The following is a 72,089-nucleotide window of genomic DNA, read 5'->3' on the forward strand; positions in this document are numbered from 1 at the left end:
GAGGTTCTACAAAACTTCCTCACTGCAAATTTCTGTCTAGGCAATGGAAATGGTACTGAAAGCTTTTTCTAACAGAGCGAGCAAGAGTTCAGTTGAACTCAAACTATTTGATTTGGATAGAAGAAAGTAACTGTATAAGAACAGGTAATAGAAAGCTGTTTCTTAAGGTAATACTTAATTTACAGAAGATGGCTGAGAAGCTGCTTTTGTACTGCTGACAATGCCACAATGAAATCAGTGACTCCACAGTGACTTAAAAGAAATTGCAGCTAGATTGTACTTTGTTGTATCTTTTATTAAGGCGTAAAACTCATTACCAGTGAAGGGATAAAAGGAGAAGAAGTTTGGTCTTGAAAATTCCAGTATTAAGATGATGAGGCCTCAGAAAAATGAGGCTTGAATGGGTTGTGAAGTTCAGAGTTGGAATAGGTTTAAGGTGTTTGTCAGAAACACAGAGATGTGGCATGCCACTGCTGCTTTGGGGTCATCAACACATTTGGCCTGATGACCAGAAAAATGTCATTCCTTCCAGCATGAGACAGGCACTTTCAGGAAGCCCAGGATGAAGCTGATCCAAATGCATCGCTAGGCAAATGGAAAACAGGCGAAAGGAGGAAAAAAACCCCACGTTTATAAGCATGTGAGGACTGGACATTGTCAACCAGGTTTGTAAAATGCAGGGTCCTACTCCCAAACATATTCCTAACTTTCTTAAATCATAACTTCTACTCCGGCCTTGGAGGATTGTCAAAAAGCAGCAGCAAGGACAGTGATTCTGAAGGTCAGTAGCTCGACCATTCTGTACAGCAGGCAGCTGACCGCATGCATACTGCCTGCTACCTTACTCTTCAGGTTCTTTGGCATAGGACTTAATACTCAGGAAATTGTCACTGTCACAACAGAACAACAGGTTCTCAAAAAACCATTATAAGGCCATTAGAATCATTAGGTTGTCAGAACTGAGCTGATACTTCTTTGCCAGCTAAACATCACCAGACAAATGCCATCAGATTTGCCAGCACTGCTCACTCTTTTTACAGTATTGTCTTAAATTCAACATGGAATATCAATACTCATCCATTTTGCATCCTTATCTATGATGCCTGAAAATAGAAATAGCTTTAGGATAGGATAAAATATGTGTTTAATTTTTGCCAAGTGTGATACCACTGAAGTCATTAGCCAATATTGGTTCCAACAGGAGATTATGAGCAGCAGGACTTGAATGGGCTCCCTTCACAGGATTAATAGATACATGCCTCACGATGCCTTTGTGTGCAGTGACAGCTTGAGGCTGTCAATTTCTGCCATTTCCTGATTAAAAGCCATCAGATAAGCTTACAGCTATTCAAGAAGCATGAACAGAGGATGCAGTTGAGGACAAATACCTACGTGATGTATGAAGACTTAAAGCATAGGAAGTTTTTGGCAATGAGATGTGCGGGTTCACAGAACATTTTAATTGGATCACATTCTAACAATGTGCCAATATCCTGCTATTAGAACTCTCAGATTACATAGCATATTATCATTTTTAAAAAGTATCCTTTTTTGAAGGGAAGGGAGTTCAATGAAGGCTGCTTTAGTATACTGGCTTTTTTTCAGCCACTGAGACAATTTCTATTGCCTATTGTAGTAAGACAGAGATCATTCACCTTTGGAGTTAATATTCCTCTGTAAAGCTATTACAAAGACACACAGGACAGCTTCCCTTGAAACAGACAGACTGCAGGGCAAGACAGTCATTTCAATCCTGATTAAGACAGCCAGTCTTTGATTGCTAGAAGAGAATCACAGAACAGCTAAGGTTGGAAGAGATATCTGGAAATCATTTCACCTGAGCCCTCAGCTCAAAGCAGGGTGAGCTGGAGCAGAGTGCTCACAACTGTGTGCAGATAGGTACTAACCATCTGCATGGATGAAGACGACAGCAGCCAGAGAATTAGACTAGAGCAGAGGACCAGAGCAACAAGACCCATTGCCTTGCACAGGCATGACTGGGAAAATGGATGCACCCACAGCCTGCGTAGCAGGAACCGAAAGGCCAGGGCTGAGCTGAAATAGAGCCTCTGGTCAGAGGATGTGGTTGAATGGACCATGCTGAGCCATTAAGGTCTATTACTACATTCAGGGCGCTGACAGGGGGAACACAAATGAAATAGAAATATATTCCCACTGATAGATTGCAGCACTGCTCACAGGAACAGTATGAACGCAAACAGATAAGGGGCCTGCACAAAAGAATAATGATCATCTATTCTTTGCTGAGAAAACCATTAGCTTACAAACTTAAACACCTTCACTATTCATGATTCAACAGAGTAAACTGGTGGCTTCTTATTATGCAAATACATGAAATGCTTTGTTCTGGAAATATAAAACAAAACAATAGATTGGAGCATCTATAAAGAACTTTTATTCCTCTGTATGTCATTATTATATCAGACTTACATGTCACATATCTTCCCCACCATAACAATCCAAGGGAATTAAGAGGCTTCCCTCTGGTGATTCTGCACCTCTTAATAGCTGCCTGTTCACTATGTTGATAATCCACTGGGAGAAGGTTTCTGGCTGAAGAGTTGCTACAGGTTTCTAACCCCTCTTGCAACATAGGCAGCTTGCTGTAAATGGACTGTAATGCTGCTGTAACACAGGCTTCTCCCACTTCCCAACCTTTCTTTAAATGCAACATGTGATTTTGATAAAAGTCTGTTAATCATTGTACTTGCTGATTTATAACCATTATGCACAAGGTAGGGCACTCAGAGACCTGTGGACAATGCAATTCTGATTATTTCAATAGCTTAATGCTGAAATATCTTTTAAGCTTACTCAGGCTAGAAAAATACTTATCTTTTCAGCAATCATCCTTGAAAAATGAATTAAAACATTAAAGCTTCAGAAAGAAGGAATAGCCATTACTTTTTCCTTCCTGGTAAAGCCAAACCCTCTGACCTGTTTCTTAATCGCAGTTAAAGGTTAGTTTTCTTCAAGCTTTGCCATATCTGTAATGAAAAAAAAAAAAAGCTGTTATACAAATGAGGGCTTAAGAGACATTCCCACAGTCACCAAGGCTACCACCTCCTAATAAATAAAGCTGCACAGACATCCTCGGATTGCATTTTAACAAGAAAATCCGAAGGCTGCTTTTTAAGGATGAAATATGAGCATACACAAGACTTCTCCCTGGAAGAACACATTCTTAGAATATATTTTTAAAAATGCTGGACAAGAAAATGCTTGTATCCTTAAACTGTGCCAGTTTCAGTGAAGAAATGTATCACACCTGCCACTCATTGTGTTGCCTGGGGAAGTCAGCATCTGTCCCTCTCCAGTCTTGCATGCTGGGATGTTCCTCACTTTATCACCAATAGTATTTATAATACTGTCAAGTACCATCAAGAAATCATCACATTTTCTGTTCAGAGATTAACAGTTTAGTATTCAGTCTTAAAAATAAGTCTGTCAGCATCCATCTACATGTGTGGCTGTTTTGTCTGTACCAGAAAAAAAAAAGACACAGTACATCACCAGAGGAGAGTATGGCAGCAATCCAAAAATGGCAGATTAGCACAGCTTTTAAATTGGCCTGGCAGAGCTTTTTGTTATGTTTATCATGCTAAATGATCAGGATTAATGGTTGCCATGAGATTATCATCTTCATTCAAATTAAAGGTGTTAATAGCACAGAAGTTTCAAATTCACTGGGAAGTTGAAGTGGATTTCTTATAAACAAGTCAGGAATTTGCTTTAAGATGGCATAAAATCCAGTCGGGTATTTCTCCATCTACACTCACCTTCCGTGTAATCCAGACCAGGGAATATTAAGGTGAAATCAAAGACACTTTACATCAAGAATTATCAGGAATCCTCTGATAGAACAAACAGAATAACAAACGAAATACCACACCAGCTGACCATCAGAAAGACAGAAAGCTATTCAGCCGGTAGGCAGGTATTAGCTTCCAAACTGCTTCAATAGCATCTTTCCCCTTACAAGAAATACTTTCAGTGCTGACAGAGCACATCTATAACCAAAATGAAATATTCAGATCATGCTCACAGTGAAATCATCAACAGAAGAAACAAAGTCTGAAGTTCCAACTTTTAAGAGCTGCACCTTCAGAGAATTTCCAAAGACTGTTTAATATAGTCAGATAAACTTATGGAACAAAAACAAGTATGTTAACAGTGTAATGCTGCACTGAATGCTTTCAGAACATGAGGCAAAATTAAAATTAGTGAAGAAGATGATGCTTTACTAACCTCAATCCACAGGTCTACTTCTTTGCTTCATGGAGTTAGTCACTTGGTAAGGATGGGAGAAGTTAAGCATACAGTAAACTTGATTTAAGTAGAAATTTAATTAAAGGGGACTTTGCAATGCATTTTCTTCACAGAAAATGATACTGCCTTAAATCCAGGAAAACATTAATTCTAATGTTATAATTTGTTGTTCCATTAAAAAAAATGGGAGTATGGTCTCAGTTGTCTTAATGCATGAAAGTTATCAAGTGAGAAAGTGTACGTTCCAAAATTATTGGTGGTGTCAAAATGTTACAATATGAAGAGCTACAAGTGACAAGTGATGTGAAATCATGATCAAAGCCAAGACACTGCAGGTATATTTCAACAGCTGTCAGCTTCTTCGTAGAGCCAAGTAGTTCAGTGCCAAACCATTAACTCAATTTGATAGTAGCTGCACTACTAAGTAAGCAAGCTCTCTCTACTTGAAGGAAAATTAATTTTAAACGTTCTACACTAAGATCCCCAAATAATTGACTTTTGGTTTTATAATTAACAGGTTATCCAACAGCTGACTGAAGAGCCAACGAGAAAGCTAAGTCATTAAAAATAGAGTATCTTTAGTAATAGATACTATGCATATACCCCTTAAACTATAAGAAACCAGTGAAAATTAGAACCGAAGTCATAGTAACTGCAATTTGATTGCAGATCAGATCACAGACTACTCTAAATAAGAGACAGTAATTATGTCCCCCTATTCAGAAATCTCTACTACTAACATCCAAATAAACAAGCATTCTTAGATAATCCTGTACCTGAAGTGAGATTAAAATTATTTTTCATCCTAAAGAAGCTAGACAGTTGTTATTTCAAAACCAGAAAGAATTAAAGAAATACGTAACAGAAGTCAACCTCAAATAGTTAAGGACTCTACAAAAACTCTGGAGCTAATGAAAGATGTTTCGTCCTTTATTATTGTGTAATACTTTTATCACAGAAACGTAGTATTTACAAATATACACATATAGACTGCTGATCATAAAATGTTACTGAAGAATTAGTCAAAAAAATCAATATACAAAAACCAAAAACTTCCCAAAGATATTCTGCCTGAAAAAATTTAATGAAATTTCAAGGAGACAGTTCTGTACAGAAAGACAGGTTTTAGCTCCTCAAGTTCTGGTAATATTAGAGAGTTGTGAACCAAGTGAGCTACGCTCAGCTGTACATTTGAGATGAGGCAGTTTTAACGTTGTTCTTTTACATAATTTCTTGATCAGATCAACAGGTCTCAGGAGGCACTAGTTTGAATGTTTTTGGAAGCTGCAAGCATTGCTCTCACTTTGGCCATAAGATCCTGCAGAACACAAGAGAAAAAATGATCAGGCTTGTTTGGGCTTTAAACAAAGATAAAACATGTGACAGGAAAAAAAAAACAACAACTACATGAAGGACTCTGATCACGTAAAATAATGAAATTCATGATCACTGGATAATAACAGTTTCCAGGCTAAGGAAGTGAAATAATTTGGAGAACGTTCATATCACAGCAACTGTTGTCATAAGTCTGTTTTCACTGCAGTGCTACCAAGTGCTGTGCTTAAGTAATTGGAGTCGTTTCTAAACAACAAAACACAGAAATCATCTTATCTGAAACAGAAAGAAATTATATCTTCCTCAAAACTGTAATAAATACATAAAACTACTAACCAACCAAGGTAAAGAAAAAGTGCAAGAGCTCATTAAGATGAAAGCACTAACAATTCTTTAACAGAGAGCTTTTTGTAAAGCTGAGCCCAAAATTTACAGAGCAGCACTATTTTTACATACAACAGTGAAAGAAACATTAAGACTACTGCGAACCCAAGAGCATTTCTCAGTCTTGTCTGAGTATCCAGTGGAAACAGTATTACAAAAGGAAATTTTCCACGTACACACATCTGATAATTGGGTTGCAAAACATGATCAGAAAATAAAGAGTGTTTATCAGTAGTAAATTACAGATTAATTAACACAGTTCTTCACACATGTAACGTAAATAATCCTTGGTACTTTTAAAGCATTTTTCATCCGAAGCTCTCAAAACACTTGATTGTAGAATTCAGCATCACTATTTCACTTTGCAGATGTAAGGAAGTGAATGAGAAAAGATACTAAAACCAGGGTAAACTAGCAGATTGGCAGCAAAAAAATCTTTCTAATAATGAGGCAAATTAAAATTTCTTTGGACCTTCACAGATAAAAACATGCCAAACTAAATCATGCCAGGAAATATCTTGGAGATGCACAGAAGTCTAATTCTTCTTCCTTACTTTTTGAAAACTGTAAGAACTGCATTTTAATATCATTTCTAAGCTACTGAACAGATGCATTTTAAACTGTACTGCAAGTCCATGTGCAGTGCTGGCGATATATGCTCCTCTTAGAGCTGCCCTTTCACAGAATCATAGAATCACCAAGGTTGGAAAGGACCTCTAAGGTCATCCAGTCCAACCGTCCACCTACCACCAATATTTCCCACTAGGCCATGTACCTCAGTACAACATCTACAACTTTCTTGATCACCTCCAGGGACAGTGACTCCACCACCTCCCTGGGCAGCCCATTCCAGCTCCTTTGTGCAATCAGATGAATACTAGCTAGCAAATCCGGTGGCATAAACAATATTTAACCCCAGAAACTCATGAACTTTACCTTTGTCTAAAAGAAGTATGTTTTTAAAAAGGTAAGGCATTTACTGTACTTTTAAGACTTAATGTCTCTACTCTTACCAGGAATTTCCATGCATTTCTCTGGTAGCTTATGAAGTGCTACGGTGTCAGTATTCCATTTTCTTTTGCCAGTGCCTGCACTTCCTATTTGATTGCATATTCTTGTTTATGGTTTCTTTTCAAAATGAATGACATATTTTATGTAAGATATTAGTCTACTTGTATTAATTTCCAATTACTTCTATTTCTCTAGAGGAACTAAATCTTGGAATGATACTGAAAGGATAATCTATTCATTAAAAAAAAAAAAAAAAAAAAAAAAAAGGGAATATAAAAAGCAATTCTGATTCTATATTGTAAATTTCCCAGAGCATAATAAAGAGCTTTCCTCCTCTACACTTGGCATACTGAATCGAAAGAAGTTCAAAATGCATGAAGTTTCTAAGAGGATGAGTAAAATTAAAAATTTTAGAACAGTTTTTACCAGGCAGTAGCTTTTAAAAAAGAAACTGTATTATTTTGACAGAGAATAGATATCTTAAAACTGTGATAAGGATAGTGAATGCATTTAAATTATGGCATGCCACATAGATACACATACCTGATACGGTTGTAGAAAGCTATGCTGTGAGCCACAGCAGGCTTGAATATAGCAACAGCAAGTTCATAGGCATAAGCAGCAACAAGGGTAAGACAAATGAGCTGTAGATATTGCTCAATGCAAAGCATGCAAACTAAACTAAGTGTAAGAGGATACATTTTTCCTCCACTGATAACACTACAAACTTTGTTTGCCAAGACGTTCCTTCATTCTTTCATAGAACTTGTTAAGATCACTACATGATAAGATGGACTCTCAGTAATATCTGCTGTTTGCAGTTGGTGTATTGTTCTAGCATAACGTGGACTTTCATATCTTAACAGTATGCTGCATCACGATGAACAGGGCTTGATCTTTAAAGGTTTAATTAAACTTGAAAAGAGAGCTGCTACATCAGCAACAAAATTGCTTTTCTCATAAGGAAACAGATTGACAATAAACATGTCTCTATGCTGTATGCAAAGCTAGAACTGCACAAAGTATTAAGAATTTCCTATGATGGACACACATAATTAAGCAACATGTTTAATTTGTCTATTTGTACCTGAGTGATTTTACTCTGCACTGAAGACACAATCGCTGAAGAGATTTGGCCATCTTTTTCCTGAGAAACTCCCCTAAAAAGTACAATCAGAATTAGAATTCTACAGCATATGTTTTCAAAATGCATTTCACTCATCACCACAATTTGGAGCACCACTGTACAACTATCTTATGCATTAGTCAAAAGTTCTATCATTCAACCAGAAGGCAGGATAAGTCAAGGTCACAAGACTAACTCCTACACAACCGATTAAAAGAAATCTGAACAGGCTAGGGATTATCAGCAGGACTGTAGAATACTCTGTGGAAATAACCTAACTGTGAATTTCTCAGAGACCTGAAATTCAAACCATTCTGTTAAAATTTTTACTTCAAAGAGTTATCCTGCTTAATGAGAATTATAAACTTAGAATTACATTGTGGGATATTCCACACAACTGTTATTGTAGGAGTACGTCAAGATGTATACTTGAACAAGAAGCAGAACCTGTTTACCACACATAAGTGATCCTATTTCATCTCAAATGCAACATGAAAAATCCTTTGACAGATTAAATTTGTACAGGGATTTTCTATTTAAAATAGCAAGTGTAGCACAGAAAGCATTATGTGTTTTCCAGGTTTTTAAATCTGATCCTGGATTACGTGAAAACTCCAGCAGACAACAGTGTCATTGTTAGACTGATGTACGCAGCACTGCTCTCCCAGTGTCTTCTACTTTTAATAAGCACACGTATGTATTTGCACACAGAGCTTCTTACCATCCAAAATATATCAAAAGACACATTCATAGTCAAGAGTCATCAGCATAAGAAAGCGTATTACCTGGAGCGTTCCTGGCTGGATTCCCTGCTCTCCACAGGAGAGACACTATTTGAATGCACAGAATTTTTGTGTGTGGATGGTTTGCCTGGTGACACAGCAGGTGAAGGAGACCTAGCTCTGGACTTAGTTCGTGATCTAGACCTCCTCTTCTTCTTCTTCTCATGGGGACTTCTGTGAGGAGAAAATACTCCATTGAAGGGTATCTATAGCAGCATGAAACTAGCTCAGCGGAAAGCACTTTTCACACTTCTAAAAGATTATGCAGTCCTCTTCCACAGAGCACATGCACTGAGGATGCATTACAGTTGTACCTCGATATCATACTTTTAAGTCCAATACTGCATTTCTCTGGCTGTATCAGAAGCTCTTTTTAATAAATTGCAATAAGCAACTGCTAGTATTGAAGGAGCCCACATGGAATACTACTTCCCAGGTACAGAGGAATTACAGACAGTATTTGATAGTCTAAAGGGTAACAAAGTCTTTAATTGAAAATTTGCAGAATAACTTTGCTAGAAGTAAGTTCATTTCCAAACAACATGAGTCACTTGGAATATAATGAGGAACAGAAGCATTTGTATTTCCCTGTATTTCTTAGCCCATAAATGAACAAACCATGGAACTATAGATAAGAAAAAGATCTGAAATGCAAATCCACAGTTGGTTTGCTTGCTTTTTAAAATTATCTCAAGTTGATGAATATGAAAAACAATCAGCTGAACTATACTGATGATGTTCTCATTCACACAAATCAATTCACTGAGGGCTGTCAAAAGATGGAAAACTATCTTATGAAACAATACAAATATTTTAAAAATCGCAGGTGAAAGTGATTGCTGCTTCCTACTCCACGAGAGAGACAGAAAAACAGCTTAAAGCCTAATCTTAATGGATGACAAAAAAATTCTGTATGCTCAGTTTAGAAACCTTAAGGTATTACTGTATTTTGCATATACATTAGCTGCACATATAATGAATTTTAAAAATTCATTTGTATATTGACTTTAGAGACAAAATATTTCAAGCCTTTTGTGCACACACTTTCCAGATGCTTTTATTTTGCAACTGTTGATCAGAAATAACGGCGGTTATACCACCTCGATGATAGCAGGTTCAGAGAGACTGCATGCAAGGTGCTCTCAAAACAGACATTACTTGTTTCATATTTCACATTCTATTCAGCCAGTAACATAATTGTTGAATGTAAAGCATACCATCTGCTAAGCTGGATTCTCCCCTTATTTGTGCAGATACAGTGAGTACCCAAGCAACTTTCAAATACCAGTAAGAATAACATAGTATATGACCTCTGTAGGGAGCCAAAGAAGATTTGAAACTCCAAATAAATCTCAAGTTTCACAGTCTGTAGACAGTAGTGTATTAATGCTTGCTAAATCAGTTGTACATTCAGCGTTCAAACATACTCAAGATCAGGTTAAGAGGAACCAGTGCTTGGTTTTTCTTTTTCCTCCACAGACGTATTTGTTTATTAAAACAGAGCCCCATAGCAAAAACATTTGAATTTTACGTAGAGATTATGCAATACTTCAGGCAACATTTAAAGTATCTTGTGATTCCAGAACATAACTTTCACTTGGATGAGCTGTACTTACTTGGATCGTGCACGTTTCCTACTATTTCCAGGACTATTACTAATGCGATAAGCTGTTGGAACACTCCTTTCCTCTCTCCGCCTTTCTGGTGTGTGAGCTCTCCTCCTAGGTGACCTTGATCGTGACCTAAGCAGGAAAAAACATCCAAAGGTTTGCTTTTTGTTACTTATGTTATTTGTACTGCTATTTTTATTTCAGTGGAATTGTGCTGTCACCAAAAGCAAACATATCACCATTCATATTTTTATTTTATACCAATATGGGGTACCTATTCTCCAAGACTTGTCAGTTGCACAAGAATTTCTTACCCACCCCACGCATTTAGGATGTAGTTATGCTTTTCAGTCCCAACAGTGGGGAAAAATAACTTTTTTTCTTTCTTTTTTCCAGTATCGTGTGCTAACATCAGTATTTGTATTAGTAGGTGGGAATGTTTCTCTTCAGTGCAGTCACCTATTGTGGCAACAGAGTTTACTAATGCTGGTACACAGAAGTCCAATTTGGCTTGAAGCCTGGAACTGCCAGGCTTGACCTTGTCTTCTCAGATTAATGGTATGTTTTCAGAACTGCTGCATCATAGAGATAAATGCAAGTTTTTGTTTTCAATGCATCTCCAATACTGACAAGTCCAGGAAATTTTATCCCCGCTGCTGCAGAATAAACCTAATATAGCTAATATTTTCACCTGTGCAAGTGACCAACTACCCACAACTGGCATTGTTTGGCACTAGCACTTCAACTTAAAGTATTTCTTCCTAGAAAAAGACCAAGATGAAAATAAAGAATGCATGCCCAGTTAAGATCAGAGATCAACTTAACAGCATAACTCTTTTTTTTCTATGATCTGCAATTAAGTGGATATGAAAAAAAAGTGAGTATTTTTTAATAACCAAATAAATTGAATGAGAAAAGTCCTGAAGGATGGAAGGGAAAGGGAGATAAGGTTGAGAAGGGGACAAGATAAGGTTCCAGCTTGAAAAAAAAAAAAAAAAAAAGAAAGAAAAAACACCAGACCCAAGATGTACCCCCAATTCTTTGTAGCTGCAGTTAATTTTGATCCCACTGACCTATATAGTTCTAATAATTTGTTTGCTTTCAAGTTTATCTATGTACTACAGGTACACCATTCCATGTATACCAAGCACTCATTCTCTTTCATTCTCTTGCAGTGACCAAAAGAGAAGCAATTTGTGAAATCACTGATCTTCTGAAGACTTAAAACTGTATATTTAGCATATACACACGTTCCTGAGCCATTTCTCTTATACCTACAACAGAATGGATCGATTGAAAATGAATAAGTAATCACAATGGCAGTTAAGTGTTGCAAATTAACTGCTCAGTCCCTTAGAAATCTGATCTTTACCAGGCCTTTCAGAAGGAATAAAAAAGGAATAAAAACAACAGATCATAAAGTTTGGGTCAGTCAGACACCTTGACATTTTACCAGGATTTCCCTCAAAAGAGCGCCAGCAGTCAAATCTTTTCGTTGTCGAAGCTGCCTGATAACTTTCCCGCTCTGTTGCTGCTGCCACTGATGAGCTGCTCAGACTCGGTTCCATGCTCAGTGTCCCTGTGGATGCTGTGAGTCTGTGATACGGAGGCACACACTTCACATTCAGAATAAAATGTGCTAGTTTTGGTATTAACTAGAATCCTGAAAAGGCTCCCTTAACCAAAAGCTGAACCTTAGTGAAACATGCCTATATGGACCAGCCTAAAAAAAGTCCAAACAATCAGAAAGAAAAATGCATTAGCTTCATTTTTATGAACTGGATATGATGGTTTTGGTTTTACAACATTCTTCCAATCGCTAAACGTTAAGAACTTCGGCCATTAGTTTCAAACAATTAAAAACAGCTTAACAGTTTTACTGTGACATTACAATTATTACCTTCATTACACTATTATTTCAAGACACTCCATTCCTTTAAAGTCAATAGAACTTGTATTAAGAAGCGTCCCAGAAGTTCAAAGGATTACAAAGCTTGGCATGTCTCATTACAACATTAGAATTAAAACTAAGTGAATTGATACTGCCTCAAAAGTAAGAGAATTGGTTTGGAACAAAGAGCAGTTACTTCCACATTTCATTTTTCTGCAGATGAGGCAAAAAGTCAGTATCTCTCTCATACACACAGTATAAAGACAGTATAAAGAAATAGGATCAATATTCAACAGTTCCAAATTTCCATCTCTACTCTTGTTCAAAATAAACTTTCAGATTTCAGCTAACCAAATCACTACACCATTCAATAAGCAAAGAGCATTTTTCCATCTCCTCCTCTCACATCAACCACACTTTCACAAATACATCATTAGCTCAGACACGCTACAGAGAGATCCACTGATAGAAAATAGATGCAGATAAACACAGTTGTTCCTTACTCTTACTGTCCACTTGTGAAATCAAACTTCCCACTGAGGCAGCATACTTCAAACTTCAGCAACTGACAATGTACACAATTCACGTGGACTTCTTTTGGCACCTCCAAGATGATTAGAAGAAAGGTACCACAAAGCATTTACCAGAATCGACCAGAAGGCGCCAAAGTCTGTTTGCCAATTAAGATTTAACACATGTGCCTCATTTTTGACATTAATTACTTATTTGTAATAGTTATCTGTTTGGTACTAACATCTCCAAAATAAGCCACATTGGAATACCCTACAATTAAGTTTTTTTACATGGCTTACTCTTTCTATGGCTTTTGTTTAACTTGTCACGTTGGTCTAGAATTAAAGCTGGACCATCTGAGGAGCTTTACGGGACTGTTTGCACCCCAGCTCCCTGAATTAGCCACACGTTCTCACCCAGTGCTCAACCACTGTTTCAGGCCATAACTTGGCAATTACCATGCATGAGACAACAAATGGAAATAATTTTCTACACTAAATACGGGAATATGAAAAGAAAGAAAAAAATCACATCTAGCTAGGCACCAACATTTGCCTCTTCTGGGGAAATTACTAAGACAAGGCATTATTTTTCCAAAACATTTGAAAGACAAAACACTTGAGTGTCTCAATGGGTTTTGAATCAGCCTCCCACTCTTGATTACTTGATTATTTTAACACCTTTCAAGTTTCAGGAGCAAGAGCTTTAATTTTGGAAATATACTGTTTATGTTAAGGTATAGCAAACACTTTCAGCAAAGCTTGGCTAGCTATCACAATCGTTTCTTGTACAATGTCAGACTGTGTGGACAATTTTTCAAGGACCTAATTAGAAATACAGGGCTAGAAAAACCTCAAGAAATCAGACTCCTTAATACTCTCCAAACCATCATTCTTAATGCAGAAATTTCCCCTGATGAAGCTTTTACAAGCTGTATTAACCACTGAGAAACTATAAAAAGCTTTCTAGTCTCTCTTCTATCAATTTACATCCATTACTTACTGTCCAAACGCTAGAGACTAAAGAAGAATGTTCTACACCTCTCTTTTTGGCACGCACCATGACTCAATTAATCTTTCTCCAGTTCTTTCAGTCATCATTCTAATTCTCTCCCCCTCACCCTATCTAAATCCAAACAAATCAACAATAAAAATATTTCCCATTTTAAACATATCTCTATAAATCTTATTTGCAGTTCTGGAACTTGTCTTCTAGCTGAGGATTCACTCTATCAACAGTATGTAAGACCTGCTTGTCTTGCCTGACTTCTTCCAATGTCAAATTTTTACTATATTCCCATCAGCCTACTCCTCACCGATAAATAACAAAAAATATGTGATAAAATGATACGTTTCCATAAAAGTAAACCAATACAGTCACCACATCAAGATCCAAGAAGAAGGTATTCTGTGCTAATTAGAGAACCTCAAGCAGAAGTTTAGTTACAGTCTTGTGATATGCTGTAGTTAGTAAGGTAAATTTTGATTTCTAACAGGTCTCTTGATCAGAAGTCTCACGCGTGTCCTGCAGAAATCTCAAAGTGAACAGGTGACCACTCAGCACTGCCTTAAGTTCCTGTACTCAATTGGTTTCTGAACGGAAGACCCTCCAGAGGTCTTTGAACTGGTACACTCGGATCAGAAAATATGATAAACGAGAGTCCCTTCCTGTTCAGTTCTAACCTGGCTAAAGTTTTATGATGTGCAAAATGTTCTCAGTGCAAGAATTGGTGCAGTTCTGAAAATTCAGCCAGCCAGCAAAAACACTGGACTTCTCAAGTGTATCATTCAACAGAGACCTAGGAAAAATCTATCCAAACTTAATTAGGTGTTGTGTTGATTCATTACGTTAGGACTACTATGTAACTATTAATCAATTTGTGCCAGAAGGCGTGTTCAGCATCGCACACAAAGATCAGTGTCACTGAGCAGCATACACAGGTGCTGATAAGAATCTTCTCAGATGATTCTTTTTCAAGGTGCTAGAAAAGAATATATTTTTTTTAAAATCATCACACTCACGTTACTAATTCTATCCTTATTTTTACCACTGATAAATAAAATAATGGATAAAAATACGAATCATAGCTTGAATTAAGAGATGCTGGAGCTCCGAGTGAAGATATTTGACAGGGAGTCAAAAAAAAAAAAAAAAAAAAGAAAGTGATTCAGTTGATGAGATTTCTCCTCAAGATATCTTTAACTCTGAAAAGACTCATATTCAATTCATATGCAAGGAAAGCTTAATTTAGCACCATTCCATTTACACATTAGTTATGTACAAAAAAGGAATGGTACCAGATTCTGGAATGCAGCTAATAACATACATAGTACTGTGACTTCCAGTTAGTTGAATAAGCAGTGTGTCAGACTGATTGTTTAAGGCCAAGTTATGCTCATTTAATTTCTTTCATCTCTGAACAACAGAGATGTCTTCAGTAAAGTACCATACCAAACCTAAAAAAAACCAGTAGAAAGTAACATGTTGTAAAGCATTAACACTTGCTCACATTACCATACGTAGACACTTTGTTAAATAAACAACAGCAACAAAAGTACAGGGAAGATATATGACGAGCAGATCTGTCACATCACCATCAAGAGCTAGAAAAAAATTGAGAAATAACTGGGCCATCTGTTTCTGGAGAAGAAGCATTTAAGCCACAGGCATGTCCACTAAGATAATAAATAATTCTCCATTAGACACACACATAGCTAAGGTAGTATTTATAGGCACAATTCATTTGAACTACAAGTTACAGAAATACTGTTTAGGTATTCTGCTGCATGATCCAGAGACTATAACCCCAATAATATGCCTTTCTGACCAACTGCAGTGACTGCTACGTGGCCTGACATTAGGACAAGACAAAGTTTACACACAGCAAACTTTAAAGGTTCTGAGACTCAAAAGTCTTAGATGTAATTAACAACATTAATGGAACATAATATGTATTAGCTTACAGCTGGATAATTAACATAATGTATTTACCCTTATTAATAACCAAATATACAGTGAACTGTGCTGGGCTACACTCTCCTATGGCTTCCTTCACCAACTCTGTTTTTACCCTTCTTGGATGCCTGCCACACCTCTCCAGTCAATTCATCAATCACATCTTTTCATATGCTACCCAATTGCTTGCCTTCCTTCTGAACTTTGCTGTTCAACTACCTGGTTCTCTTTCCTTATTTCTTGCGTTAATATCGTGTCCTGGTTTCAGCTGGGACATATTGTTACTGTACTGCAGCAACAGGCACAAATTCCTCCTTTTGTTATAATCAGACTCCTACACAATATTGCCAAGTACTTCACAGACCAGAGTGAAATTTACTGATGAACATTTTGCACTGTGTAATTAGAAATTATTCCATTAGAAAATATTTTCAGAGAAAGTTCATTAAAAATATTTTCAGAGCTTTTCCACCGTTCATATTTGCTCACTGTCTTCAGGGTGACTATATCTCATCTAATGGGTATGAAAATGAAACATAATTAAAGAACTGCAAAAACATTTTCAGTATTAGCCACACAGCACTAAAGAACATGGTTGGTTTCCAAACCCACCTTGAATGCCTGACAGTCCTATAGGCAGTGGGAAGTGAGTGCTTTGCTTTTGAATGTGATCTAGATCTGGTCTTAGATGATGAATGATACTTGAAAGGTGATCGAGATCTTGACCGAGATCTTTTCTTGTGTTTTTTTCTCTTTTTTTCTTTTTCTTCATCCCGAGGAGGATCTCTGCTTTTGCTTGAAGGCCTTTCAGCTGCAGAAGTTCTGCTAACTTCTAAGGCAGGTAACGTTCTGACTGCAGTCACAGGACATGATATACTACTGACACTCTGAAATTAAATGTAAACAAAGAACAACAGCATTCAGATCTTTAAGTTGCCTACAGATCTTCAAAAAGCCATACACGTGTAAGCAATGCATAAGCGTCTCCAATCCTTTATACTAACAGAGGGCTACATCTACTCCTGTGCATGACACATAAGTACACACTTCCAGCAAAGAAACTTCAGATATCCCACTTGGTAGCCTTGTCAATATACATTTATATACATTTAAATAGAAGAAAAGCAGGATAACAAGTACAACAGCAAGGAAGACAGTAACTAATAATATTCTTTTTTTTTTTTTTTAATTCATTTTGTGAAAAATACAACCATCTTAAGAAAACAGTTGTTAAATCAATAACAGTTTAACCTTCCATTACTGTTTCAAATCCTCAGTGCATCAGTATTACGTAAAGCACGTGTAAGTAAGGTTCACATCTCCAAAAGTACGGATCTAACAGCATTTAATGGAGGCTCATACAGTCCCTCACAGTTATACAGGCAAGCTGTAATACACATGCTAAGGCTGTCACCTTAACTAGGACATAGTCCTGAAGTTTTCATCTTTAACTTTTAGAAGAAATGTATTCTAAAAAATGGGTACTATCAGATAGCTTTTTATCCATTTGTCCCTTCATTTATAAAGGGCTAAATTTAAGAATACAATCAGGATCTACTGATACTCAACATCAAGTTTTGAAGTCAGTTTCCTCCCTGAGCTCTGCTAGTTTGATAAGAACCTCAAGGAAAACAGCAAAATGAAATACAGCTGATAGAAGTCATTTCTCTACTTTATGAAATAAGTTTTCTTGCATGTACAGGGTTGGAACAAAGACAAAAGTTATAATCCTAACGATGGAGCAGGTCCTTGCTCAAATTATGTTTAGTCAGTCAGTAATTCTGACTACAATTAAGTCAATTAAGCAAAACCTACCACACTCCAGGAAGTTTTCAAATTATCTGCTCATACCCAAAAGTATTCTCCTCAGCACCTTGTGTAGAACAATTCAAGTCAGGCACTGTCGATATGCTCCTCATTTCAAAATCTGTCATTCCCTCACCTGCCATTTCAAGGCAACTGGAAAAAACAGTTTCCCTATCATAATTTCTGCTCCACCTGATCTGACACTTTCACTGTTTGATACAAGAACGCTCACCGTGACCAGAATGGAAACTAATACATTAAAAGCCAAAGTAACCAAATTACAAGCAGGTGATCTTTTCCTCTCTCTTTACCCCTCTCCTACTGTGAATATGTCAAGGCAATAATTGAGTACGTTTGAATAATAAGAAATTTGGTTTTGCTTTACGTTAGAGCAATGACTCTTTCCTGAGATTTAACTGATAACTGTTATCACAATATTTACAAAAACAGCAATAAAGCAGCACTAAAGTGGTTTGCTTCAAGGGCTGTAAATATTTTCAGTCATGATCATTTGAGTGACTGGTTTACTGGTGGCCTATTTCCAATTTCACTAACTTCACAATCCACGTGCAATTCCAGACACCTCATTTCTAAACTCAAGGGTTTCCTCAGAGACTACCGCAGCCTACTTTTGTTCCTTCACAATGTTATTCATGTCTTTATACAGTACCCCAGTCTTTTCTTTGAACACTACTGAATATGTAATAGACCATTTTGCCTTGAAGTAGATAACTCTAATAGCCTGAAACAAAATAGCTGTAGGCAAAGTAGAGTTAAGAGGCAAACAAGATGAGAAAGAAAAAACAACATTTTTCAGGGCCCGAGTTTATTTGGCTGCATGAAACATCAGCTATTATACCACGACCAAAAAGGAAGTTAATAACTGAACAACACGGGTACTTTTAGCTTACACTCAGAGACTATTTCAGCAGTCAAAATGAAGAACCCCCTCCAATGCTAAGTATCCCTACATAGATACCAAAAGCACTGGATGCTGAAACGGAGGTTTCCCCTTGTCTTACAGGACACTCACCACTCCTAGAGTGTTCATCTCTTAGCTGCTCCAACTTACTAATGAACCATATTTGGAAAGCTCCAGCAGAAACCATACTGAGATAATGGAAAGATCCTCCAAATGAACACGTAGGTCCCAAGTGAAAGACTACAGCTAACACAGAGAGAGAAGCCACGTATCAGCCAAGCTGAGGCAGCACCGCTGGGACCAGGTGCTCAGAAGTCTTCAGGTTCCAACAGCAAGATCAGCTGCCAATAAACATGCTGAGCCCCTCAGCTGCAGCTCTGTTTGCCATCAACACAAAAATCATCAACAAAATGGCTGGAAACAGACCTGGAGGCAGAGCTCTGTGAAATAACTAAATGCCAGCAAGTTGCCAGGGCACACACAAAAATTTCAGTGTATATAAATACTGCTTCAGAATAAATCTTTGAAAGAAAACAAAACTGCCTTGTGTCTCACAAATGGAAGATGCTGTCAGCGACTTGAGCTTTTACAAGGGAAAACTGATCCGTGCAAACTAAGGTAACAGATGCAAGAGATTGGAAGCGGGAGTGGAGGAGTGGAGCAAATAAACAAAAACTCAAAGCCAGTGCAGATACTGGCTAAGCATTTCCAAAATGCCGTTGTTACTGATCAGACTGTGCAAACCTGCAGGTCAGCAGAATGCAATTTCAGGAAGTGTGGCAGCAAGCTGGTTACCTGACAAGATTTACGATGCATCTCAAGGGAAGACAGATTAACATTTTTTGAGAGCTCTGCTAGGAAATTTTCCAGGAAGCGTTCAACGAACCACATTTCTTTGCCCACCTAGGACAACAGCCACTTTTTTCAGCCCTCCTTAAATATATAGTGTCAGACTATTGGAGTTCCTCCTCAGTGTTGTATTTGGATCACTGAGGGAAATTCTTCTAAAAGAAAGCTTCCTAAAATAAACATTCCTTGTGAGAAACAATTCAAACATGCTTCTTTAGAAAACAAAGATGACCAAACAACTCTTCTTTAGCAGCAATGGGTTAGGAAAGAGCTCTCTCTCTCTCAGGAAGGCTTTACAGCTACGTGAGAACAAAACCAGAAGACCAGTTCATAACAAGGCACTTATCTGCAGTATCCGTAAGAGCAGGACACACAGAGTTTTTCAGGGGTTACATTACCTAATCAATACTCAAAAGCAACGTCTGAAGTGAACCAAAAAGGTGCCTATCACAGCAGAACAAAACACTGGCACTGATCCAGGTGCAAATTAAATTAACTGGTAAAGAGCATTACAACTTAACTAACACTCCTGCAGCTGGACAGTATTTTTTCTGCTCCGAACAGCTTTATTTTGCATTAATTTGAATCTTTATTAGATCAAAGTTGGAAAGAGAGAAGGATGTTACAACTGCAAAGAGTTAATAACTCTACTGAAATGTGAAATCACTTCACACCCTGCTCTACCACAGAACCTTTTTCACTGCAGATTCCCCCAAAGACTATGCTGAAATATTCCCTGACAGAGAAGTAATAAGTAACTGTCTACCAGCAATGAAAACATAGTATTGCTTTGTGCACCAAAGAGAGCAGAGTTATTACCTTAAGAAGATTTCATTAGTCCTACCCTAAATAAAATAAATTACCCCAAAGCAATTAAAGGAGTGATAAAAACACTTGTTCTTATAGAACAAATTAAATACTAGATAGTCAAAGACCCAACTGTTTCATCTCTGTTCAGCTGCTGCACGGATGTACAGCAATTAACATTGCACTGACCATGAGAATTTCTTTGAAAATACAACTTCTCATTTTCAATTCTGAAAGGCCACTGCAAAAAAAAAAAAAAGAAAACAAAAACAAAAAAAACCTGTGGTTGTGAATCTGTGTTAGTTACATGGAGCTGTATGCCTTTTTACCCTCAGTAACACGAAGGACAAAATTCAAGCCATAGAACATTCTTAACTCTCCCACATATCTAAATTCTTTAGGTGGCAGCTCCCAATATTTAACTTTTCTTCCATTAAATATTAGTTAAAGTAATTATAGTGTAAAGAATTACAACTCTCACGTCGTTTTTTGTTTTGTTTTTCAATGATAGGTTCTTGCAGTAAAAAAAACAAGTTCTAAATGCCAGCAAGATCTCCACTACTTGTGCCCCCAATGCCACACCAGTATGCAGTCTTCTGAAAAAGTAAAATAAAGGGAATTTCCAAACAGACTAGCTACCAACCCCACCAATCATTCCATGTTAAACAGAAGATAATGATACATATATTCTGAACAAAATGTCGAGTGAGAAATGGATGACCCTAAAATGTTTGAAAGCTTTTTTGTTCCTCTGAATACTAAGCATATGGGATTCATTATGCAGTTACATTCTGATCACAAACTGATTTTTTATTAAATTTACATGCAAACAGAATATTATGTTATAAATGATCATTATTCTAGGGAAGCATACAGTAATACCTACTGCCTATTGCTCAGAAAGCTGGATCATCTACAGCAGAAAATGTGAAAGATGCACGTGACCTGCAGTTCTTGATAACCCTGTTAAGCTTGGAAAAACTTGAATAACACCTCGTTTTTAAACCTGTACTACAACTTCTATGTCACTTGTAAACAGCCCACTCTGCACACACACAGAAAAGAATACTGTTATACACAGGACGAAAGTTAAGGACAAGCCATCTGAGAAACAAGCAAAAACCAGCTCTTCAAAAGAGAAAGGATGAAAGAGCCAAAACAAGTTAAGTATTGCTTTGTTCTACAGAATCGTTATATTCAGAGGCACAACAGCAGATGACATTAGGGACAAGCCAATCAAATTATGTGCTTGCTTGTTTTTGCAGCACTATGATAGTGGACTTTTTCCCCTTGTTTAAGTTTGATTTTAGAGTTTATATAGGTAACAGTTTGGATACAGCCAACTGTCTTTTACATACAGATTAAAGTACTTATCCATAAAGCATTTCTGACAAGATAAAGCACGAGAGATGAGCAGAATACTCACTAGTTGATAACCATCACCAGACATGCTATTAGGTAAATCATGCCTCACATACAAAAATTACACTGTCCTACACATGCAGAACACCCGCCAGTGCACTACATAGCTGCTTTGAAGAAGTCAAATAGACCAAGCTGCAGGAAGCACATAAAGCTCTGCCCAGCCAGCCACCAGCACTGCCCCCTCCTATTTTTGTCACCACTGTCCCATGTTGTCTGTTGTACCAGTAAATTCTAGGAGATGCCTTCTCTCTTAACTGACTCCAATGGTTCCTTAAGACTTCTTTCTCTGACAAAGAATATATACCTCTGCATTTGTGTCTGACTGACTGCAATTTCTCTTTATTGACAAACCCCGCAGATTTCTCAGCATGATTTTCTTGCTACAAAAGCATGCACTGATCACATACATGAACACAGAAAGGGAGAGGCTACTCGGCTGCTGTTACTCATGTCTCCAAAAAGGGCAGACTTCACATGCTGCAATGTTACTGGAAGCTGATCAGCTTGGGAAACCGAGCTAGTGCCATGTTTTACTGCTCAGAGGAAGGACTAGGCTGTACCCTGACTGTTCTCCTGCAACACTCCAAAGAAGGGTGAGGGTCTGTTTCAGAAAAGCTGTGCTGCTTTGCTGCTCAAGCTCAATTATTAGCTTTCTGCTCCTCTTGCTTCATTTCACTTTAAAGGAAAGCAGGAAACAATATAAAACAAAGAATTGAGCTAGGGGAAAAAGTGGATCTAACTGTTTTTGTGATCCATCTGAAGCCAAAAAGCTTCCACGCTCTATATTCTATGGTATCGACTGCCCTTCACATGCAGTTAGTGCAATCAATTGTTTTCAAAGATGTAACATATACTCAATATCAGCCATTTTCTTAAGAAAAGCAAGGTATCAGGAAAATCTGACAGAGGTCAAAAAAGCTTTGCTCATTTAATGCATTTCTACACAGTGTGATAAAGGTTTTCAGCATCACTCTACGCTGAGAATACGCATAAATAGCATGACTAGTTTTTATGCAGTATTTTGGCAAGGACAATCTCATGGGAATTATGCATCTCCCATGGAAATTCTCAACCCACTTTCATGCCTTATTGTATTTTTCAACCACTTATGCAATTTTTGAGACAGATTTTAAGCTACAAAAAACCACTGTACTATATTAACTCTATGACCACTGCGTATCAACTTTTGCTCCCTGGATCCCCACTGGTTGCTTCTATTCACAAAAGGGAAGTGAAATATGCTAAGTGGTATTTTTGGTAGACTAAAATGCTTATGTTTTCATTTTACTAAATTTCTTTTAGTTCCACTGACCAAACTGCAAAATTAGTTTTACATCTCTCTTTCTACTGATTGCATGTATTTCCTTGATTACAGCTACTGTAGTGACCTTTTATTATTGGAGAATACTTTGACCAGCTGTGTTCTCAAATGAATCTTTCTAAAACATGACTGAAAAAAACATTAAAATAAAAAACATTAAAATAAAACATTAAATTAAAATAAATTCACAAAACAAAACTGTGCTATGTATTCCTTTATAAATAGACATGGATATCATGATGCAGCTTACTGGATTCTGAGCACTGACTACAGCAAATGCCTGCTCAGTAAGCCAGTACTGGCACTCCCAATTTTATTTCAAAAATGAAGGTCACATCAGTAACACTTAAATATACATTTGAAATTCTAAATAAGCTCATTTACAAACAATTTTCTTCCCAACCTTTTCTACCGGTAAGAAGCAGTGAAACAGGTTGCTTTAAAATTCTGAGAAAAAGAAATGCCTTCTCTGAAACTGTACATACGTGGTAGAAGAAAAACAGATGTTTTTAGCAAGTAAGCTTGCTTAGAAGTGGAATAAGAGTGAGATTTTGCTGCCAAGTTGACCTGTTTTCTAATAAGTTCAACTTAGAACTTCAGAAATTTCAGATGCGAGTGGGGACACACATCTGCTCTTCTGAAAAAGACACAACTGTTACTGAAAAATTATTGATTTTTTTCAAGCATTCCCTTAAAGAAAAATGACAAAAGAATCTTAGCTTAGAAGTATCTATGTCCTTGAAAAAATCCCTTAAGAAGAACAGACTGAAAGACTCAAGAATTCTGCACTGGCATGGTCTCTTTGCATTCACACTTCAACAGATAACTGGAAAAATATACTGAATGTGTGCCAATCACAGGGAAAATTCATTAGCATTAGCAATGAGAATCCTGAACAGGATTTCTTTTAGCATGTGGTCACTTCTAATTCACAAATCTGCCACCAATCAGCCACTGCTGATATGGTTTAACTAAAATACATGTAATTCTCTTTCACGTGTCTCTTCTCCTAAAAGTTTTTTGAAGGATAATTCATGATTTATTTGGAAAAAAAAATCAAGAACTAGACAATGAAGTATTTGCACTGGAATTCTTTCTGTGGGAGTGGACATGATTGAAAGCCACATCATTCACTCATGTTCCAGCATGTCACAGTTATTACATGAAATTTTCAATCACTACCCAAAGTTTTGCTCAATCAATGCAATCAAGAATTTCTTGCTGGTCTTTCTAGGAGTGGCATAGTTCCAAAACCAGAAAACTGAGGTTCTATTTCCCAACAATATTTGTGTTTGCAATATGCACAGTAAGTCTAACTGCAGCACATATAGACAAACACAAAAATATCTTTCTGGCTGGTGTAAGACCCATAACGACACCTTGAAACTACATAAACTTCAGACCCAATTTATGTTGAGTTACAGGTAACTACACAGCCTACACCAAATCTTTTCCCCACAGGCACTGACAGCTACTGCAGTAAAGCTCTGAGTCTCAGCCTATTTCACTGAAAATTGGTTTTGACGTGATTTTTTTTTTCCCATTAGGAAAAGAGGTTGCCTGGACTTGCTGGAAGTGACCATGCAGATGCTGAAAACACACAGCCACATCTTTTGGCAGGCATGCATGACATCACACTGGATTGGAATGTGTTATGATGAAACAGTGTTCAGGCTGAAAGGAAAAAAAAGGGTGACACTCCTGGAAGTAAAGTTATCACTTCATAAACTATGACAAGCACTGGCAGAAAGAGAGTGGCTCACTGTAATAGCCAGAATGAGAGAAAAAAAAAGAACAAAAGCCAAGAAGAAAACCAGCTCCTTCTCCTCTAGGGAAAGGATGAAGTTAAGCAAAGAAAAACTTGAATGGAAAATATACAATGCATGTGGGAATGTGATATTTGGATTGAAATTACAGCTCTGCTGCCAAAACCTACAGATGGAGAGAAAAGCTTCAGGACAGAGCCACGGTGTATGAAGAAATCAATACTAGAAGGATTTTCCTATATAATAAATGTAAATCCTTTATTTAGGCTTTTAAAATTGTGATTATTTTACTGAAATCAAAAAGGGTTTATGTGAAATATGTTAATTCTTAGTTATCATGAATGGCAATTTTCATTCATTAACAGGAAAAAAAAGCAGATCTGTGGCTTTGATTAATCAAGTTTTTTAGAGTTTGTTTTATATTTCAAGAATAAAATTTGCAGAGAAGTATTTCTAGAACTAGCTAAAGAAGGGAGATGAAGAATGCAGTATTTGTATGCTTCTTATCTAATCCAGATTTCAACAAACAGGAAATGATAAATTCTGGAAACACCATCATTCAATTTCTGTATAGTGATCTTGAAGATGCAAATCAAAGTTATGAATATACTGTTACAGTAAAGAGTCTACTGGAGTAAGTCAACAAAATGTATTTCACTGTTACTAGAGTGCTGAACATGACTGAAGTATAATAAACAAAAATTACCAAAGAAAAAGCTGAGACTTCAATTCCAGTTTTGTCTTCATTAATATAAAACACAAATTTGTAATCTGAATTTCTCAGTAGCTCATACTTCGAGTTCTTTTCTCTTGCAGACTATTTCTTTCTTTTTAAAACAACACAGAAATAAGCATTTTGAACCAATGTTGATCTAACTTGGTGAGCCCAATCACTTCAATTTGAACTTCTTGTTTTGACTCTTTATTGACAATCTGCCCAGAGAGGAGCATGTACAAACACGTTTGAATTTTGCACCACTATTCATAAACTGTTTTATTTTTAAAGTCTAATAACAATAGCAATAATAAATCTCTTATACTAAGTCTTATACTAAAATTTAGGCTAAGAGGAAAATCTCTTCGCATTGTCTTTTAAAGCATCCGCATGAAGCATTCAACTAACATAACAATGAGTAACAATCATGATAGAGTCTAGATTCTTCCTATCTACACATATATTTTCTCAAGCTAGAAGCCTTAAATTGTATGGATCAATTCCCTACCTTTCTGTCACAGTTTTACATCAGCTAAATTAATAAAATAAAATTAAAAAATAATCAACAAACGCACCAAAATAAGTGAAAAGTAAGCTCAGTTGCTGAGAACTATCTTAAAATCTTGAAGATGTCTCCTCACAACAAAACACATTAAATAAGCAAACATTAAAATAAATTTGAAAGGGAAACATTCAAATTCACGGGCCACTACTGCAGAGTTAATTTTGCTAGCTTATTTTGCTTTCTCTAACTGACAAACTGAACTCTGAGTTTCACATCGTATTTCTCTACCAGTACTTAACTGACATGTAAGAAACATCTCAGATAACTGAAAAAGATTAACAGTTTATAAAATATAACTTTCTCTCCTTCTGGAAAGATCTTCCATCTCTTCAGTCAATCTGATAACAAGTACTGTCAGATTAACATCTTGCAAGTAAGTCTTCTGCTAGCTTCATGGTAAAGAGAAATTTATCTCCTCCTTACCTCAACACTGAAGGAATTCTCCTCCACCTTCTCAGTTTCTGCCTCTGACAGAGGATTTTTCAGGGTCTGCAAGAACAGTGCAGCTTTCCTTTTGCGCTCTGCTTGTAGCTGCTTTTCCTTTGACTCCTTGGAGGCCTGTGCAAGCTTCTCTCTTGCTGCAGCTGCTAGTCTATCCTCAAGTTTCTGTTTTGCTAGGAGAGACAAACATTAAGTTTAGTGTGAACCACACATCTGCAACTTAAGTTTCCTTCAAAGAAACAAAACCCAACAGACTAGCCAAACAGTTCCCCAGCTATATACTCAAACCTTTTCTAGTAGCTCCTTTCAAAGCACTAGTAAAAGCTACTTACTACCAGATAGCTTCAGAAACTGTTTGCCATTGTTACAAGCAACAATTACTGTTATGTGATTAAAGAAAGAAAACAACCCACTTCATTTAATGATGCATCTAATGGAAATTTTGCCTAACCTGTTCCATCTTACACTTCCAGTTTTGTGTTCTGTGTGCATACAGCATAACTTATTTGGTTAGTTGCAGTTTACCCCCATACAGCTTTTTCCAGTCATCTCTCACGCTTCATGTATTATCATGGAAAATATTTCCTATTTGCTTTAGATCTGTACCACTACAGCATACTGAAAGAAACTACTACTCAGGAGTGAAAAAAGTATATTTTGAAAATGAAAAAATTAAATTCCTCTGGCATACTTACAGTTCTAAGAAAATATGAAGTTTTTAAGCTGGTACACATGACAGCATCTCTACTTTATTAAACAATCTCTACTGTGCAACGGCCTGGGGGATGATTCCTTTAAAAGACCATTTCATTCCAATTCACACAACCTACCTTTGTGCCCTTACATACACAAACACAGTAACAGAAAAACCCATACAAAGATTTAATGGCACTTCATTGTAAGAGCAGCAAAACATCAGCAAGGTGATATTAGTGTATATGGGCATGCTACATTATTGAAAAATAGCTGGAAGCATTTCACTGTTCTGCGAAGAAAATGAGAAATGGACATGTCTTTTTGTGGACTGTGTTAATGCAAACTGGAAACCAGAAGTTTAGTGCTTTATTTCAAGGCTGTGAATAAAATAAGTAACAGTAAGATCACGCATTAGGTCAAAACATTCAGTGACAACATATTACAGTGCCAGTTTTAGTTGAGCAACCAATGAAAATTCGTATTAAAAATAAACAAGGAACTGTGGGAATAGGAAAAAAGAACCCAATTCCTACTAACATGACAGAGTGATGTCTGAAAATACTCAAAATGCTACGCTTTACGAAGGACTCAATCTGTCATTTTGTTTTTAGTGTAACATGAGATACCTTGTTTAGCTTCCAACTCCTCCTGTGTAAGTTGAGGCTTTTTCTCTTCAGCAGCAACACAAGGAGTGGTAACAGCTGGAGTATTATTTGAAGCACTATTAGCATTCTCCTGGCCTTCCTTGCCCTCTTCTTCCTCCTCATCACTGTCATCATCTAATTTGACACGGTTTTTCTCCAAAGGAAGAAGGTCATTTTCTTTGGCCTTGATTGCAAAGCTTATTGGAGCAAATGATGCTGTGAATGAATGGGTTAGATTTTACACATCATTAGACTACAGTGGAATGCAAGTTGAATTTGACTTAACCATCCATAACATCTGTAGCCTGTACTATGAAAGAAACCAACCAACCAACCAAACAAAAAAAACTTGTAAGCTTGTATAATCCTCACACTGTGATTTTATTCTGGGGGAGAAGACAACATAGCCATTCTTTTTCTTTTTCATTGAAGAAATTTTGGAAACTTCATTTGCCCTGTAACGTTCAGTCTCAAATTAAAAATCTCCATGTTTCTGATACAAACCATTTTCTAGATACAATCATATTATATGGTTGTTAAAATGTTTCTCCATTTATTCAAAATTAGCTGAGGGTCTCCCACACTCAAAATTATGTGTCTCACACAATAACAAGAGTGCGTTAGTGACTGTCTTTCAAGAAATCCTTCCACATTATCCCTCTGCTGCTACAAATGCAAGAGGAACAACAGTCCACTTGGACACAAAAAGGGTCTTTTTTTCCCAGTATGACTATTGTCCAACATGTTGATTAACCAAGTAATAAGCCTAGTGCACTTCCTCCACACATGTGGTTTCTAAGAGCGTTGCTTTTATTCAGAAGGAATAACTCCTTTCTCACGCAGAGGTTATAACTGTCAAGTTTTAAATGACAAAAATAAGATTCTATTGTGAACACTGATGAAAGCTTTCAACTTTGCACAAAATTGAAACAAAACAATTTATTCTGTCAGGCAGTAAATACCGCAGAGTCTGATAAAAAAATATGAAAACAAGCAAATTGATTATTTGTTTCTTTTTGACGCTTTTAATGAAAACGCTTTCTGCATGCTGAAATTCTTTCCCACAACCTCCACCACCCCCTTTTTTTTTTTTCTTCAATACGTGCTGACAAATATTTTTATGGCCAACAAACTGTGCCAACATACCTTTTACCAATTTGCCATCACTGACAGTTTTAGGAGGAACATCCTTTTTAGTTTCTAGAGCTCCCTTAGCACTTGGCTCAGATCCATCGTCAGGTGTGTGCCCATCTGCAAGCTGAGTTTCGCTTGGTGCATCAGTGGTAGAATCTGCTGGAACATCTTCGGATGAAGACACTCCCTTTTCAAAAGAAATACGCAAACTTACCAACCCAACAGCTTATGGCAGAGTTAACACAGTGCCTGGGGAGCTGCAATTCTGCCAGCCATTTCAGAAATCACTATCAACAGCTAATTGTACTCAGTCAGCAGTCAAGACTGAAAGCCTGCTTCTTATAACACGCTGCTTCACGTAAACCCACAGGCTGCACAGACTGAAGATCTGCAGCAAGATGTTATTTTACAGGTAAGGAAACGTTCTTCAGCCAGTACACTTCTGCCAAACAACCGTTTTAAAAATGGTGCTTTTTAAAACTAGACCCTAAAAGCATACACTTTCTTTCCAAAGTATATCCTTTTAGGTCTCGATCTCCAGGGCCCAGGACAAAATCCATTACAGTTGACTGACAGTGACAGAATGAAAGCTCCTGACATTTTTTGCTACTATATAATTGCACGATACTTTCTTTACAAAGTCAAGTTATTATAGAGATGAACACACACAGTTTGATGACTTCTAGCCTTTTGCTGAAGAACATCAGACCTATCGATGGCTTCTGTGGCATTAAATTGATGTAGTACAAATCTTCTAAGATTTTCAGAAGAGTAAGCAGTCACTGTTATGTGACTGAATCGTTCAAGAAAACTTCTAAACTCATACTATAAAAATACTAAGACAGATGTTGTAGAATATTAAACATATTTACACAGCAAGTTGGGTGATCAGATTAAATAATTTAACGTTTAAATGAGTCTCTCTCAACATGGTGTTAAATATATTTAATATTGAAATATAAAGCATTGAAGAGATTCATTGCTCCCTGAAGCCCTTCCCTTACCAACAGAACTAATTACTGAAAATCCCTGGGGAAGAAATGGACTTTGTGTATTTACTGAAGCCAATAGTACAATTCTCTATTAACTTTAATGGCCAAATGGAGAATAAACAATTGTATTAGCTGCCTATACTTATGTTATTAAAGCATAAAAATAATATTGAAATCTTTATTCTAAAAAATTAAAAAGAATGGCATAATCTACAAAATCTTGCAGTAGGATGATATACACTGCCAGATACAACCTCAGGGAACCTGAACCAGTTTTTCTGCTTACTTCTTAGCAGGCACCTTAGTAGGCACCTAAAAGGAAACTCCTGTCATTACATTTTTGGTTGGGGTGCAGTTTCCCCAGAAAGTAAATATTAAGTCCCAATTAATTAATTATGTAACTCGTATGAATTCAACAAAACTAGTTTGCAAATAAGAAATTCTAGAATAAAAGCTATCATTATGGTACAGGACGATTTTGCATGTAACTTATCAACTGAATAAGATTATATTTACTACAGCTTATCTTTAAAAACAGTGTTTTCAAAGCATTTTTCACAGTTAAAATATGAGACAAGTGTTTCAAACATTGAATATTATTGAATTTCTTCATTTTCCAGAAAGTTATTTTGAGGAGTATACCCACAGGCCTACCTTCTTTCAGTTTAAGTAATTAATTGTTGAGCACTCCAATATAAGCCTTGAGATGACAAATGACATAGGGCCTAAAAAGAAAATAGCTCTTTCCCATGAAAAGTTAACATCAGATAAAATATTTCTGATAATATTTGCAATTTTCTTTTCAGTAAGAGAACAAACAATCTAATGCTATTAGCTAACATGAGAATGGTTAGAAATAAGGATGCCAAGTCTGGATACTATCTTCTAATTAAACGAGTAGAGTAAGCAAAGGAAGTAATAAGCTGTCATGAGATTTTGAAGGTCCAGAATTTTTCAGTCAGAAGTGCCAGTATTCTTCTCATATAAAATCTCCCTTAGAAAAAAAATCATGCCAAAAACATAGTTTAGCTATTACTTTACAAAGAATCATGAAGCTGTTAAAAATTTATATCTCACCTTTCTGAAAAAAGAACACAAATCCTAATTCTACAAGCCTCTAGACCTCCACAAGGCATATATTCAAAAGATTCATGGCTTGCCATTTTAGAATACAACCACAGTGAGTGGCTGATCACACTAAAAAGCAAGAACTAAATATCACATATCCCAAATTAAATGCTATACAAAATTAAAAAGCAACAAAAAAAGCATTCACATCCTTTGCTGAACAAGTTCTCCATCATTCAGAGTTCAATTCTTAACAAGTCTCACAGCAATACACACTCGGTAAGCAAGTCCTTTGCTCACTTACACTGCAGTTTAACACACATACCTGACAGTTGTCACTGCTCTCTTTTTGAAGGAAGAACTGTTTTTTAAATTCATAATATGGGTTATACTGGTGCCATGGTTGTAGGAACTCAAATCTGTTAAAGGAAAACTGAATTTGTGAAAATGCACATGAACACAGTAAATGCCAACAATCCACTGCTGTCTAAATCTTTCTTGCAGATGGAACCCTATTTGGTATTTGGAAGGACTGTAATGTATGCATAAACTTCCAGGTCTTATATGCTGAAAGCATGGTTTCTACAGAAGCTTTCCGGTTGCTTGGTTGCTTTGATGACTGGAGCAATAATACTCTGGCATTACCTTTCAGTAGGTCCCTGAATTTCATTTAAAATAAATAAATAAATAAATAAAAGTAATCCCCTTCTTGAGATCTGCACGCCATTTTAATATACTTGCAAATAAAATCCTCAACTTTTAAAACAAAGAGTGAAATAATGTTTTCTCTTACCTGAGATCATTCTTGGCACGAACACTTGTTTCAAATTTTATCCCATTCCTAGCAACATACTCAGCCAGCTTGTCAATAACAGGTTGGATATCTGGGGGTGGAGGTATAATGGCAACCACTGGAGTAATTGTGCTGAAAACATAAAAAATACACTGTTTTTATAAATAGAATATAAACACCTTTCAGTCTCCTGTTTTAACAAAAAACATGAAATAGAGGCTTCTTCTGGTCTTATTATGCAGTTAAAGTAACTGCTGATTTTCCAACTAGCAAAAACTTCATAGAAGACAAATAAAATAACCACTCATAATATCAAAGACCAAAGTGAAACCAGGTAACCAAAGCTGTACTGATAATGGCAACATGACTGAGGCATCACCAACCACAAAGCTGCCACTAAATATTTTGTACTGCAGTGTAGGAAAAAGATTCCTCCACCAAACAAGCATATCTATAAAATTACGTGGTACCTTGTAGAAGTTGTGGTAGAGGTCAACCCACTGCTGCTATCAGTTGTGTCAGGGGGAGGTGGAGGTGTTGTACCAGGTGGTGGAGGTACAGTTCCTACCCCTGTAGTGCTGGATACAGTCACCCCTGCAGGCAAGGCATTGTAGTAGGTGGCAACATCTATTCCTGGAGGTGGAGGCGCGAGGCAGTAGGTTCCATCAGGTAGCATATAGTAACTATAATACATGGCTGCCACAGTTGCTATAAAGAAAACATTTAAAACATTTATTTAAGAATAATTTTCTTTTAAAAGAAGGACATCTAATAAAAAAAATAAAGTAACAACTACATCAGTACAAAACCACGAGAATTTCGATTCACGCAACACACTAAGAAATGGTATCTAATTCATCATGTTAAAAAGTGAAGGAATGCATAGGTACAAAGACAGAATCAGAATAAACTGAGAGACAGCTGGAAGCCAAATAGGTAGAAATAATTTAAAAAAGTGAACCAGAGGAAGCCTACAAGAAACAACCTAATATGAAATAATTCCTCCTAAACTAACTCAACTCAGGCAGTTTAGCTTAGTTAAAATTGTATATGCATTAAGAAAGATGAGCATATATTCAAAACTAACACTGAGGAATTAGATGGCTATTATCACTGGCCAATTAATTAAATTACAGCATTGCTATAAGAGCAAAATGTATTTTCAATACAGAAAACTAACTTCAAAGTTCTGTTGTTTCAAGTTTCGCTTTATTAACAACCCTTCTAAATACTATCGGTCAAAATAGAAGTACTACAGCTATGTAAAGCTAGTCAAAATCTGTTCTGAATGTTTAAACAGTTTTTCTTCTGATCTGGCAAATACATCTGCATTACCAGGTTTGGTATCAATGTTACTACAACTGTATATCCACTTACATAAATGAAAAAGGTGTATTTTTATATTTAAGAAATCAAAGGTTTTCAGCATTAGGGACTTTGAAAAGAATTAGAGGCACATAAATACAACTAATTTTGACCTCACTTTTTTGGTTATGAGAATTCACAAGAACTGCATGAGGTTTAAATATCTGCCCACCCTCCCCACTCCATTTAAGCTTTTTCTAAGATGGTAACAATTTGATGGCTACTCAGTGGAAGAATGCACCTTCAAAGACTGAGGAGATTGGAAAAGAATAAATATCAGTTATGAGTGATCAAATACGAATTTAACATATTTTCTTCCCACTAGCCTCTGCACACCACCAGCTGCCTAATCACAATGCACTTACAATCAGAGGAATATTCCACTTGCGATGTTTGTACAGCTGCCCCATCTGTTGATTGCGGTGTTGATGAATTATTATCTGATTGTGCTTTGCGGACCAGCGCTGCAAGTGGATGATCAGGATCTACTACCTTCAAAGGCTGAACAAATTTTGAGAGTAAGAATAGGTTAAAACTTGAAGTACGTATTTAACAAGACATGGTATGGTCAATCTAATTTGGATTACGTTACGTTAATTAAATATCAATAATATCGTCCAAATACTGAAATTACTGTTTCTGTAGCTCCTATATCAGAATCGGCTTATTTTTCAAAAACTTGTGGAAAAAAAAAAACAAACCAAACCCCAAACTTTAATTTGATAGAAACACGGATCCATATCATGAATAAATAAGTGGTTATTATTTTATTGCTTACATACAGTGCTGGAATAAGACACAGAATCTGACCTACACTTTAAGAGCAGCAGTAATTTTGCTGAAAAGTTATTCACTGAAATTGTTACATTATGTCAAGATTTTATTTACTAAAATCTGAAAACATTTCATTTCAGTTTTTATCAAAATAAATTTGTTTCAAGGACAGCTAAACTTGTCAGCAGGAGATTAACACCTGCACATTGTAACCTTTATGCCCTGCAAGCAGATGTTTTAGAAAGTTACTTTAATACAATGAAGTACCTTCACGAGCTCTTCAAGTCTACTGGATTTTTTAGATGCAAAGAGACTCGGATGCAGATAGTTGCCATCATCGTCATCATCGTCATCATCCTCCTCCTCAGATTTGACTTTCGAATCTGAATAAAAGCAATGTCTGAATTTAACTTGGGTTTGCTACACATTTTTATTGGGAGAGGAAGAGGGGACAGGACAAGCGTATGTTCTTCTTTTAAGTAATAACATTTTTCATAAATCTGCTTATTCACAAAAACACAGATAAATGATGACACTGCCAGTCATCAGTAAACCTTCTGTTGGACTAGTGCTATGGAAGTGTTTATAAAAGCTCCAAGACTGCAGCAGTTTTGTCTGAGCAAGTTTTCCTAAATTTTTTTCTTCTAGAACAGCTTATCCAATTTAAGGAAAATTCTGAATCATCACATCAATGTCAGCTACAGCGTAACTGCTGCTACTACAATACGCCCAAAATATATGGCTACGTTACCTAAAAAGATCAGTGGATGTCCCAACGATTCACACCCCAAAGCCATTTATTTAACAAGCAACTACTTACGTTTTTTCTCGTCTGCTTTATTTTCAGAAGGAGCAGCGTATCGCCCCTCCTTCATAGCTTTCTGAATGAATTTGTAGTAGGGATTGAGGTAGTGATCAAATCGCAAGAAGTCGAACTGGGAGTTGCGTGCTTGCTTGGCTTTCAGCATAATCTCAAACTGAGCTCCCTGCTTGCAGACAAAATTTGCAGTTCGTTCTATAATCGCATGCATTTTTGCTGTTGGTGGCTGTGGGAGTAAAATAACATGTATTTATATTTTCATAAGCAGCTTGTAGAGTCTCCAAACTCCAGAAGGAAGTAGAAAGAGCAGCAGTTCCCTGACCAGCTTCTCAGCTTTCTCTACCAACAGTATCATCACCACTTTCAACTGGTGGAAGCATATCAACAATGAGAAACAAAAAAACAGTCCCCACCTCCCCCAGCAGCTCATTCATTTTCTTCTGCAAGACGTTCTGCATCTTTCACATCAAACTGAACTGGGGAACAAATTCTGGTTGAGCTTGATGCAGCAAAAACATTCTTTAAAGCCAGGCACAGTCCAGAGCCATACCACAGGCAGCACACAAGAGGAGACAGACATGTTTGTTGACATAGCAGTGCCAATGTACAGTGGATCTACCTTTAGATCCACCATGGATCCTGGAGATCCACCACGCATGGTCTTATCTCTGAAAGTGCAAGTATTGTCCCCTAGCTATAAAAATCTTTTACAATGTTGCCCTCGTGAGGCCCTATCTGGAGCACTGAGCTCAGGCCTAGGTGACCTTTAAGGTGCTTTCCAGCCCAAGCTATTCCATGACTCTGTCTTTTCTTGGAAGGGACATGTTGCATTGTAAGGCAAACATACTGCAGTTCTATGTGCTATCATGTCCCATAAAGAGTCATTAGCTACTTTAGCAATAAAAGAAAATGAAGAAATCTAAGTAGCATCTATGCATTTCCATTCCTGCAATCCCATGCTATGTCAAGAAGTGAGAAGAGCAAGAATGAATAAATTCACCATTAACTGTTCTTAATTTCATACTGAGATAGGTCCTTTTTTCTTGTGCTCAACAAACTGCATTCGTATAGCAAATGAAATGTCACACTAAGAACTCATTTCAGCTTTGAATTCTTATTGGTCCAAATGCCACAGATCTCAGAAAATCTTTTTCAGAAGATCAGAAGCACAAGAGATAACGGTGCTCTATTCAGGGAGAAAGTCTGAATGACACTAAACAGCACATATTTAGAAATTATTTTGGAATCTATATTAGAACAACATGTTCAATCAGGAAAAATAATTAGTTGTTTCAAATTTCACTTGTCCCTCTAGAACACTACTGAAGATTATTTTAATTAGAGATAATGAGGTTCTCAACAAATGGACTGTTTTGTTCATTGCCTGTTTCACAATTTAGTCGTATATGAAATTTATCCTCTCCTGCAGTTCTTACACTGAAATATAGCGTGCATTTCAAGGCCTAGAGATTTACGAACAAGGCAACAAATCAGCAAGGAAGCTCAAGAAAGACTGTAGTAGAAATTACTATCTGGCTTTGCATTGGAAACTGATATTGTTTATAAGCTCTGAAACACCAGTGATCTGCACAACTTCAGAAATTTTACAAAGCAAAATGCATTAAATCACCATCAAGTAAATGCAGAAGTCACAGATATATTTTACTTTCCTACATCATTTAATAAAAAAGACTGAATTAAACTAATTAGAACTATTTGTTATAACTTCTAAAAGCAAGACTACCTGCCAGAACACAGAAAAATAGTCAAATTATGGAAGTGCTACCATCTAGCCTCATATTCTGTTCCAATCTTTAATTACTATGGTAATTAAAAAATTTTTCCCGAGTGAGTATTCCTCACTGCTAGTTAAACAACAACCCTTCACTCTTGACTGAGCCTGGAAATCTTCTCTTGCCTCTCAAATATGCTCTTTTTTGAGAAAACACAGCAATTTTCAAACTTTCTTTATAAAACTGATAATATCCCCTTGTTGCACACTTCCATGGCATCCACAGGCTTCTTAAAATGCAGCGGTGAAAACTGCCCATGAACCCAGACCACAGTCTAAGCAGTAGATGACATGTATGCATGACATAACTCTTGTTTTTTATGTTCCAGAATGACATCACTGCTGCAGCTGGAGTTGCCATACCCTCAACATTCAGCCTCTGGATCTTCATTTAAACAGCAGTGTTTACAAAATGCAATGCATCTGTACCTGTTTGCCAATAAATTGTGAATCAACGTAATGGCAAATTATTATTATTTCTAGACAGTAGGTAGAGTGTGCAATATGCTTCACAGCCATTGAATTAACACACGCAAAAAAAAACCCAACAGAATATAAACTTTCAATGTTAAAACTGAATTATTTGCTTGGAACAACAACATCATCATCATCACCATGGCTACAAAAATATTCCCAAAATTTCCTGTCCAGGATCAAGCATGCATTGTTTTTAGAGTTACTGTCTAGACTTTTCTGGATTTGTCAGTTTGTTTTAAAACCCAAACTAAACACCCCCATTCACTTTCTGTTCATTTGAATACACTGAATTTCCATAGCTGACTTACATGAGAAATTACTCCGTTAAGCACCAGACTCCACTCTGCAACTGTATAATTTATAAGTAGTTTCAGAAAAAAAATCAGCAAAGCAGATTTCTAAACAAGAAAACTTTCTTTCACCTGCAGACACTTTTTGGAAACTGCACACAAATGCCAAATAAGCAGTTTCTGACCGAGAACTCAACACTCCTAAGACTAAAGGGTAACTGCTAATATAAAGGCAATAATGTACAAAAACCTGAACTCAGCAGCAAGTTTGCAAGCACTTAACTGTTGAAATATACTGTAAGATTGCACAGAAAAAAAGCTGGAAAAGTTGTATAATAGAGATGTTAAACAGCTCTTAGTCATATATTAGAAACAAAACAAAACAGGAATTTTCAATTAATGGCTAATGAACAGTCTCAAACAAATACACTGTGTTCATGATCAGTTATTCTAAGAAATTGCTTTAAGTCTTGACTATCCAAGATTATCAAGCTGAGAAGGCAAGCCAAAGCCAAGCACAGTATAGAAGAATTTTATGAGACTTTCCAGTATCTTTCTGAAACTTGAAATTAAAGTCCTCATGTTTACAACTGTACTGAAACACCGGTATTACTTCAGTGAAGAATCTTGGAAGGAAAAGAACTGTTCAGCATCCCTCAAGGAAAACATGCAAGCTGCCATTAAGCCCATAGTTTAGAATGTAGCAAATCCTGGTACAATCACATGTAGGGAAAAGCTTCCACAACTCTGAAGTTATTTCAGAATCTTCTAAAAATAAACTATTACTTTCCTCTTTGTCTAAGTCTAAATGCAGCCTTTATGTCCAGTCACTTCCTATACCCTTCAGACTGGGACTGCACATCCATCTTTCCACATGATCTGTGACACCAGAAGTGATACTAAATACACTTAGTGTAAGCACAGTCATAACTTCAGCATGAACAAGAAGATTCAAGAGAACTTAAAAATTAAAGAAGTACATTTGAAATGAAGCTACAAGTTGAGAATAATTTCAAGTCCACCAAAATGAAATTAATAAAAAAAAAAAGCACCACAAACTCCTTGAAAATCCAGAGAAATGCAGTATATATTAGAAGTACACACATACCAGTTCCACATCAGAAGGTACATTCAGTCCTGGAGGGGCAACAAAAGGTTCTTCATTTTCTTCTGCATTTTCTGTCTGAGCTGTTTCTACAACAAATGACAGAGGAAAATATTAAAGCACATAACATGACAGTGTAACCAAATGTTAACAAAAAATTACTACAACAGAGTTTATCTAAAAGGATACACACTGCAGAAATTTCTCAGATGAAACTGTAAACAGTAACACTAAAGACATTCAGATATGATTCCTCTGCCTGATGTTACATGTAGTTCTGTTTATACTCAATTTGACTAAGGTTGCATAGATTAGGTATTAGGAAGAAGAGAAACCTATACACATCAGACCTGACTACAGAATTGGAGACAGATAAGTCTCAAGTCAAACTGAAAACACGCACTCTCATTACTGTTACTCCTTGTTTTTGCAAGAAAATCTACACAAAATTAATGCATTGGGTGAATCTTCTCATAATGAAATATAGACACCCAGCATCTCTAAGGCTATTAAGATCCACGCATCAGGTCTGACTTCGGTTCCTTGTTATCTACCATTTCAGTATATACAAACAAGCCAAAGTAGTTTCACCAATTCCTTACCCTAATGAAAACTGTAGAAGAACGCAATAGAGAGAATAAAACCCACTTTCATAACCTATAGAGATACACCAGTAGTTGCCTTAATAATTGGTTAAATAAATGTTGCTATTCATCTTAGAGCTCAGCCTCAAGTTGGTATGGTTGCTTTCGTATCAACTTCAGCATAGCCAAATATTTAACAGATTTATTACATGAATGACTCATCTAAAATAGCCATTGCCTTACAAAGGTCAGTTGCATCCTATTACGAGCTGTATCACAAATATTACTCCAAAAACATCTTGCTTTATACAATATACTAATTCAAGCAGTTTACATTTAAACGCAACTTTCTGTATTGTCTATTCTTCTAATTATGGTTTAAACATTCTAAGGAAAAATGAACTTCAGTTGTATTCTAGCAATGTAGAGAGTACAACTAAAACGAAACCTTAAGGGAGATGAAATGTAACTTAGACAGAGATCTATGCTTGTACTTTAAGGTAACATGGTATCATTCTGATGTTACATTTTTATTACTGGTCAGCTTCAAGAAGTTACAAACAGTTAAATGCAAACTCACTTTGCAGGGACGAGAAGTGTAAATAAAGCAATGACATTTGTACAGTAACACATGCAGGAAAGTTCAAGTCAATATTTTGTGCCCTTTAGAAAATGCACGTGCAATCTAGATGCTTTTACACGCTGTAAACTACTAGTAACCTCCAATGGGTCAGGAAAACTATGGACACAGGCAACAGAACAGCCTACTTGTGCACCAGGAGCCATAGTGACTGCTTGCATGCAAACTGGTACCATGCAAGAAAGACAGCAAACTTCTCTATTGTCATATGCAATTTTTTTTTAATGGATTCAACCATTTTAAGTCCACAAAGGTACACAGAAATTTCGACATTAGGGAAAGGAAGAAGCAGCAGACAAAGAACAGCTCTGTGTCATTTGGCAGCAGCTCCAGCCAATATTTGAAGTGTTCACAGAAGTACGGTCTGCAATTCACGTTACAGTTACATGCATCTTCCAATACTGAATTTTACTCTACTACAATCTATAACAACCAATTTAAGGATTCATAGTCCTATATTATTGGAAATGGCTACCATACAACAATCTATTAAAAAGCTGTACAGGTTCAACTACAGCAAAACGTAATACTGATGTTTTCTCTTCTTCTCCAACTACTCTCAAATACCACTAGGACGTGCCCCTTTGTCATCCATCATTACTATAAGTTTTCAATTCATAGTCTGATAAGAAAATTAACAACTAAGATAATGTTCCCATGAGCTGCTATGAGGACTTCTGCTTCTTGTCAGCAGCATTAGAACTCTCACATTACAATGAAAGATTTTGTAATAGTTTAGTATGGTGCTATCATGCAGTATCAAATATTGATAAAATAAATATTAACTTGAAGATTGGAATAATTCTCTTTTTTTCAATGACTCAGTAATGTTCAAGCTGTACCTTACTCCTGCAAGAATGATTCCACTAAAACTGAAATATATCATTCTAGGGATCTCACCATTCCAGAAAGAGAAACATGTACAGCAACCCACATAAAACTAGAACCCACAACTCTTACTCTTTTACTGTAACACTACAGCATGTTATCACAGCTTTGCAAATGCTCCTTCCAATGAAGACATGCTATACGGTTCAACAGATTCCATTTTTAGCAACCAACAGAGAGGGGAACATTCACTTCTCTAATGTGGCAGCCAAACTAAAAACATGTTCTTAACAATCCCAATTTTTCTGCAAGTGCAAGCTGTACACAAATCCTCACAACATGCAAAACAAATATTTGACAAGAAACACTAAAAAACTGTAAGCAAAGAAAACATGGAAAGTACTCAGTTACGCAATCTACCAAACATAAGGGAATAAAACAAATTATTATACTGAAGACGACAACGCAAATTCAGCATCAATACTGAAGAGCAAAAGAAAGCCCCCTTGGTGGAATGCAAGCACCAGTGCCACTGCTCTGACACAGCCAGCATTCCCACACAACAGCAAGAACAAACAAATGACCATCAGTGCTGCATTATATCCCATACCTTGGTAAAACAAGCACATCTCCCATCTCAGTAACCCAGTAACGTAAGTTAAGCAAGCCCAATCACTAACCAAACAATCCTAACTTCACTAAGACACTTGAAAGGTTCCTTAAGATTTCATGTTAAAAACGCAACTGACTTCAACTAAAGATTATCACAGGAGACAGAAGAGCTGTGCTCTTCCCCTTCACTAAGGCTCACTATTTTTATGCCTTACCTCTTTGTTTTGCAGGCTGATGCTCCTCCTCCTCAGTGGGTTCTGAAGGGTCATAATAATCACTGCCATAACGAAATCCCACTGCATTATAGGTACCATCTTCAGCCAAAGCTTCGCTCAGTCTTTTATATTCCTCCTCTTGAACAAAAACACAGTTATCAATTAATACAACATATTTAAAAGCTTACGTCATAAAAAAATAAAATAAAATAAAAGGTAATGACTCTTACTTAAGTTTTCAGATGAGACGTTTTCACCTAATCAATTTAACTTTCATTAAAAATTAAATAGAAAAAGGCAGCACGTACGTATGCTGACTACTAATATCTCCCTGAAGAGATAAAGGCTGCTGGTTAAGACACTCTAACGCAATTATGCAGACAAGAACAATGGCTTTCAGTTATATGACACTGGAAAAGAAGCAGGATGTGTTTATTTTATTCTTTTTGGGGGGAGGGGTTGAAATCCCAGTGCCCTCAGAATCAGGGCAATTTCTGTGTGGATCTATATTTAAACTATCCTGTGGTCCTCTCACATACGCAAAGACTCCCGTTTTTCGAATCCACTGGATACTGTCAAGATAACATCAGAAAAAAAGAGAGTATAAAATAAGTAGGAGTTAATTTAATTTCATAATTATTTATTTAAACATGTGCTAACTAAGGAAGTTTCCTTGAGCAATACCTTGCCTCGCCTCCTCCTCAAGCAAGTCCGTATGCAAGGCTAAATACCTCTCTTCATCACAGAGGGCCTCTATTCTAGCTTCCTCTTCAGATAACTGATAATCTCTGTTCCACGTAGAATATTCAGCATCATACTCAGAAAGGTCATGCAGGTGACCGCGCCCATCATACCTGCAGGACGAAAAAGCTGGTCAATGCAAAGAACTTAGGGCTTGAGTTCATGTGACTACTTAAATACTTACCCATTAAAAGTGAAAAAAAAAACAAACAAAAAAAACAAAAAAAGCACTTTAATGTTAAAGCATATTTCCTTTTAGAATTTACATTTAATTTTGCTTATCATTTGTCACCAACTATTGAAAATTTGTTTAATAGTCTAAATTCCTCTCAAAGAAACTAAAAAATTATTACAATTAAAGGCAAAGCTATCCTTTAATAGTTAAGCGGGATCCATTTCCTTAACAGCTCTTACCGTACGTGGTTCAACCAACCAATCAACGTCACTTGCAAAATATCGTTTTCTGGAAAGTCAAATAGCTTACATTCACACAAACCCGAATACATAAATACCTATCCGTAAGAACCAAACGGTCGAAATTTCCTCGCTTCTTTCTGCTAGTCCCGAACTCTCAGGAGATATCTTCACCATAGAAACTTGCGTCCATTGGAGGTAAAATCATGGCTAGGCTCGGCCCCTAGCCATTTGGCTGAGGAAATAAGTTCTGGGTTATGTGATAGAGAGACACACATACATAGGAACAGTAACATATACATGCAATTTAAGGAGGTTCACCGTAAAAACGGCAAAGATCAATGATGTACACTTCCTTTCTACTACGCAGAAATAATTTTATTTGCAGGAAAAGCATTGCATTGGGATAAGGTGTGTGCATCATAAAAGAAACTGATTGAAAAGTGTCAGTAAAGTCCACTCCGCTGAGGTGTCTTCCCACACACAACTCTTGACTTGTGCCAACTTGCTAGACCAAAAACAAAGAAAGTAAATATTCTAATAGCAAAAAGTTAATGAAACATGTAGGTCTGGTTAATCAAGCTCTGTTAGAGAACCTTCAACTCATGTCTTCCCACAGCAACGTGCTTTTCTCAAAATGGTGAAAATGAAGACTTCTTGCTGCTGGAGATAAAAAGAATCTAAGCTTCTAAAGGAGTCTATAGGATTAGTAAATGCAAGCTTCCTTAACTTATGCACGTATATTATTTCAATTTTTGGGGTATTGTGTGTATGTACGTACATGCACATACTTATTTTTGCTCCCAACAATTTCTGTGACTACCACAAACTGGGTTACTGCTGTATATAACCACAAAATGGCCTCTACCACAGAAGTGAGCTGCTGTATCGTAACACTTCTCATGTAAATAAGAAGTGCAACATAATATCAATATACAATTGTTTTTTTTCACATATTCACATTTACTCAAATTTAACACATAAACTTCAACCATAAGAATCCAACATTGCACCAAGGTTATTTCTTTTTTCTCCACTCTTGAGGATTCTTTTTCAAGACAATTGCATTGTCTTGAGTTGCATTAAATTGAAACAAGAAAAATCATGCTTAGCATTAAATCAACAATGAAATTGAGGGAACAAATATGCAGAGTATGCCATGTGATCCTTTTCAAGCCAAAATCCTGCCATCTTTCCCAGTGAGGTGGTCAGGGTCAGCCATAACTCTTCTTAAATTGTATTGAACTGTACATTTAGAGCTCCACTCATGTATACCCAACCTGACTTCTAATTTTCTTTCTCCAGGTAAATGCTCAGAAAATTCATCTGAATAAACTGTTTCTAAATCCCACTCTGCACCGCTGCTATTGCTAAGAAACCACAACAAAACTCAAACCACCAGATTCTGATACACTCTCTAGCCATGGTACTCTCTGGTACCTATTCCTCAACAACCTAAAAAGCCACCTACAACATAAAATTTGAAAAGCAAGCGCCCAAAACCAGGGCCATTCTGGTTGATACAGCGATTCACACATGGCACGAGGAAAATGCAATCAGACAAAGAATTGCTCTTGGGGTACTCCATCAACAGCTTGTAGTCAGGATTATACAGAAATAAATCTCATTTTCTGCAAGGTGGGTAGACATCTTTTCACTTCCCACACTGCACCCTGCTTGCTTAGAGAATGCATAACGCTCCTAATAAAAGCTCCCATGTTCTCTTGGTTTTCGAGTGAGAAAAGATGTCTGTGGTTTGCATGGAAAACAGATCATTCCCCCCTTCCACTGCGCAAACTCAGACTGAGCAAGTGGAGGAGGAAGACCCCGCACAATAGTGTCAAAAAGAAGGGAACTTCCCAACACTGCCAGAGAGGGGAACCCCAAGTTCCCATTGCCGAGGACAGCAGCATTCCACACACAGCACTGGAAGCAGCCTAGCAAGAGGCACGGCCCTCCAACGCTGCCAATGAAGATCCCCACACATCTGGCAGCGAGCCCTCCGCTCATCCCCCGCCCTCACTTGCCCAACAGCACAAGGGGAGGCACAGAAAGAGGCTATAACAGGAGATCTCGCAGCACAGTCTAGGGGTTGTGTTACACCGACCTATCGATCATGATCTTGGGGTCTCCCATCCAAGGAATAAGGTGTCGCCCCTGCTCCTGGTACTGAGCCTTCTCATCATCTCGAAACAGCTTGCAGGCATAGCCGAACACCAGCAGCTCCACACGGCTATTCCCACCTCCACCTCCTCCTCCTCCACCTCCTCCGGGGGGCCCGGGAGCCGCTCCCCCGCCTGACAACAACATGAGGGGCGGCGGGCCTGCCTCTTCTGCGATCCGTCGAGAGCCCCCGACCCCTCCGTATATCGGCGGAGGGCGCGACGAGAAGGAAGAAACTCGCAGTAACAATGACTGTCCGAGCTGCGAGTCCCCCAGGAGGCCGGGCCCGCGCTAAACTCCACAGCTCCAGGACAGCACAGTCGCCATCACCCGAAACAAAATGGCGAGCCTTCCGCTTCCGCTGGCTGGGCAGAGAACTGCCTGGTTTCCGGCACTCGATAGATTCGCCTCAAATTTCTGGGACTCGAGCGAGAAATTAAGCGAGCGTGCAGCGCGGGCGGACTCCGTGCTGCCAACGGCCGCGGTGCGGGTAGTTCGAGGCGGCGTGAGGCAGAACGGTCGGTTGTCTGGAGGGGATTCTAACGTCAAGGGCGTGGCGAAAGTGCAGGGTAGGGGGGGGCTCGGGCCTGCTTGAGGCGCCTTTCGCGTGTGCGTCAGGCAAAGCGCTGAGGCCGCGCGGGGCGGCGCGCTGTGCTGAGGGAGGGGGCGCGGGCCTGCGGGCGGGAGCTGAGCAGGAGCGGCCACAGGGCGTGCGGCTGTGGGGAATTGCAGCCAGTCGGGTTTGCTCACAGTCGGGGCATAGCAACCCCGGAACCGGAATGGAGGAGGATAGCTGCACTGAAGATTTTTTCCAACAATTGAAAAACTACACTTCCGCTAAAAGCACGTAGTCCGGGACAGAATTTTCAGTAGTGTTTACCTCAGCGTGATGACTTTCTTCACCTCAGTAAAGCAGAGCTCGTCAAGAATTCGCTGTGAGGAAATGATTTGTCTGTGTTGTAATAAACGTTGTAATTAAGTGCATCATGTTTCCCAGTCTGAAATGGGGGTTGGTCCATAGCCTTTGTTAACAACAATTCTGGACACACATGTTTTTTCTTTTTTTTTTTTTTCTGTTTTTTTTTTTTTTCTTTCTTAATCCTGTACAAAGAGTAGTGGCATCACTGCATGGAAGGGAAGGAAAGACATAAAGCAGGCCGAGAAAAGCAGTGCGTGGACACTGGGAAGCAAATGTGCAGCTTGTGTCAGCATCAAGAAATACTGCTACTGTGTGCCTGTATTGAAGAAATTAAAGCTTTCTTTGGGCAGTTATTTGTTTTAATCGTGGCCGAGCAATTGAAAACAGAATCCGTTGGGATTCCACCATGTCTGTGACACTGAACTGCAACGTTGAAGTAAACTTCATAATACTTCTTATAGCTAGTTGTGATGTAATGCACCTGGAGTTCCACGTCTAATAAATGATTAAAAAGTGAAATTCCTGAAGTTTACAAATTTGTAAATCCCCAGGAACAAACTTCATGATGAGTATTGGAAGTTTTGGTAACTATCTGATGGCTTCACAGCCCTCAGTGAGGAAATCTGTTGAAGATCTATTGTTTTAAAAAAGAGAGAAGTTATTATTGTGTTCCTCTTTGAAAATATGAATACCAAGGAGATGCATGGGAACAGGCTTGAACATCACCTCACAATGTGCCCTTGGGAAAACTTGTAGTAAAAAAAAAAGAGAGAAAACATCAGAAGTCAAAGGACAAACAATAGACTGTTTACAAGAGGGTGTATGAAAATAATTTAATATTGATATGTGGTGATGTTTTCATTACTTCCTTAAGTCTGGTAATGCAAGTGTCTCAGCATAAAGATAATACAGCACCGAAATGGCTCTGAGCAGTTGAAGTGACCTTCTAATAAGTGAACTTCAGAATATTTTACCAGGATATCAGCATTTGAGATGAGCGTGCGAGCTGTGCGTGAGTCAGATGAAGGACAAACATGGAAATCTTAGTTACAAAGAATGCAATTACAGAAAGATGGAGGGAATATTCTAATGAGTTCTTTAATGTTGAAATGGATAAAGGCGAACAAACAGCGAATTTCCAGTCAGCTGAGCTTTTTGTAGAAGAATCAAGAGGCAATCAGAACACCCAGGAACAATACGGCGCCAGGTGCTGATAATGTTTCCACTGAATTATTAAGAACGGGAGGGGATATGCTAACTCCAAGACTATAAAAGCTAATGTGTGTTTATTTGGTGATGTGAAAATAATGTAGAGAAATGGGTAAGAGCAAGTGTGTGTCTGTTTTTGAAAGAGGATAAAGTGAGACCTAAGGGCTCTAGCATCATCTCACTGTTTATTACAGCAAGTGATGTTCTAGGCTATTTGTTCACATGTAGTTAGCCTGCTCAAAGAACAGGCGTGTACAGCACAATGATTACTTTCAAATTGTAAAGTACTCGAGGAAAAATGTAGGAACATGAGCAGACTACATTTAGAGATCTTAGTTTAAGAAAGCACACGATGGTACATTTGCACTGTAATAAAAATATCTGTAATAGATTTTTTTTTTAAGTAAACTACCCCATTTTTATTTTTTATTCTAATATATGTCATCATCATAGTCGGAAAGGAAACTTGGTGCTAGTTGTAGGATATGTTGTGTTTTCTTATTTACTGCATTTAAAGACATTGAACTTTAATACCAGCTAATAAGAAAATACAACCTGAAATGATGGTAGGCTTCTATTTTGAGGTCTTTGTATAGTAGAGTGCGTGTATTATTTCATGTAGACACTCAGTTCTGGCTCAACTGGCTGGGAGAAAGAGCAGCTATCTGTAACAAATGTAAATATGAATCTTTCTCCCTCTTGGTTTTTCTATTTTTACTCTGTTGGAGGTAGGAAGCCCTTCTTTTTGGGGCTCATACATCCATCACAGAACTGTAGTCATCTAGTATCATGCAGTTTACCTTTAGCTAAAAGTGTAGAAAATCATATTATATCTCAGTTCTGAAGTAGGTTTGAAAGAAAAGTGTGTTGGGCTGATTCTAAAGAAAAATACTGTTTGCCTCACTTTTTGTCCTTCAGCAATAAAAAAGAAATTTCAAGTGTACCAAAAGAATACATCCAGTGTTATTCCAGTCAAACAGGAAAGAAAGAAATCTCAAGTGCTGGAGTTAAGAGGCCTCACTGAAAACTAAGCAAAGACAGGGTAAGCAGTTCCAAATAGAAATGTGCTATTTTTTGGCAGTGAAGAAGCTGTAATTTGGGGGTGGGAATTTATATAAATTCAAAAAAAGGGATTAAATTCCTTTATTTTGGTTATAGGGAGACAAAACTGCGTATGAGAGTGCTACCATAAAAGATCATTGTTGATCAACACACTCATACTGTCCTTTGTAGTAAAAATGGAAAGCTTACATATCATTATATCAGTTTTGAGACTGGGGCTCAAAGTAGGTTTGTTATTTTTGTAGAAAATGCTCTACTTAAGCTGCAGCCAAGATCTAAGGTTTCTTGTTCATTACAGAACATGGTGTGAACTCACACTTCTGTCAGATGTCTTTATTCTATCCCAGTGGTATCATAATGAAAGAGCTGCTGCGTTCTTTAGGGAAGTATGCATAGAATCAGTGAGCTTTACTTGAACATTAAAATTGTATATAATTAATCTCTTAAAGAAGATATGCTCTAGATTATCATGACTTTTTAAGCAGATGTTACTGTTACTTCTGCCGTTACTGTAGAATCCCCATGTAAAACATACAGTAATTCCAGTCCATTTTATCACATTTTAAACACAGAATTGCTATGAAACGTGTCTAGGTAAACAACTTAGAGGTATGGCAATGCTGTAGTGTGTAACTGGCCACATTAATGACTGGGAGCAGAGTAACAGAGTAATGGCTGAGGATTTCTGGCTCTTTCTATTACAAGCTGTCTGTAATTCATAGTTTAGTTACTTTATTTCTGGAGAGTTACTTACTACTTACGTGAAGCTTATATTTGCTTGTTTGTGTAAAAATATAAGGTTAAATGCTCTCTTCTTTTTGATGCAACCATTATATCTATTGAGGAATAGTTTTTTATATATTTTTTATGTATCCTCTGTTGGGTTCTTTCTTCTGTGTAGGTGCATTTCACAGCTGCCAATTTCTATGACTAATTTATCTGGTTACGATCTTCTGGCCATAGGTCTGCTTTATTGAGGGTGATTTTAAGAAAAAAGATGCACATGAATATAAACAGAAAATGTTATACTAAAGCAGGAATAAAAGGGAGGGGGAAGGGAGTGGGGAGCATCTGGGAAAATGTGTAACGTTTTTCCCTGAGGTGTTTGCCTTGAAAATGCCCATCAGGTTCTATCAGACACTCCTCGTCACAGGATTGAACAACATAGCTCAGCTAGTAGGTGCTGTCATTTGGTTGAAGAAATTTCAGTTACTTTCATTTTTATGGACTAGAATTTAATGTGCAGCTGATGACAAAACACAACAAAATTAAATAAACTTGTCCTTTTTTTCCCCGTTCCATTTCTTTATTCAAAATCATCTTCACTGTTGTATCATCAAAGGCATTTTACTACTGTGTGCCTGGAAAGAGTAAATTAAGGTTTATGAGTAGCACTAACAATCAATGTTGAATTTGCTCCTGAATTCTCTTATAGCAGTAGCTCTGTTTTCATGCTGTTTTTTTCCCCAGAACGGTGATTTGTGTATGAGACACTGCAGTTAAAATGTGTAACAAACCTTTTCTTTTACTCTCCAAAAGATTTAAAGAGCAAGTTAAATAGTTTTAAAATATATTCAGTTTATAATTAATCAAATTCCTTAGTTTCAGCTTTCGTTATATATTTGCTTTTGTTGTTATTGTGGAAGCCCATGGCATAAGTTGTTTGCAAAACATAATATCACTGGAAATTAGCTTGCATTCTGTTTTATGTCTTGTGTTCGTGTTGTTTTTTAAAGTAATGTTCCATCTTGCAGATAAAGTAATCAAAATGGACTGCTACTTTCTCGATACCATAGTTATGTTTTAAGAGCAACCTTCAAAGTTGATAGCAGATCTGTCTTACTGCAAGGAGTTTTTATGCTGAATTCTTTATGCAACAAAGCTTCCAACCCTGTGGTACAGTCTGTCCAATAGTATTTAATCTCTTCTTAGCCATTAAGAGGAATCCTCTCTTCTTTTCAGAAGGTCATAGCTGAGTAAGTTTATTGCATGTGAAAAATAGGCTTATTTTTCCTGTGAGGAGCACCATTTGTTGTGGTGCAATAGCATTCCTAACCAAACCTTGGCAACTGTTCATGTGCTGCTTGAAGAGACCCACGCTTCATACATGAGGAAATGAAAGCTGTCTGATTTTTATTTTTATTTTTTACTTTACACTGTTGGATTATACATATGTCAGAAGATCCAAGTCTGCCTCGTGTAAGCTTGTGTTAAAACCACTACTATTTATTTATAATAGCACACTTAAAGAACTGAAGACATTCATTAGCTTTAATGGATTGTGAGGCTGTATTTATTACTAGTAACAACAAGGGAATACAGATTACAAATAGCTGTCATTTCATATTATCAAATGAATGTAGAAGCTAGTTACTTGCAAAGTTTGTGGTTCTGCAAATTCTTCTTTTTGCAAATGAAATGAATGTTACTCTTAAGGTGCCACTGCTTTTTGAGCCTTCTCTCTTAAATGATGCTGTGTGCTTTAGAAAAAATCAATGCTGCACTCCAATGTGGACATAATTACTAAAGATTTGGGCCTGGTAGACCACTATTCATTCCTAGAGAAAAAAGATAAGGAAGCAGCAGTTTGTATTGCTCATTAGCTTTAATGGACTTTGATCTTCCGTTCTGTGGATTATTTTTCATTTTATTTGCACCTAATTTTAAAATATTTTCCCAAAGACCTATCATTGACTGTAACCTGATAAAAAGTTTCATAGGTGGGAGTGTGAAAGCAGTCGCTGATGGTGCATTAATCAGTGCCAGATGGCGCAGTTGGATAACATGCTGCAACTGTTCTCTGCATCCTGAAGTTGTCTATTGAGCAAAGAAGACCTTTAGCTGCACTGTCTTCTTTCTGTAAGGCTGTATGATTCAGAGAGATATCAAATGAGAAGGCTGAAGGGCCTTCATATTGTTACTGCCTGTTCAAGTAACCAGACCTTTTTTGTCTCTCCAATGCTTCAAGTTTTCTTGGATGAAAACTCCTTAGGTTTTTCTTTCAGTGTTAAATATTTAGCTTCCAAGTGTCTCAGCAATGTCAAAAGTTTCATGCTCAACAGATGGTGGTTTCAGAGTATTGTATGCACTGTGCCTTCAGATCAGTCTGTGTGAAACCATATGTAATTTGCCACTTTATTCATGTGCTTTTTTTCTCTAGTGTGATTTGTCATCATCCATAGCACACAACTATTGCCTTTCTCATTCACACTTTGTCTGGGATCAAGTGGTGAACACAGGAGGCCATTGGAGCTGTCAGACCTTGATGCTGGATCTGCTGTGTATAAACTGTCAGCGTTTCCATGGTGCAGTAACAAAAAAGCTCAGTGCAGTTGTTTGTTGAAGTGTGCCTAAATGCTTTATCCTCTGCTGTTTGATTGAGGTAACATCTATTTCTGAAAATGGATGAAGATGGAGAAGATAGCTGTACTTTCAGGCATGCACTTGTACCCAGTGATTTGTAGGGGGTGTGGAACTAGGTGATCTTTAAAGTCCCTTCCAACCTAACTATTCTATGATTTATTTCAAATACTTCAATCTGCAAAAAATGTTAATAAATCTTAGAGTAATAAATTCTGATATAGAATGCCTCTTTCATCACCTAATCATCGTTTTCTACTCAGAAATATCTCAGCACTGAGTTCAAAGTGGTGCCTGTCCTGCTGTCTTCCTCTATTGGTGTTGCTTTCCACAGCTTCTTTCTGCTGTTTTTAATTACTGCTTTTCATGATGTATGGTTCTGTGTGTAAGGCTCAAAGCATTATTGCTCTGAGTGGAAAAAAACTACCACATCTGGAAAAAAAACAGTCCAGGTTCTCTTGATGCTTCTGAAAGATGCCCCTCTGCCCAATGCAATGGTTATGGTTTTCTTAACTTGAACTGCTGAAGGCATTGCAGTCAATATGACTTACCTGTACTGGAGAAGCAAAAACAGATGCTTCATTGTGCTGAGTAAGTTAGTAGAATCTGCTGTGGTTACTACAGGCATGCAGACAGGATGCATTTACCATCTCCAAACTGTGTGTAATTTTAGCATCTAGGGAATGTATGCATAAGAAGAAGTCAGTATTGATCAGCATGATAAGTTGAAGTCTCAGCATACAAGCAGTCCAAGTCTTAAGTCATTTTTCTTATTTTGCTAGGCATCATAATACAGGAGAACTTCAGAGGGAGACTGCAGCCTAGCATCTGCATCTGTGCAGCCCAAACGATCTGTGTATCAGCACTGCTGCCCAGGCAGGTTGTGCCTGTGCTTGTCCAGCTGTAAGATGAGACTTTTAGTAAAGTTTTTTTCATGGCTTTTTAGTGTTTGCAATCCTAAATCTTTATTTATTCACATTCTGAATGTGAATATGTGTGTACCGAAGGCATTCAATCTCATCTCAGAATTACTCAGTTACACTGTGATTCTGGTTCTTTAATAACCTGATGTGTCAAAGAAGAACTTTAAAAGAAATAGGTGTGTTGAAGGTCAATCAGTGTTAACTTCTTCAGTAAGCCCAAGGGTTTCCACTGCTAGAGACCTGAGGCAGAAGGACTCGATAATTAGCTCTGTATCACTTCTGTTCTGATCTGCATAAACTTGTTCATATCTTACCTTGTTAAATAGGTGTCAGAGTGAAGGAGAGCACACCTAAATGTTGTTAACACAGAAAGGAAATAAATGCTGCTCAGCAGTTGCTCATTCCAGAAGTTCCTTCCAGTAAAAGTCATTTATATTCAGTACCTTCGTGGTTTCTGGTTAAGAACTTAAGGGTTTGAAATATTGGATCAGACAGCTGGTTCGTGTTTCAAAGGGAAATAAAGCAATAACATAATGTAGGTGTTTGATGTGTCTTGGGAAATAAAATTAATGTCTTAGAGATCTAATTTATGGCACATGCAGCAGTATCTTGGTAATGGGCACTCAAGTTAAGATGGACAACAGTAACATGCAAACTGAAATGAGAATGTTAATTATGCATGTTACTATATTGTAAAACTCTTTAACTCCTTGGTAAAACCAAGTAAATAAATAGAATCAGCCACACAGATCCCTAAAGTCTGGAATAATGAAACTCTTCTTCATGTCCTGGGTTGCTATTTCACAGAAAACCTCTAATTTTCCAGGATGCTTTAATGTTGATTTTTGAAAGCTTTATACAGTTTCTATATAATCAGTTTCTGGAAAGAAAAGCATCTTCAGAAAATAGAAACAAATAAGAAGTTCTGAAAGACATAGAATATCCAGCCCAAGGATTTGGCTTAAGCCTCGAGTAACTTTGTCAGACCTCATAGTCACTGTTTCAGGCAGGAGGTTGAACTGATGACCTCCTGAGGTCTCTTCTGATCTGAATTATCCTGTGAATCCACATGTCTCTTCCACTGACACATACGTGGTGTGAAGAATACAGGATCCCATTAATTTCAAGTAGGTCTCCTGGGCGTGCAGGTAGCAAGGAGTAGAGAGTGGGAACTATGCTGCTATAAAACCAAAATGAGCCGTAGGGATTTTATTTGCTTTTGAAGTTTTCCTCTGTAGCTGGAGTGTTTCACTTGTTCACCAGCATTTTGACTGAGGTTACATTTTTCTTTATTATCAAGGCAGAAATAAAAAACATGCAATGCAGGAAGCTAGCATTGCTGAAGGGTCCTCATTTTTTCCCCTTCTTTTCAGAGCAGTTATTCTTTCCCTGTTGCATTTCCTGAGAACTCACTGTTGCCAGCAGGTGAGATGACAAGCTTCAAGATTAGCATTTCACTGAGCAACGTGGACAGTAGTACAGCTACATGAATCACTTTTCTGCACTTCTGCCAAGATGCCGATCAATGAAAAGCTCTTAATGTTAAATAGCATATTTGGATATGTAACCCCCATACAGATGAGAGAGTGTGATTTTCTTGCTAGCAACAAGGGAATGAAGAGCACTTACTTTCTTAAATTTCTGCTCTTGTTTCGTGACCCAAGAGTGGATTTAAAGGGCCTTTAAATGGAGTACCAGAGGAAGGCTATCAAGGATTACACCATATTAATAACTGGTTGTGTTTTACTTAGGAAAATTGATCATTGGACTTCTGTGTGCAGAAACCAGTGAAGGGACTGAGTTTGAGCTGCAAAGCTGAGTGAACATCAGCCAGCTTTGATCACTGAGCTGAGTGGTTGAGGTACAAACCAGGCATTGAACTATAGCAGTGAAAGCTTTGTGCAGAATGCAGACGTTAAGCTGAAGATGTAGAACGTATTTTCTTTTAAAACACAGAGGCTAAAATTGAAAGCTTTTGTGGGAGATCTTTGACAGCAGAACAGATGTCTCAAACATAGGAAAATATCAGTTCGTGTAAAGAGGACATCAGGATTAGAAAAACTGGAACAGGACAGCAGACTAAACTGGAAGGCTTTCCTCCACAACAGAGGAAAACCTTAAGAAAAAGCTGCTGTCAGACCTAGCAACTTCTGAGCAAATCTGAAGGAACCTAAATTTACTGTGCTCAAAAAATTACGTGATTTATTAGAGACAGAATGGGATCATCTTTATACTGTGACAGAGCAAAGACACTCTGCTTTTTTGGTTGTTTCGTATCTGGGTGATTCCTGACAACCTGCTGTCTTGATAATATTTGTTTCTGGGTCATTCTACATTAATTAGTTATTGAACTAATTGTATTCACAAAGGGTCAGTATGGTTTGGAATATGTTCTAGCAATGGAGTAGTTTGTGTTGTTAGTCTTCACGGCTTCACTCACAAAGCAGACTTTGACTGTATTCTTCATGGACAGCATTGAACATAAGCAACCAAGCACATAGAGAGCAATAGAAATGGGAAGTGAACGATTTTGAAGTAGAAAAAACTCTTGATATGGTGTTCAGTGGAGACACTGGAAACCAAGGCTTAGCTTTGCCTGGATCTGAACAGGAGGTGAAATGCCCTTCAGAAAGCACTTTACCCCTTGGGCATTTGCTAGCCTGGTGCGATGTGCCTGCTTTTCACTCTTTTTTTTTTTTTCAGTGTAAAGAGGGAAACTATTACAGTAAAACTCACATGTAAAGTAGTATTTCAAAACCTACATTTCACAGAACGAATACTTTTCAACCAAGGAATCTGAAGTTTTAGGCTGTGTGCAATTAGCACTATCTAGAGATCTTCACATTATGCCAGCTGTCCATACCGCACTTTCTGACCTTCAAAAGAAAGAGCTGGCTTGCAATCTGTCCTGCAAACGTTAGCAAAAAACTTAATGCTTAGAGAAAATTCTCCACTTCTCCATTTCTCCTTGGTTTGGCAACTTGGAGCAACTTACAAGGGAGGATTTTAGCTGATCATTCACCTTTGGGGAGAAGAAATCCATAAGTGAATCATTTGTTCCTGCCTAATTAGTGCTGGATGTTTGGGGAAAAAAAAAAAATCAAACAAACTGTGCTTATAAAAAACTCATACTTCCAGCCACATCAAATATACCTGCTTGGAGCACGTCCATGTTTTTTCCTTGTACTTTTACATGGGCACAGTAACTGCAGTACATTTGAAGAGGGCAAACTATTTTATAAATGCAAGAAGCAAATCTCATTTTGTTCTCAAATGCACAGTTGTCTGCTGAGATACTTTACCTGAGAAACCACTGCATGCATTTCTGCCAACAGAGATGACACAATCTGACCACACAAACCTTTCCCATACATGTACTCTGTTGGATTATTTAAAGCTGACTTTCTCTTGGGGAGTTTCTGTATTGGCAGGCTCAGGAAGCAACACTTTCCTGTCTCTCCACGACAACTTGTTCTCGATGCAACTTTACCAAAGTTCATTTCTTTCTTCTTCTTACTGCTAATATTATTGTTTTTCAAAGGCTTATGCTGAGCAGTTATTTGGAATAACTAAATGTTATAAGACTTCTTTTTTTAACAAAACAAGTCTTAAAGTTCAGGCTGCCAGCACTGTAATGCCAGAAATGACTCTATTCTCCTCTGTGGTAATCTGATCTAACCACTCCTGAAGACTAGTAAGGTTCATCTGAGGCTTGCTGTTCTCACAAGACAAGGAAATGATAATCTTTTCATCCCCTCCAACATCAATTCCACACTGCATCTGATCTTAGGTTTTCTTTAAAACAAACACAAGTCTTACGAGATCTGCAGTACATCTTTCCTTTACTGGATTTTGTATTTGTACCATAAATCCACTACAACCCACTTATCTCCCTGAGAGCATATCTTCCTCAGACATAATGAAGCTCACAATAAATAAAAATACAATTCCCAAATGATGTTGTGCATTCAGCTAGTGAAGTGTGACTTCTTAGTGTGAAGCTGCAGCATGGTGTTTAATTATTTTCTGTGCAATTATTCCGGCGTTTTTACCTGGTTTCTTCCTTAGGCAACCATCTCCAATGTTATTGAGGTATTGCTGAGAGAAAGCTGAGTGCAATATGAGTATAAATAACTTCAGACCTGGCCAACCGAAACATAAAAAACCAAAAGTGTTAAATTAGCCTTGCAGCTCTTCTAAGGCTGCCTGAAAATGTATCCCGAAAAATAATTTTCAGCTTCCAAAACTACCACACTACTGCACTTCAATGTTGAGTGTGGTTCTTTCCACTTCTGCATAATTTTTCATCCTGAATCTTCTTTTTCTACTTTTTTTTTTTCTATTTTTTTCTCCCCGAAAACTGTTTTAGAAGTTAAAACTGTGAGGGACATGTGACATGTTTTGGCAACATTATGTGTATAAAGATGTGTTCTTTTGCTTTTAACTTGAGAGCACCAAGCCAAAGAAGGCCAAATGGTGTACTAAATAGTGCAATTAAAGACATATTCAACCTATTGTCTTCTTTGATAATTCCCACACATTACACCTGACTGCACAAGCCCCTCAGTTGCCTTTGCCTAATGCCATGGTCAGGAAGGTATTCTGTCCATTTCAATAGTGGAAGACTTCAGCTTTCAGTTTTCTCAAAAAATGCCAACCACAATTTTACACTTCACTTAAAGGATTGTATGTTTTCTCTGCCCAGATCTGTTAGATCGTTTGGTAGGTCTCAAACAAACATGTGGTCCTGTGTAAGTTACTTCATTCCTTGATATATTTTTTCATTAATTGTAAATTTAAGGACAAAATTAACTGCAATTTAAAATAAATTAAAATTTGCATAGGAAATATTTTCATGATTATGATTTAATGTATGCATATTGTACAGTCAATTTTCTGCTTAAAAAGTCTTCAAACACCAAGTAAAAGTTTACTCTTGATCTAATTACTTACACTATGCGACGAGGAATAAGAAGTAGCTTATTAGCCAGTTGTGACCTCTTCTGACTTCAGATGAATAAAACTGAATTTCATCTAAGTTTCTCCTTAACATGCTATTTTAGAACCGCTCTGTAAATAAATGCTTGTGTTTGAGAGATATGAAAGCCTTAATTAAAAAGACAGAACCTCTCTTTGACAATGTGTTGTAAAAAGATTCTTTTCGTGAGGAATGCTCCCTTTTATATGCAATATGTGAAAATTAATCTTCCTTGTGCTTCTAAAAGCCTCCTTTTAAGCATCACCTAGCCATGGTCACATTGGCATTGCTCTGTGTTAGCCGGAGATTCAGCCAAGCTCTGGGAAAGAAACGGGCCCTCCTGCCCCACGAGTGCCTGCTGCTGCCCTCAGCCTGAGACCTGCCAGCACTGACTGTTGTGCTCTGCCCACTTCTCCAGGTGGGAATTTGTGGGACAAAATACATTTATTCTACTGTTACCCACCCCTGTTGTTTTGAAAATTGTTAATGAAAAAGCGTGGACTTTAAATGTACGAGGGCTGCTCTGAAAGTAATGTCTCCTATTTTATTATGTTGGTCCATGATGTCAGAGGCGAATGCTAGTGGTATGGAAACAGAGGCTGAACCTTCCCAACAAAATTCCCTCACATTTTGTTGCCATGTGACAGATGGCAGCATATGGGCAGTCTGACAGAATGGTGTCTGAAGTGTGTAGGAAGCAAGGGTGTGCCATTGAATTCCTCCTTGTGGAGAAAATAGCATCCATTGACACTTATCAATGTTTGCTGAATGCTTTTGGAGACCAAAGAGTGGATGTAAGCCAGCAAGGAGGTGGGTGGTGCCTTTTGGCATCAGTGACAGTGGGTCACCTCTGCTGCTTCAGATTTTTGTGAGTGCTGCATGCAGGCTCTTGTTCATTGCCAGAAAAATTGCATAGCTAATGGTAATGACTGCGGTGAAAAATATTTTGTAGCTGAGAATTTGCTCCATCAAATTGTGCTCTTTTTACCTGTTGTATTTTCCATGAAAATAAATAAGAGGAGTTGCTTTTGGAGAAACCAACATACAAAAAGGCGGCTTTAAGCAGACAAAAGAATTGAAGGCTTTCTTGAAATTTCTGCCAGCATCTGCCTGAGCAGTAATTGCTGTGAAGTGGTACCATCCCTATCTTATTTTCCTGCAAGCATGGTTAATTAAAATTTTAGAATCATAATCTGTGAAGATAACTATCGTCTCTAAGCAGGATCTCGTCAATCAAACTCTCCCCAGTGAGTGCCTTTTATCTCCAGTCAGAAGAGGATCAGTTAGGAGGCTGCAATGAATGCTTCTCAGCACCAGTTGAAACCTTGTTGTTTGGGGAAATTAAAACAAAATTAATTTGTATAATCCCGGTTTGGGAAGGGAGGATGGTTTGGAAACGCGTATAGCCAAGATTGCAAGTTTAACTGGAAGTGAGCTGAGCTTTTCACTTTTTTATTGAATGTATTTTTTTAAGAGATTGGAATGTTTCAATTACAGTGAGGAAGCATTTTCATGGGGAAAATCTGTTAAGTCCTAAACAGTGTTTTCATAGAAACTGTAAAATGGAAACCGAAGGCAAACATATGCCAATTAAAAAGATCAGAGATATGTTACAACTGCTGAGATTGATCCATAGTTCTCTGCCCCGAAATGTCTTTGAGCTAAGGTTAAATATCTTTCTGGAAGATTAACTTTAGCAAAATATGAGTTAAGCTTTAGTCAGATGTAAGTAATTGCTCTTGGTCTAAGTGTGATACTTTTGCAGACAGCCACGTGGTTCGACCTCCTGGGCAGCTGGCTCAGGACAGAGCACAGCTGCCTCCAGCAGAGCTCGGAGCAGAGCTGCGGAGCTGCAGAGTTCATGTTTGGTATTAGATCTTGGGAAAATGTGAATGGAAGCTGTGGGGGGCCTCAGGAGGATGTTTTGTTTGTGGAAACAGCCTGCCAAAGGGCGTTCTTGGGAGACTGAGCAACCTACATCACACACCATGCAGTAACAGCATCAGTACAGCTACCAGGCTAATAGCCTACCGTGACAACATCTTGAACATCGTGGGAGATGGGAACATTGCAGCTTCACACTTGTGTAGGCTAATGCACTCTCCTAAACGGGATGCTTCCTCATCAGCTGTTAATGATGACGAGGGAACTCACCGTTCTGGAGACTCCTTTTCCATTTGTGAGCAATGGTAATTGAATAGCAGGCATTCAGAAAACACATAAAGAATTCCAACAAATTAATCTGTGAAGCAGAGCATTTGCTCAGCTCTTAATGTCTGCTGTTGTGTTCAGGCTGTACGCATGACTCACCTCTGCAGCAGGGTGTAACCTCTGCTATGCTTCACAGCCTTTGATTTGACTTTCTATCCATAGATCCAACTGTGTCAAATATATTGCTGAGCACTGTTCACCGATGATTTACGGGTCTTCATTCTCTAAGCAGTGCTCAGGAAATCAGCAGCATAAGTGTAATAAAGGATCTTAGGGCGTCCACTGGGGCAAATCAAATGTTTCTCCACTCACATAGAGGAGATAAGCTGCTGTGCCAACACCCTTTGTTTTGCTTTTATAAAAATGTATTCTCGTGCTCTAAACTACTTGTTATTGTCTTCAGTTCTGATAGCACAGAGAAAGTGGCACACTTACCATAAATCAGTGCACGGTACTGCCTTTGTGTTGAGAGAAATATTGTTTATTAGAACAGCAGTTGGCAGCACTTGCTGGCAACTTTTCTCATCTATTTCAGTGATAGATAGTAGCTGTTGTGCTGCATGCCTAGATGCATCTTTGGTCGCGTGCTGTTTTGTGCTTCATGCAGGATTAATGTATGGTTTGAGACACTTTATGAATGTGTTGTAGTTTGTTACACAAACCTAATTTCACAGAAGCATATTGTCTCTTTTGGGGTTTGTTTCCTCGATTCTACACTACTTGTGGGGATTAAACCCCACAGATGTTTTGTACAGAGAAATCTGATCACACCCTGAAAATATAAAAATGCAAATAGATTGTCTCGAGTAACTTCCACCTACTTACTGTTGGCGATCTACCAACTGCAAGGAGTCAGTTCCATGCGGGATCAAGGCAGGTCTAACCTGAGGAAAGGAGACTTTTGTTGTCATCCTTGTTCAGAAGATGTTCAGCAGTGCACAAAGAGTACAGCAACACTGATGACTAGCTCCAGATTTTCAGTTCTAGTCCAGTAATTTGAGTGGAGTCCCAGTTTTTTTTTAAAAACTTGCTGTCCCTCAGAGTGAAGTCAACATAACATAAAGGTTTTGACTTAGGAATTTTGTTATCTTTCCCTAAACTTTAACATATAATACGTGCATTACACTGAATTGTGTTCTGGAGCTCGTGAAGCATTACTGATTTCTTTCACATTGAGGAGGGAGAGAAATGGAATTATATGATTGACACCATGTGTAAGAATCACAGATTTCTGCAGAAAGCCTGCAGAAATTGTTATCCAGCTGTGAGCTGAAGCTGAGCAATGAAACTTGGATTCTGCTCAAAGTTAATTTGTCACAAAAGTGTTTTGCAATCAGGGTTGGTCTGATCCTTGAGTGCAGTGGAAGACTTGTCACAAGCTTGACCACAGGGCTGAACCTGCTTGACTTCTTTCATGTAAGCCTTGGGCTGAGTTATCTGTCGTGTTTCAAACCAGTGTGGTGTCTCAGTGTGTGCCAGTCACATTTCTCACTGGGAAAACCTATGAGTCCAGGGCACCAAGAGGCAGGTTACGTAGAGCTGCTTTACCGAGTAAGAGTCACTTAGTTACAAACAGCAGACTGCCACATTCCCCCGAGTCTTGCCCCAGTAGTTACTAATTGTTGCAGTCATTGTTATCCTTAGTCAGTAAGCCAGGGGTAGGTCTGATGGGATCGTTGGCTGCCTGCTCTATAGGCAGCGCATACTGCAGTGCTGTGAAGAAGCATCGCTACCGGGCTTCAGGTCAAAAGCAACAGATGCTGTACAACCTTCAGCCTAATGGCAGTGAGGTGCCATAAAGCCTATCCTTAGGCATGACAGCAGTAACTAGTAAGTGTGGGACAGACATATCCAATTATTTCCTATTTATTATACTGTCTTAGAGTATTTAACTAAAATAATAAAACCGAACCGACTATTGATAGCAGTAAGTATTAAAATCTTAAAGGGAAAAAAAAAGCACAAAAAAAATACACGAAATAAGTCAAGGATTTTAGTCATTTTAGTTTAAAAAAAAAAAAAAAAAAAAAAAAAAAAGCTTGTTATTCTTCTACCAGGCAGCTGCCGTGCCTGGTAATTAGGGGAAGAAATGAAAAGCCTTCAGTTCATCTGTGCACTTCATTTTTAATGCAGCAGCAGAGGAGCAGACACACCAGAGCCCGTGAGAGATTTTTGCTTGATCTTTGAAGGGCAGGGGAGTACTGAGCAAGGTGAAGCTACTGCTAATAACAGGCATGAACTTCGCACATCTATGGGAAGCTTGCTTGCTTTCTCTTGAAATTACCCAGTTTTAGGGTGCTCCCTTAGCAAATAAATGTAAGAGTTAATCTGCTCACCTTGCTCTCTTTCTTCATTCCGCAATGTACACGTGTGCATTAGGCATGCTTGATGTTATAGTAAGTTGAAAACTTTCAAACTTCAAATGAGGCTTTTATTTAATTTGAGAATTTGTAGGACTTGGTTTATTAGGGTCTTAGAAGGGGCAGAACAACACATGATCTCTCTGACTGTACATACAGGCACCTGTACCCCCTCCTTTGGTCTGTTCTAGGAACTTTGTTCTGTTAAGGAACTGTGCAGTCACTTGCATGTCTCAGTGAAAAGGACAGATAATCAGTAGTGGAAGTCAGCAGTCTGATAACTTCACCCAGTTGGGCCATTGCTTTCCTACTTGTGTCTTGTTTTACATCTGCAGCTCAGTGCAGCATGGTGCCTCCTTGTACAAGAAATTTTCACAGCATCACTGTTATGCTTTCAGAGAACTGAGTCCAGTCCCATCTACAAACATGATACACATGCAGGAAATTACTGCACGTGGTCTGCAGTTTGCTTTTCTGATCAGGTCAATAGCATCTATTATATTTGCTTACGTAATGGTCGTTAGAGACCTGTGATAAATGCCTGTTCGGTCAGTGTTCCATGTCTGTAAAAGGTAAGTTGATGGAAAAGTGCTAGCAAATGATCACCACTGAAATGCTTGAGTAACTTGAAACAATTAACTGAGAAAGTTTGAGTCTGCATCAACCAGAAACCAACCTTCTTAAAAACAGGAGTGTGAGATACCCTCCGGCTGGTGGGAGTCCTCTGAGAGGAAGCAGCTGTTAATGAATACTGTATTACTTACTAGCCATGGATTCTGTTTGGCACAATCCTTTGTTTGTGCCTCTTTTCTAGTCACTCAGTCAACCAAAATATGATCATGTTGCACTCTCAGTTATAAGCCTTACAGAAATGGAGGACTGAGAGAAATTAGCATAATTGTTTTATGCAGTGGATCAGGAAAATGTCTTGTTATTTCAAAAATCAGTTGAATTTCAGAATTCGGAATTCATTAAAGAAGTCTTCGAGATAGGTATAATTTGTTTCTTTGTATACATTATACATTCATGTATCTGTGACATTTATATGTAGAACACTGTATATAGCCTAAAAAGATGCTGATTGTAGTAGCATGTTTATCTGCAACCAAATATTATTCTGTGCCTGCAGATTACATAATAAATGACTTAAATTAGTGGAGATATTTTAATCAGAAAACGTGTGCAGATTAACACCCTAACATGGATGGTACTGTACTTACATGGTGCAGTATTACTGTAGCCCTCTTCCACAATTGCAGTCTCTCTCTCTCTGTTGCTGTGTAACACGTCCAGCCTGATTACTGTATTAGAAATTTTCCAACAGAGGCAGAAGTTGGTGATAATTCATGCCAGAACTTCATAGTTTGAAGCTATCTGAGTTATATATAGTAAGAATCAAATCCTGACTTCATTAAAGCTTGATGGCAATATTCCCATTGACTTAAGTGGGACCTGAATTTGGATTCCAAAGAGGAAATTGTCCTAAGTGCATGTACTATAAATATGCAAAGTGCATAAGGAGGACTCAAACAGTATAGGATTACAAATAAAATACCTCTTTAGCATGTCACAAAAATTACTTGAGTAATATTCTTTCTCAACATCAGCTGACGGTCTGTCTTTCAGAAATGCTTTTTTTCTTTCTACCGTGTATCAGGTTAAATAACCTTGGTGAGATGATAACCCAATCACAGTTCTTTCCAAATACGTGGTTTGAAAATACAAAATATATTTAATCTCATTAGGGGTGACCACATGAAAATAAAATCAGCGTCCATGTAACGAAGCTGTCAGTGATGTCATATGGAGGATGAACACCATGAATCAATACCAGTTGTTCTGCTTGTCAGCATTCAGTGAACAAGATGAAAGAAAAAGAAAGCTGAAGGCAGGGATCTAGCTGAAGGACTCCCTTAAGGACTCACTTCTGCAGTGCTGCTCCAAAAAGGATGAGCCTTGGAAATCGGCATGAACAGGCTTAGGTTGAAGTTCTCATATTTAGCAATGCTTCTAAGGAGATGGGACAGTTTTCAAGTAGCAAACTAACTTTAGGCTTTAGGATTTGGTTGGCAGATAGGTTTGGGCATGAAGGCCACCCTAACTTGCTGCTAGAATCACAGCTAAGGCCATACTTACATGCTGCAATGCAGCACAGTGGAATCGCTAGAGTAACTCTGGACAGCCTGGTGCCGTGCTGCATATCTCAAGTTCCAGAAGCAGTAGAAGCAAATATACTGTGTGTGGCCCAAGAAAAGTAACTCTCCAAAGTTGATTCAGGAGCTGCAGGAGATGTACCCGTAGCAGCTCCAAAGCTTCTTTATCCAGCAAGGCTGAGAGATTGCATTGTGCTGACTCTGTGTGCTGACACCTACAAATGCTTTCCAACAGAGAGAAAAACAGGTCATAAATACACCTTCCTGTGCTACTTGTTGAGAGAGTTAATCATTCACAGATTTTGCTCTCAATGTGGTCTGTTAGTCTACTTTCTTAGGGATTCTCAGCTTTCTGCACTTTAAGAATATAGAGGTGATGACTTTGTTACCAAACTGCTGTCACTTTTCAAGCAAAGCTTGACAGCTACTCAGCTGCTATAAGCAAGGCTATAAAAGTGCTGTACAGCAGCTAGCACAGCTGCTTATGTGCAAAAGAAAAGTGGATAGGTAAGTAGCAGGTAAATCTCCTTAATTAAAAATATAAGATCTTGCTAAAAGGAGGTTGTGCATTATGATGAACTTAAATGTCACTCTATGAGCTGTTTCGTACATCTGTATAAATCTCTCTGTGGAGTACTTGGCTGATGGATCTGCTATTGGTGAAAGTAATTTGAAATCCTTAATGAGCATCACAAGTATCCCACTCAATGGGGAATAGCATCATTAGCACAACATACAGAATAACCAGACTTGCATGCCTAGTAATTGTGCTGGCTATCATGAATTATCAGTTCCAGAAAGTGCTTTAAGAGTATTGTAGTAATCTTCTATCTATCCAGTGATTGTTTACATCTGCTTAATGGGGAGGTCTGAATGATTTGCTGCCCTCAGTACTAAGCTGAATGCTTTGGACAAATGGCCTCTGATTTTTTTAGAGGGGAGTAATTTTTTTATTCTCTCTGGTTGTCAGTTTCTATGCCTATTTTTAATGGGCACGCTTGTAGTCAGGCAATTATAATTTTGTTATTGGGTTAAATTGAAAGGATTGCTGTACAAAAATGATAGGTCTATGCGTGTTTCAGTATTGCTGAACCTGAACAGTATGCTCTTCATCTCATAACCACATCCATCTGCAATCTCCCCTTCTTTCACTCCTTGTCACTAGAGCAACAGCAGCAGAGCAGCTGCCTGATCACATGTGGAGAGCATATTGTAGTAAGGCTTCTAGCTTGTATTCGAGTCATGAGATGACTTAACTCTTATAAAGCAAAGGATTCCTTGGACTGAATGCTTGCTGCAGTCTCTTGTGTAACCGAGAGACAGCACAGCTTTAATAGCTAAAGGACTTTCACCAAGTTGGATAACTTAAGGAACAACCTAGAAATAGTCACTATTTTGATCTGAGTTACCCAGCTCTGAGCTCAAAGAGTACTGCAGCAACACACGCAGCATGCCTGGGCTAAGAATGGCCTGACTGGTTTGGGCACTATAAAACAAAGAGCATTGCTGGAGAAACAAAATACAGTTAACCTGAATTGACTAGAAACCTTGTACAGCACCAGACTGGTGTGGGTCTCAGAGGAAATGAACTTTCTTCTAAACCTGAGTGATAAACAATGTTCAAATGTAGTGGAACAATTATCACTTAACTTCATTTTTAGGAGTAATGTGAGTGGTATGGACAGCGAGGTGTTAGCCTTCCTTTTATGGTTTTGGCTTTCATTGTATTCTGTTGGGAACTAACATCTACAGGAAGGCAGAATTTCCTACAGTCAGTGACAGTTGTAAATCAGTTCCCAGAGGTGCAAGGTGTGTGCAAATTAGTGCCCTGCTGTGTGTGTATCTCTTTCCTAAATGCACGAACTCTGAGGAGCTGTTCATATTTTAATGGTCATCAAGAAAGCTAGAAAAATTATTTCCCTTCCTGCAATGAATAATCTCCTCAAATGCAATATGGAACGAAGATTAGAAACAAGCTGTTTTGAAGATGTGTAAAAAATGGGCTAAAAATGTGTAAAAAATGTGTAAAAAAAGAGGGTTTTTGAGAAAGCTCGTATTAAATGAGAGCAAGAAATCTGAGCTGCAGTCTTGTCTGCATGGAGAGTGCACAGCTTGCCATGTAGTGTTCTATCTATTCATAGATAGATAGATAAAATATAATGCATAAATAATGAAGAAAAAAAAAAAGAATGTTGGAGCTATTGGAGCTATCATGTTGTTTAGACTTCTTGTTTATTAATTGGTAGTATGGAAGAATGCCTTTAAAATGAATATAACAGCTCAGTATGGAATAGCCTGTGACAAGAAGCACACATCTCTTCATCCAAAATCAGTCATAATTTGTGGGTTTTTTTAATCTGTTGAGGCATACAAACTAATTCTTCTTCCAAAATTCCTTTGAGGAGGAGGTAGATTTAATTTGATTGTCTGTTTTGTAATGTTGTCTGAGTATTTAGTTACAAGGATATCCACAACAGCATTTTATGATCCTATTAAGCTCTTCCTGCGTTCTCTTTTCTTTGACCTTGCTAATTAGAGTTGCTTATCACATGTGGGAGAAGACTATTTAAAAGAGAGATTGACATGGGCAGAGGGAAACCTTGTGTATTAGAGAAAAAAATTTCTTGCATGCTTATTTCCTTCAGATGAATTCTTGAAACAAGCTCCTCTGACATTTGGAAAAACGTGTAATCCGTTATGCTAAGTTTCCCAAAGCTGCTGGGATTCTTGCTCCTTTAGTTTGCGAGTGCTCTCAGTGTGCGGAAGCTGTGTATGTGAAGAGCCACTGACCCTTTATCCTCACAACTCCTTTTGGTTGACAGCAGGTATCTTTGTTTTATTACTTTGGAGAGGAAATATCAATACAATGTATAATCTAGTTGTAAGGCCACCAAGACTCAATCCTTGTCTGGGATGGTTACAGTCTTTACTCCTTTCTAGGCTTTCCCATGCAAGAGCATCAAGAGAAATCATCCCCCTCCCCACCGTCTCTGTCATGCTATGTCCCAAGCAGTTGTCAGAGCTGGGAATGGACCCAGATTTCTTAATGTCAAGCGCAGTGCTCTCCTCACTATGCTACATTTATCTTACTATGTGATGTGAACTGGCCTTTGGTTTTCTTTGCACAGTTGTTAACTTTGCAATCAACTTACTGGATGGCACATGCTTGCTAAATTTGTGTATTTGCTTATTTCAGTCTTCTGAAACAGTAGATACCTCTGTGTAATGAAAACTCAATAAAAATTTAATGGCTTAAAATCAAAACAAACAACACAACCAGCAAACAAACCCAGAACAGAAGCCAACCCTTTCATCAACAGATCATTATCTCATTGCTGGCAAGTCATGCCGGAGTGTTGTGGGCCCAGAATCTAAACACTGACTAACCAGGAGAAGTCATTCTTCAAACACAAGTCCCAGAATGAGCAGTTGAGCAGTTGTATTATATAAGATCAATGAATTATTCATCTGCTCTGATTTAACATTCATCCTGCCACTGAGGCTGAAGCCAGCCATATATTTGCTGGTAAAAGAACCAATTTACATTACAGTGCATAATAATGCAAATTGTTATTTTATCCTTAACTGACAATATCATTACTGTGATGACTCTACATACAGATAGAAATCCTATCACTTCATACTTTGTAGTCTTCTGAGACCCACAGTAATTCTTCTAAGCTTGTTTTATATACCTATGTGTGTGTGTTTTTATATGCATCTACACAGTCATATACAGATGAAGTTCAGGCTTTGGATTTTGTATAATACCAGAGAGGCAAAATAAAAGGACTGTGCAATAACAGTGTACTCCAAGAGCTAGTGTGGCATTATACTTTTGGTCGTAAGCAATCTTTCATGTCTGCTTCTCTTTCCTTCTCCATTCATTTTTCACCATGACTTTTCCTTATGCAGTGCACACCATGCATTCAGTATCTCCTTTTTTTCAGCTGCAAATGTTACAAATCATGTTCTCTGACTTTTTCCCTTTGTTTTTACATAGCAGCTGAATACATTGACTCCTGAGGGTAACAACCTACAGTGACCAGCTCTGCCTGGAATACTGAATGTATAAGTCAATATCATCGATTGGTAGTATTAATTATTTCAACCAAGTTTCTTAGCCCTGTGTTGCAGCTTTCATTTAATTATGTAGTTAATTCCTGGTAGTTCTACAGGACAGCAGCAATGTGGATTATGTAACCTAAAGGATAGGTTCTTTTTGTTTTCAAAGAAATTAGTACATTCCTCCTGCAGTATAAAGGGTCCCAGCCCACAGGCCCATTGGGCTGGCTACAAAAGAAGGTCCACAGCATGTCAGTTGCACTGCAGCAGTCTGAATGCTCGTACACTGACTAGAACGGAGCTTTTCCTGTTTGGGTTTGTTTCATCACCCAGACAAAGCAGTGGACAGTGCCATCAGCTCTTTCCAGTCTGCCCATCTGGCCTGTATAGCCCACCCTCCTGCCCTCACCACCTCCAGAAAATTCATTAAAGTCCTTGAAGTGGATCTCCAAAATAGGGCCGAAGAGTACACTCACTGTATGTGGTTCGAGATGAGGGAAATAAATGTGATGTTGATAAAGGGGCACCATATTTCATTTTAAAGTCATGTGTTGTTTATCTAAGATTTCTAAACACATACAGTATGTCTTTAAAAGGTGAACGATAGGCAAATATGTTTGACCAAGGTCTCCTTTTTATATTGAGGCAGTGATAAATGATTGGCCATGTTAGTCTCTCTTGCTATCGTTACATTTTTCCCTTGCACTCCAAGCAAAATTCCACTTTGGGAATGTTCTCTTAGATTTTGTTTTCTTTGACTTTGTGTGGAATAATTTGTATGCAGAGAGTGCTGCAAAACAAAACCACCACTCTAGTGCAAGCCTGGTGCAACCTATTGTCTGCCTAGCCCCAGTCCCACTGGGAGCTGGACGTGCATACCAAAACAGCCTGCACAGACGTCGTTTTTCCTGGCAGCGTTAATGCTCTGAGTAGAATCTGCTCCGCTCTTATTAGTCTTCAGTCATCAGAGATACAAATATTGCTCTTTATGCACTGGCAGAAGCAGATGTTTCTGCTTGTACATACTGGAGAGACTTTCCTGTGGAGAAATAGAAATGTTTCTAAGGAGAGCTGCTTGTCATGGGGGGTGCGAGAAGAATTGCATTTTTTGGTCCTTGCAGTTAATCTTGATCTATTTTGTGTGTTTAAAGCAGCGGAAAATCATTTTTAATCACTGTGGGAAATAAATAAATGTATGTTCCCTTTATCGTGGGTGCAAGCTGCTCTAATCAGCAGAGCTCTTGTAAAACCTTGCTGTGTCAAACCCAGTGTGTTCTGCCTTTGTTATTTGTATGCGCCAGCTTGCTCACATGCACAGGCCATTTCTGTTGAATATTATTGCAGCTTTAGACATGAGACTGGAGAGTAGTTTGTCTATTTCTAGCAGAGACATTGAGTACTGGTTGCAGTGTCCCTTAGGTCTGTGGTAGAACAAACCAACTCCTTGGAGTTTTCCCTTTCTGCCCATCTTAATTCAACCCGTCTCGCTAGCCTTTACTCGCCCGCCTCATACGTATTGCACGGGACTACTGAGCAGATGTGAATTAGTGGCATCCCTATAGAACAGGCTAGAAGTCTGAGGACAGAGACAAGAAGAGGAATGGGCATGTAGAGGAAGCACATCAGGGATTTAAGAGTTGTAAGAACCCAAAGGAATAACTCTGTAAGGATTTTGCCCCAGCCAGGTTTGGCTCCCACACAAGCAGTGTGCTTGTAGCCACAGCTCTGGGACTCTGGGATCAGACACCCCCAGTGCTTTTGTGGATCATTTGAATCCATGCTGAAGATTTCAGAAAAGGGCTAGAAAATGGTGAAGGTCAGTCTGTATCATGCATACATGAGACCTAAAATATAGTATCAATGGGCTTTGATGTATAAAGCAATAGGAACACCCTTCCACAAAAACTCTGCTTCACTGCTGTAGTTCATTTCGAAGTACTTGTCACTGGTGCTTTTGTACTGCACTGTTTAATAATCACCTATTAGATTATTTTCATTCTCTCCACAATTTCTTGCACTTTTTTTTCCTGGATCCTTTACTGTTGTGCTAAGCCTAATGTTAGCATAGGAAAACTTGAGAAGCCACAGATGTATTATTATGAATTTGGCTCTATACTTTCTTCTTCAGAACAAAACTGTCATGAAAGGCATCGCAGAGGCAGTTCCTGTCCCAGGGAACTTACTGCCATGACAGGAGCTACGATGGGACATTTCATTTGATGCTGTGCTATTATCCATTGCCATGTTCTAGGGCCAAGTCTGCAGCTGTTGAAACTAAATATCGTCAGTGGTTTCAACAGAGTGGAGAAAAAAACTGCAAATTTCCCACATTGTGATTCTACACCATGGCAGAAATAAAGCTCTTGCTAGTTCAAATAGATACTGGCAATTAAATTAAACAATGCCTTAAAATACCCAGCTTTGTGTAATTTTCAATAGTGGCTGATTTTTGCAGGGGGCACTTTCTCATGTATGTGTATTTTGCTAAGATGAATTTGACATGATTTCCATTATTTTAGAAGTTTAAATCCCTCAAGGGCTTTACCAGAACCTCTTTCTCCTAAGGAGAGTGGGAGGAGCGGAAAGGAAGGGAAGAACATGTTAACAAGGCAAAAAACCAACTTGGATAAGCAGCTAATTTCTATATTTCAGCTTTTTATTAAGGCTCCTTTGATCTATGAATCAAGGATATATAGAACATCTTTCTTGATCTCAGGAATTTATTATTCATAGAATAGTTGAAGTCATTCTCTGTTATATTTATCTCGGTGAGCATGGTGAGGTATAAAGCAACAGAACATTTGGTAATGTGTACCAATATGCTTAGAAGTGTCCTAGTACTTCTTGTTATTTCAGATTAGAGTCAGATGTGTACCTGCCACCGGAACATACCGTAGTTTTGTAGTTAAAATCTGTGCCAGTGCTCACTGCAAGAGAGAGCACATACTCCAGCAGATTTTGGTGTCCACTTCTCAGTTGTTTCAGGAGCTGATATCATAATCTGCTTTTCCAGAACTGAGTGAAGTGAGATTTCTGTTATCTCTTCAACGCAAGAAAGTAAGCATGGAGTTAGAATATAAAATATGGTTTCACTTCAGAGACTATCTGTCAAATAAACCATCTACAACTACATTTTTCTTCTGCCTGCTTGCCTTCCAACATTCACCTAGTGGCTGGAATGGAACTGTAGGCTAACTGTAGGCTACCTTTTCCACATGTCTTACAGTAGCAGACTGTGAATTCTGCTCAGTAAGCTTCCTGAATTTCTTACTAACTATTGATGGTGTAAATGTAGTGCGATGAGATGCCATTCTGGATCTTGTTCAGTCTGCAGGTTCTAGGTGAGGAGTGTTGAACGGATTGCAGTCAGCAGCAAACAGCTTGTGAGTGTTTCTTGGGCTGGCACCTCCTTTGTTGCTCTGCAAGCTTCACTGTCTGTACAGCAGCTAGGGAGATGTGAGGCTGTCTGCAGGTGAAAAAGTGTGAGTTTACTGCCATGGCATTACCATTTGTTTTTTGGATGTGTTTTTCCTCAATTTTCTGTGCCAAAAACAATTGCATCTAGGAATAATTTTATGGTAAAAGCAGCAAATTCTTCCTCTGTTCATAGTTTTATTTTCTTTAAAGTGCTTTTATTATGCCTTAAACACCTTTAAGCTGAGGAAAATGGTACTGCTTTCACTGCCTGGTTCATAAATGCTACAGCAGCCCTGGTATGGGTTCTCTGTGCTCGCTGTGCAGGAAAAGCACAATTTGTGTCACCCTGTTATTTCCCTACGGTCTCAGTAGTTTAATGCTGGTGAGAGGGGGAGCACACACACTAGGCCTGCAGTTCCCTATAGGCAGGGTCTCCAAGGCTGGGATGGAAGGTGCAGAGGAATTGCTGGCTGTCACAAAGTGGGCAGGAGTGCGATGTGGTGATGGCTGTTCTGAGGTCAACTTTTGCTTCCTTTCTTTCAATGGAAACTGTAATTTTGGTCTTGTTCCCTGCTTAGCTGCCAGTTTTTATTAGGCTTAGAAGCATTCATTTAGAGACCTTTTTCTCTGCCAATTTTGTTTGAAACCAGCCAACAGGTTCAGAATTGAGGTGGAAGGAGTATTAACAGCACATGGATAGGCAGATGGCACAACTGCATAAGTTTCATTTCCTGAGGGAAACCAGACACAGCTTTCCATCAAAAACTTGCA

The 72,089-nt window shown here is 38.0% G+C and overlaps 1 protein-coding gene across 1 annotated transcript; it reads right to left on the reverse strand.

Annotated features, from left to right (window-relative positions):
• Positions 1-5,542: 5,542 nt before the first annotated feature.
• On the reverse strand, positions 5,543-44,823 carry SFSWAP (splicing factor SWAP; the record flags this gene model as incomplete). The annotated part of the gene is made up of 19 exons (XM_079543923.1): positions 44,606-44,823; positions 42,028-42,197; positions 41,344-41,481; positions 38,468-38,553; positions 34,801-35,026; positions 34,248-34,363; positions 33,572-33,707; positions 32,312-32,549; positions 31,842-31,973; positions 31,374-31,467; positions 29,001-29,175; positions 27,837-28,070; positions 26,497-26,687; positions 16,510-16,784; positions 11,979-12,134; positions 10,545-10,670; positions 8,932-9,102; positions 8,108-8,180; positions 5,543-5,608 (listed from the first exon to the last, which is right to left on the reverse strand). Exons 1-19 carry the CDS (start codon positions 44,806-44,808, stop codon positions 5,543-5,545), a joined length of 3,006 nt encoding a protein of 1,001 aa, XP_079400049.1. The 5' UTR covers positions 44,809-44,823.
• Between the last annotated feature and the right edge of the window lie 27,266 nt (positions 44,824-72,089).

The sequence above is a fragment of the Tetrao urogallus genome (assembly GCF_951394365.1).
Source record: "Tetrao urogallus genome assembly, chromosome: 17".
NCBI lineage: Eukaryota > Metazoa > Chordata > Aves > Galliformes > Phasianidae > Tetrao > Tetrao urogallus.